Here is a 71,672-nt window from a genome sequence, read left to right as displayed (position 1 = left end):
TTCTCCCAGCGCGCTCTGCCCTGGTCCACCAAATCATGTGCATTGCCACCATTGCGCACCGAGTTATGTCCACGAGGCTGATTACGGCGCTGCTCAGTACTCGAGACTGCTGGCGAGTCAATGTGCCTACTGTAACTCCGGCTTGGACGAGGGGTCGATTGAATCCGGTCATGACTATAGGAATAAGCCTGCTGTTGTACCAAGGCTGTTTGAAGAAGTTCCTTGGCCCTTCGGGTTTCAACCGTCGTCGGAGTCTCGCCCTCAACTGGCAGAGCCGCCAATTGCGTAGCTGCAGCATCATGTTGTCTAGAGGGGTGGAGTAATGACCCGGCGGCGTCACTACGTGCTGAGGCGGGGTGTTATTCATATGCGGAGAACCTGCCACGCGCGGCTGACCCGACACTCCACCTCCTGGTGCCTCAACCGTCTGGTTTATCACCGACGGGTTACTAGCCCCCGCTCCGGGTGTGTTGAAGAGGTTCCTCGACTCATAAATCGAGGGCCGATGACTCTAGCGTTTTCTCCTCAAGACTTCGTTTGAAGCGTTCTGATCCACCATAAGCCGGTACGAATCTGCTTAAATCCGCTGTGCCTGGGCGTTTAAGACGGCCCGCTCTGCAGCCATCCTAGTATTTTCCGCTACTAATTCCGCCTTAGCTTGCGCTACCTCATCACGCAACTTAGCCACATCCACCTTATGCTATTCCTGGTTGTCCGGGGTTACCTCCACCCCCATCAGAGTCGCCATATCGTCCAACAGATCCGTCAAAACTTATTGAATTCATGCTCCAGCCAACTCATCCAAAAGTCTGAACTGATGGAGGGAGGCGGGCAATATACTTCAACACTCCCCCTCACGTCTAGGCTATTTTAGTCCTTAGACGTGGTGTCGGTGTCAAAACCGGTGGATCTCGGGTAGGGGGGTCCCGAACTGTGCGTCTAGGCGGATGGTAACAGGAGACAAGGGACATGATGTTTTTACCCAGGTTCGGGCCCTCTCGATGGAGGTAAAATCCTACTCTTGCTTGATTAATATTGATGATATGGGTAGTACAAGAGTAGGTCTACCACGAGATCGAGGAGGCTAAACCCTAGAAGCTAGCCTATGGTATGATTGTTGTTCGTCCTACAGACTAAAACCCTCCGGTTTATATAGACACCGGAGAGGGCTAGGGTTACACAGAGTCGGTTACAATGGTAGGAGATCTACATATCCGTATCGCGAAGCTTGCCTTCCACGCCAAGGAAAGTCCCTTCCGGACACGGGACGAAGTCTTCAATCTTGTATCTTCATAGTCCAGGAGTCCGGCCGAAGGTATAGTCCGGCTATCCGGACACCCCCTAATCCAGGACTCCCTCAGTAGCCCCTGAACCAGGCTTCAATGACGACGAGTCCGGTGCGCAGATTGTCTTCGGCATTGCAAGGCGGGTTCCTCCTCCAAGTACTTCATCGAAGATTTTGAACACAAGGATAGTGTCCGGCTCTACAAAATAAGTTCCACATATTGCCATAGAGAGAATAGTATTACACAAATCTAATCTACTGACGTATTCCGTAGCGTGACATCACACCACGACCAAGCCTTTATTCGAATCGTTTTACTGTCCCACCTCAGCGCGTTTAGCGAGGCGGTTTCCATGGCATGTCCTTTCGAAGCAGAGACCGTGTCCCCCTTTATTTACGGGATTCTCATCAATACAGACGTGGGTAACCCAATCGTGCCCGTTGGCATGTTTTCTCGATCAAAGGCGAGTCCCAAACGGTTACGAGGAGGGCCCTTGGTATTCAACCTCTTATAAAGAGACCAAGGCCTTACCCCTTTCTTTCAATCTCAAACGAGTTCGCCCCTTGCCTCGAGTTCCAACACCCAAGGCTCCAGATTTCAGGCGCTTTGGACCTTCGACAATGTACGGTTCCGACCTTCGAGGCCGATGGATGCCCGCCTCCGTCATGGGGGAGGACGTGCTAAAGTTGAGAGAGGCCAGGTTCTTGACCGGCGGAATCTCGCATAGGCTGCCTGCTCAAGGGCAGGTCATTCCCACTCCCAAGCCTAGTTAGAGCATGGTGTTCATGTCTCACTTCCTTCGGGGGCTAGGCTTTCCGATGGATCCCTTCGTGAGGGGGCTCATGTTTTATTATGGGCTGGAATTTCACGACTTAGCTCCGGAGTCCATCCTCCATATTTCTTCATTCATCGTCGTGTGTGAAGCCTTCCTCCGTATTACTCCTCACTTTGGACTATGGCTCAAGACCTTCAAAGTAGAGCCGAAGATGATCGAGGGACGGCACGCGGAGTGCGGAGGCGCTGTTCTAAGCAAGAATGCTGATGCTCCATGGCCCGAGGGCTCTTTTCAAGAGGAGTTTGGCTTATGGCAATGAGAGTGGTTCTAATATCACCGCTCCCAGGGGCACCAAGTGGGTGGCGCCACCTGCCTTTCGCTCGGGTCCCCCACCACGCAGACCTGATGCTCCATGATCCGAAGACCAATTTGTACATCTCCACTGTAAGTAGCCTTGTGCCCGGACTCGCTATCCGTATATTTATCATAAAATTGCCCCTAAAAGAGTTGTCCTTTAAATAGGAGTGGATAGCGAAAGCAAAGCTAATCAGGTGTCCGGCCCCCCTCCCCGAGATCACGCCAGATCCCGTGCTAGTCAGGATGTTGGAGGTTGTGCCTTCGGAGGAAAGCGAGGGAGGGGACAAGGAAGCTATGACCTCCTCGAAGGAGGCTGTTCGGAAGGGAGGAATCGAAAATTCCTCCCCTCAGGGGAAGAAGAGGACCGCCTCTGAAGACCCGGAGACCATGGCCTCAAAGCGGGGGAAGAAATCTTCATCAGAGGGTCCTGCGCCGGGGGATACTTCGGCCGAATTATGCCCTCAAGGGGATCAGCCCTCCACCGAGCCGTAAGTAGAGAGGGGTTTTCTTTTTAAGAGATGAGAGGAATCCTTGCTTTATATCTGAGAAGAGTAACCAAAAATTTACCTTGTAGCGCAGACCTCAGCCCTTCTCAGCAGAGCTCGTCTTCGGGGGATCTTCTTCCGGAGATGATGGAGAGCGGAACGCCTCCCCCTGTCGTACCACCTTGTGAGGCAGGCGACCCTGAGGTATCGTCGCGGAGGGTTTCTCCGAATCCGGCAGGGCCGGAAGGTAGTCATATGGCCCCCCAAAGCCCTCCGTGTCCAGCCTTCGAAAAAGGCCATAGGACGAGTCCGGCACCGTCCGGTGCACGGTCGGGGGAACTGAAGGATCTGCTAGGGCGAGCATCTATCTCAGAGGAGCACCGTGCATTGATGGGCACGGTGATTTAAAGGATTTCATCCGTGGAGAGCGGATTGCACGAGGCCGTCAGGAGTTTACTGACAGGTTTTGAGGTACGCGAAATAATGTACCCTTTTTGACAGTTGCGCATAGATAAGATGCGCCCTGTGTAGATAGTAGCCCCTGAGACTCTATGCATTGTCAAAAGTGACGGCGCGCAGAGGATCATAATCCCATGTCTAATATGCCGCCTTCATACGTAGGTGGCGAAGTGTCCGATGGCCAGCCGGACTGATGAATTTGCCGAGCTAAAGTGGCAACCTGACGTGGCAGATGCTGACATCGCGCTTGTCAACAAGCGGCTTGACGAGGCACAAGGTATGTATTTCCTCCGGCGGCACTTGTAAGAGGAGCTTTATGCCAGTATCTTACAATGTGTGTGTTTGATGCAGATGGTGCCGCTGCCATGGAGAATCTTCGGGAGGAACTTGCCCGAGCCAAGGAGCAAGCCAGGAAAAGTGATGCGGCTGCCGGAAAGGCAATTGAAGAGCTTAAGGCCGAACATGCTGCTCACGGCCGAAGCAAGAAGGAAATGGCCAAGATGGCCGTGAAGCTGAAGAGCGCTGCTGACCATTGCAAGCTTCTTGAAAAAGAAGACCGGGCGGAACAGACGGACCTGGAGAAGGCCGTTGCGGATGCCACGGATGCTCGCTCTGCGATGAGAGCTATGAAGGAGGAGCTGCGTCAGGCCGGAGATATCACGGCTGGAAAGTCCTTTATGCTGCAGAGGAAGTTCTATGATCCTAAACATGCTCCGTTAGACCGGATGTGGAGTACGGCGGACACCTATCTGGATTTGGCAGCGAGTGCCGCAGATGCGGCCGAACACCTCCGAGATCAAGAAGATCGCGAAGTGGAAAAGCTCTTCTGGTCGCAGTTCCATAATCCAGAGCGGCCGCTGTCATTAGCCGATCGTTTGGTCGAATGGGCCGAGCTGAATAGGTTGTACGGACTCGCCATGAAGTGTGTCATGAGTCATCTGTGGCCGGAGAGACTAGAGCCGAAAAGTTATTTCAACTTGGTGCAGCAGTTCCTTGGTGCGGTGCCGCGTATTGATGCGATGAAGAGGTCAGCGTGCATAGAGGGTGCGTGGATGGCTCTTGCCCGTGTCAAGACATACTGGGCAGAGATGGAGACCACCGTTGTTGCATCCTGAGATTCGGACGAAAGCCGAGTACCTGCCGAGCACTATTTTTAGGAAGTTCTGCAAGGCGCTCGTGTAATAGAGACGCAGTGCTCGAAGGATGCTATGTTCGAATAGCATATGTTATTGTAAAACAATGTTTTTGATAAATTGTAGAAGCTTTTTATACTTGTGCCTGCAAGTATTATAACACCTCCTGTGCGGCCATTTAATATATATATATATATATATATATATATATATGTGTGTGTGTGTGTGTGTGTGTGTGTGTGTGTGTGTGTGTGTGTGTGCGTGTGTAACCTGAAAGATGGCAGTCGTCGGCTTCAGCCCCCACGCAAATAATGTGGGGGTGTTCGGAGAAGGCGCATTCTCACACTTGATCCAACGTCTTGGTCCTACAAAGGAGGTGATAGCGCAGCGAACTAGGCAATCGGACTATAATGCTTTATCACTTTCACTTAGCCATAGGAGTTTGATAGTGAGGCTACTTATATAGCCCCTGGTGGCGCCTGCGCTCGCCCGAACTCGGGGCGCGTATGTGCCTGGCTGGGAAACGGCCCTTCGTTAATGCGGAGGAATCCTAAAGATTCCGGTAAGTCATCGAGTGGTTGACCAGTCTCACGCTATATCATGACAGTCAGTTTTCGGCTTACTCTACTAAGGTGCTCGCCTGGCCGAACCGGGGCACAATCGCAGTAGTTCTCCTGGTGCCGCCTTAGCCGATAGAACGGAACGTAAGGCAGCAAAACACAGGAGCCGGGCAAACCCAACATTTGACCAAAGACATGATTCGGAGCTGATGCATATAAGGCCAAACTCGCGACGCCGAACACTCCCTAAGGTATTCAGTCTTTATTAGGATGGGCAGGACAACGCCCTTAGTAATAAGCCCCTAGTGTCCAGGTACGCGCAAAATTCTGACGTGGGCACATGCCAAGACGCCAGCCTCCTCCTTGGTTATACCAAGAAACCAGGGGATGTGCATCAACAAGAGACAGTAAAAAAGGTTTACGCAGGGTCTTAATCTGAAAAGAATCCTTGGAACAGGTCCCTGTTGCACGTCTGCGCCTGTGTCTCCGTTGTGCCGTGGACGGGCACAACACGGTGTTCATCTGTAAAAGAGAGGAACTTAGTTGAAGAAAGTTCGTGTGAGAACGTATGTTAAAATAAACAAAGTATGATTCAAAAATCGGTGAAATTGAGTTTTATTATCTCTTATTTTGTATGCGCGGAGCCCCTAGTACAGGGGTATGCGGCTATTAAGCCTTTATCCATTGTATTTTTATGCCGGACTCGTCTACCCGTGTCCGTTGTCTTGACGACCTTTGGCTGGTGAAGCCGCTTTATTGTGGGGCTGTTAAGGCAGCCGCACAGTCTTCCGCGCGGGAGGAACACTCAATGTCTCCCTTTAATGAGATGATGCCTCGTGGACCAGGCATCTTAAGCGTAAGAGATGCATAATGCGGTATTGTGTTAAAGCGGGCGAAAGCTTCGCGTCCCAGCAGTGCTTGATAGCTACTTGAGAATGGGGCGATGTGGAAAGTTAGATTTTCGCGACGGAAGTTGTCGGGGGAGCCGAACATAACTTCTAGCCGGAGAGAACCCATGCAATGGGCATCCGGGCCTGGCGTTACCCCTCTAAAGGAGGTTTTGCTATGGAGAATTTTTGTTGGGTCTATCCCCATGTGGCGGATTGTGCACTGATATAACAGGTTTAAACCACTGCCACCGTCCATCAGGACATGTGTAAAGTGGAGTCCGTCGATTATTGGATCTAATACCAGGGCAGTCCAGCCTGCATTCCGGATACTTCTAGAGTAATCCTGATGGTCGAAGGTGATCGGTTTTAGCAACCATCGACGAGACCCCTTTGGGATAGGCCGTATGGCACGTATCTCTATGGGTGCCGCTCGTTTTGTCACGTGAAGTAAGTTTACTGTTTTGACTTCTTGTGGGAAATTTTTTTGTTTCCTGGTGCTCTGCTTGTGGGGTTCATCATCGTCCTCACTTGGTGTGTCGAGCCCCTTGTGTTCGGCGTTGAGTTTGCCGGATTGCTTGAAAACCCAACAATCTCGGTGGGTATGGTTCACAGGCTTCCCAGGAGTACTGTGTATTTGACATATCTTGTCCAAGATTTTGTTTAGGTTGGACAGCTCATCCCTATTATCATTGAGGGGCGGCTTTCTCTGATTCTGCCGCGAGATTTTGAATCTGACGTTGACTGTCGTGCTCTTTGGGTTGTTTCCCTTATTCCGGCACTGGTCCTTGTTGTGTCGGGGTTTTCCGTTTCCATCCCTAACTTCGGATGTACTTGGGTCGCTGGTGCTACATCTTGCCAACCAACTGTCCTCTCCTGCGCAAAAGCGGGTCATGAGGCTTGTTAATGTGGCCATTATTCTTGGCTTTTCTTGGCCGTGGTGTCTGGCGAGCCATTCATCTCGAACGTTATGCTTAAAAGCTGCTAGGGCTTCGGCGTCCGGATAGTCGACTATCTGATTCTTTTTAGTAAGAAATCTGTTCCAGAATTTCTGAGCTGACTCTCCGGGCTGTTGAGTTATGTGGCTGAGATCGTCTGCATCCGGAGGGCAGACATAGGTCCCTTGAAAATTTGCCTGGAAAGCATCCTCGAGCTCTTCCCAACTTCCAATGGTATTTTCGGGAAGGCTTTTAAGCCAATGCCGGGCTGGGCCTTTGAGCTTGAGGGGTAAGCATTTTATGGCGTGGAGGTCGTCTCCTCTGGCCATGTGTATGTGGAGGATATAATCCTCAATCTAGACTCCAGGGTCTGTTGTTCCGTCGTACGCCTCTATGTTTACGGGCTTGAATCCCGCTGGAAATTCATGGTCCAGAACCTCATCGGTGAAACATAGGGGTGTGCGCACCCCTGTATTTGGGTGTGCCGTGATGTTCGGATATTTGTTGTGTTGCATTGCTTACTAGAGCTTGCTTTCTTGGCCCATAGATCGATCTGGCTGGGCCATCTTTTTGGTGTGAATCCTTGAGTGGATCACGTGCCGGCTTGTGTGCGGCGCCGCTTGCCGCTCCATGCTGGCCGTGCGGTCGTCTATCCGACCGGGTGGCTTTCTTATTTTTTGACTGCAGGGGCTCTAAGGCCTCCTCGTCAAATTCAGGCAGTAGCTTTCGCTTCGGATAGCTTTTTGTGCGGCGACTGCCGCCATATTTGTCTGCGGTGTTGAGTACTTTGCTCCATCTAATTCTGAGTGCATCTTCCACAGTCTTGAGCTTCCGCTTCTGCTTTTTCAGGCTACGCGCAGTGGCGACGAGCCTTTTGTGGAGGTTCTTCTGCTCCGTGAGCTTATCCGACGTAAGGTCGTCCGAAATGTTGTTTTCGCCGGGGACGGGTTGTTCGGTTTGTTTATCCAAGTTGCCTTGTTCGAACGGTTTCTCGAAGGCATGATCGTCGTCCACCGGCTCGTCCTGCTCTATGGCTGGGTCTGTATGGCTGCTGTCTCTATCGAGGCGGGGCTTGGAGCGGCGCTTACGTCGCCGCTTTGATTGCTTTTCGAGTGAACGATTCCTCGTTGCATCCCTGTGTTCCTCGTCGTCGCTTCCTTTGGGTGTGTCCACCATGTATACATCGTGAGATGAGGTGGCAGTCCAGTGCCTTATAGGCGTAGGTTCATGTTCGTCTCCTACATCGTCGTCCATACCGTCGATGTCTTCGGAGTCGAAGTCGAGCACGTTGTTTAAATTATCGACAGTGGCTACGAAGTGGGTGGTGGGTGGGGATCGAATTTCTTCGTCGTCCACATCCCAATCCTGCCGATCATAGCCCGGCCAGGACTCTCCTGACAAAGAGAGAGACCTGAGTGAATTCAGAATGTCACCGAAGGGCGAGTGCTGAAAGATGTCTGCGGCGGTGAATTCCATGATCGGCGCCCGGTCGGATTCGATCGGTAGGGGCGCGAAGGGCTCGGAGTCCGGAGAGGAGTCCGGCACCTTGGAGTCATGGGCTTCGCAGAGGACAAGGCTGGTGTTCAGCTTGATCGCCGTAGAGATTGTAGCCCCCGAGGCGGTGTCTAATCACCCATCCTCGATTGGTGTGGTCGGCTCCGAGCTAAGGGTCAGAGCGGACACAGGTGCGGCCTCCAGGGCACTGTTCGACGGCAGAGCTAGATCATGCCCATCGTGATAGTGCGGCGCGCTCGGCTGTGGCTCAGATCCGTTGAAGATCAAGTCTCCGCGGTCGTCCGCTGTGTAGTTTAAACTTCCAAATTTGACCTGATGGCCAGGGGCGTAGCTTTCAATCTGCTCCAGATGACCAAGCGAATTGGCCCGCAGTGCAAAGCCGCCGAATACGAAGATCTGTCCTGGGTGAAAAATCTCACCCTGGACCGCGTCGTTGTTGATGATCGGAGAAGCCATCGGGCCTAAAAGTGACGACACAAAGGAACTCTCAATGAAAGCACCAATGTCGGTGTCAAAACCGGCGGATCTCGGGTAGGGGGTCCCAAACTGTGCGTCTAGATGGATGGTAACAGGAGATAAGGGACACGATGTTTTTACCCAGGTTCGGGCCCTCTCGATGGAGGTAAAACCCTACTCCTGCTTGATTAATATTGATGATATGGGTAGTACAAGAGTAGATCTACCACGAGATCGAGGAGGCTAAACCCTAGAAGCTAGCCTATGGTATGATTGTTGTTCGTCCTACGGACTAAAACCCTCCGATTTATATAGACACCGGAGAGGGCTAGGGTTACACAGAGTCGGTTACAATGGTAGGAGATCTACATATCCGTATCGCCAAGCTTGCCTTCCACGCCAAGGAAAGTCCCTTCTGGACACGGGACGAAGTCTTCAATCTTGTATCTTCATAGTCCAGAAGTCCGGCCGAAGGTATAGTCCGGCTATCCGGACACCCCCTAATCAGGACTCCCTCACGTGGGATCAATGTAGGCCGCATAATCATTTTATTTAATACTACGTTGGCAGGGTCTTGAACTCAAGACCTCTTGGCTCGAATACCATATTGAATTCATGCTCCAGCCAACTCATCCAAAAGTCCGAACTGATGGAGGGAAGCGGGCAATATACTTCAACAAAACTTGAGCCGGCGGGCGCGCTGAACCGCCAGCACCCGCTGCCGTCACCGCTGTTGTGCTGGAAGTCATGGCCACGGCGGCTGTCGAGCCGAGAACCGGCTGCGTGCCAGCCATGAAAAATCGCCACCCTGTTCGGCGGCTCATGGGGGTCCGAAATACTGTCGCCATCGGAACAGCCCCGGAGCCGTCCGTCTTGCAGTTGATACATTGAGTCGGTCTCGCCTGTGGACGACTCACCATCAGAGTAGATGGCCGTCTCACCGCCAGACATAGAGCCTTTAAACTCAGCTGCATCGATACATCCGACAAAGGCATGCTTCACGGCGGGTTTAACCCGGGCGGGTCGTGCACGCTAAGCCGTCTCGATGATGTCGGTGCAGATGTCCGGCTCAGGGCCCGGTTCGCCGATCTTGCCGATGAAGACGTGGATTCCGCCAAAGGGTACCCGGTACCCGTACTCAATTGAGCCGGCCTCGGGGCCCTAGTCTGCGTCGTCGATGTAGAGCTTGCCGCGACGACTCTTGGTCATCCGGCCCACAGCGTATCCCTTGATCCCTTCGAAGCTGCCCTTCAAGAACTCAAAACCACCATGTGCTGGCCCCACGGTGGGCGCCAACTGTCGTGGAAGTGTCACGGCAGATGTCCTCATGGAAGAACTTAGTTGTGGAACCATTGCGACGAGGTTAGCTTAAAGGGGTTAAACGGGACAAGGACACGAGGAGTTTATACTGGTTCGGCCCCTTGCAGTGAAGGTAAAGGCCTAGTCCAGTTTGAGGTGGTATTGCTAGGGTTTCGATTACCAGGGAGCAAATACACTTTTCGTGGCTCTCGATCTGTTGTTTCTTTCCCTAAGCCGCTGCCGGGTCGCCCCCTTATATACATGGGTTGACGCCTTGCGGCCTATAGAGTCCCGGCCGGCTGATACAAACGTGTCCGGCTCGGTGACTTATCTTACATGCCTTACAATACAAGTTTACATATACATGGCGGTTTACACTTACGGGCCTTAAGCCGCCTTCGGGTTTGGGCCCTTTTAACAAACCTGTCTATTGAACCGCCATCTCTAATATACTCTTGGGCTTCATTTAGATGAACCGCCATGTGGATGACCCGGCCCCTCCTGGGCGGGTCATATCTGATAATCATATCCCCAACACCTCCCCAATATATATAGGGGTGAGGGGGAGGGGGCTCCGGCCCTAGCCCCTCCTCCAAGGGAGGGGGCGGCGGCTAGGGTTCTCAAGCAGCAGTGCCCGCGGTGCTTCTCGGTGGGTGGCGGCGCGAGGGAAGGCGAGGAAGAAAGGAGATAGCACGGGCTGAGAAGGGGGGGAGAGTGGCGGCTAGGGTTCACCCAATCGGTCGTTCTCCTTGGCCTAACACGCAGCCCAGCCATCCACAGGATGATACACGAGGGAGAGCATATGAAATCTCGAAACTACCCTCATCGGCCCTCCAAAACTACATGCGGAGGCAGGATCTCTCTACTAATTAGAACCAGCACTAGTCACCCCCTCTCCCGCAGCCCCTGACAAAAGTGGCCCACCTCGCCTGGCCCCGTAGGTCATAGACACATAGGACTGTAAAACGAGTGAAAAACGACGGGCACTATTCATTGCTTGTCGCATCAGAGTTGATCCAACGGCCCAGATTGTTTTATCTGAAGATCTGACGTGCGGGATTCATTTGGACAGGCTATCCGACAGCCAGAAAACACATGCCCTGAGAAGCCTTCATTTCTTTCCACAGTCTAGATTGGAGATGCTCTAAAAGTATGACGGTCGAGGCGAGAGTGAGACGCAAATTACACACTGGAACGGTCAGATCCAAAAACGAACGGCCTGATGGCGTGAGCAGGAAAAGATTTCAGTTTTATTACTGTCCTTAATTTGCATGCAACTAATTAGAATAGAAAACCCTAAAAAAGGATATAGTAATAAAATAAAAAACAAAGGGGGGAAAAGAAAGAAAGAGGGGCCCAGCCCCCGTCGTGGCCGATACGCGAAGGAAAGAGGATGTCCCTCGAATCCCCTCATCTCATCTTCCAAAAACAAACCGAGTCTGCAGTTGCAATTCCTATACGACCTCGATCCCCCTCCTCCCCCAACAAGTCGAATCCGCCCGCGTTGAGGAAGGATGTGCTCCCAAGCCCCCAAATCCCTAGACCTAGACCTCGACCTCGACCCCTCCCCAGTCCCCAGATCCCTAGACCTCGACCCCGAATCCCAACCCTGCCCCGGCGTGACGACGACGGCCGAGCTCCCCGACGAAGCGGAGAACCCCTGCTTGTCGCGGTTTCGCCACCGGCGACTCCTCGCCTTCCTCTCGCGCCAGCGCTACGATGTCGCCTTCAACGGGTACGTCCCCTTCCTTCCCCTTCCCCAATTCAGCACAGGAACCAGCCCAGGGCTGTCTACTTGTTTGCGGAATTGATCTAGGTTTATTGCAGGCTGATGCTACAGGCGAGTGAGCCCTTCTGCTTGGAGCGTCTGCAGGGGCTCGTGAGGAAGGGCCTGTGGGAGGATGCCATCGACTACCTTGATGGCTTCCTGCCTGCCGGCCCCAGGAGCCTCCACGCCCACGCCTTCCGCAACTTCCTCTTGATGCACCACTACTTGGCCAGCATCGCCGCCGGGGATGAGTCCGCCATGGACAAGCTCCGGGCCCACCATTGGATGCAACACGTCGTTGATGCCTGGAAAACGAAAGCGAACCACACATTTCCTCGTGTCATGGCCCAAGCCCTGCTCTCGTCGGAGCAGCTCCGGTATCTCTCCCTACGGCCTCTAACTTGCACGCGTTGCTCATTCCGTTGAATTCATGGAGGGTTCATCGTATGAGTTTTCTTGTTTCAAGAATGTGAATCACCCTATATGCTGGTTAGGGCGTCCATGGACTGGGATGGAGTGAGGAGGGAGGCTGCGTACATCCTCTCCAGGTTAGCTTCGAGGACCCCAGAGCTCAACAGGCCGCTCACATTGCCGACTTGCTACACCAAGCCGCACCAAGTGCTTCCCATTGACGTTGCCTCTGGGTAATTCATCTGATCTCAAGCCTATGCTAGTTATTTGCTGCTCAATGTGCACACTATAATCTGTGATTTTTGCTAGATTGTGCAGGCGGCGGCGCGTGAAGGAACAGCGTCCCCATCTACAACCAGCTGCTGTTGCCAGGGCCATCCTTTTCAGGGGGAGGTAAAACAACATACACAATCTTATTTGCTGGGCTAATAGCATCTTCTCTGGTCCGCTCATCTCATTGATGTTTCTTGCTTCTTTGCAGTCAGCGTTACACAAGATCTCTAGCCAACTCAAGTTTCGGTATAACTAACGAATATCTCCTTTGCAGACTTGTGTACTCTGTACATACCTATCACTGAATAACCATGAATCTTTTTTCTTTCTTATTAATGCGTAGAATTCATTGAGAATGCAAAGGAATGGTTTGCGACTATCATGGGTTTGTTTCTACTCTGCTGCCCTGTTGTTTTAGAAAAGTAACCACCTTTTGGTATTTCATGTGTATGTCGTATGTGTGTGGCGACTGATGAACTTGTGTTATCTTCAGATGAAAGCTTACGAGCTGGTTCAGGTAAAGCGACTTCCCTGCTCCAACAAATTATGAAGGAAGGTAACCTCTCACTCTTGTTTTGCTCTCTACCTATGTCATTTGCCACCGTTTTGGTTTACTATCCGCTTATGTTTCTCTCTAGTTTTTACTGCTGTGGTTTTAATATTTGCCAAGTTTGTTTTGTTTCACTTGATTTATGCTTTAATCATTCCTGTGATGTGGTCTATGAATCAGTAAATACCTCGGCCATCCTACATTTTATTGGAAGTCTTCCGTTTCGGTCTTAAGGGCATTGTTTGCCCCTATTTGTAGAAGTTTTCTCTAAATAATGTAGGCAAACGTCCAAATGCGAGCACATCACAGCCTGTTGGCCTACAATACCTTGTGCCGCTACATTCTGTTCCACCCCTTAGCGTCTGGTTGTAGTGCACATTGTTTTCCCTTATTTATCTCTGAACATCTTCAATGGAAACATATTTCCCTTAATTTTTCAGTTCTTTCTTTCTTCTATTGGTTGCTTCACATTCTATGGCTATTTTATTTGCATGATATTTCATGGTTGCACTTCCCACGAGAAATGGTGCCTTCCTTTTGCTTAGTCTGTGTTTTGCTACTTGCTGCTATTCCAACTGTCTGCTGTGCTGCAGGTGCTCCTGTTGCTCCAGTTTCACTGATAAGTCCTGCTAAAAGTTCTGGTACCTCGTCATTGACAAATGCAGGTGAAATAAGTTGGACGACCTCAATTTCTTCTAAACTAGGGAAAATCTCCATCTACATAATTATCCTAATCTTTTTCATTGTTAGAGAATGGCAAATGCATGAGTGATTGGGCTAGATAAATCATTGACAATATTACTTGATGTAGTTAAAACATGGAGACTTTTACGATTTTAATGTGTCAGATGGCTCTTTTCCAAATTCGGTATCTATAGTTATTACTTGTTGTAATTCCTTGGCTCCTTGCTATGCTTCATTATATTGCAATCTTTATTGTTTGGTTTCTATGCATGTTATTTTCCATAGTTGTAGAATTTATCTTAGAATTATACAGTTGGAAACCTTTTTTTTTGCTTGTTGGCTTGTTATTTTGTTGTTTATTGTTGTTCTGTATCATTTTACCTCCAAATGTTTGTTTACCAGAGATAACCAAATTATGCATCAAGGGACTGTATGCACCATTGTTACTAATACTCGATGGCCTCGGTAGGCTTTGATGGTGCTCTTTGCACTCCATCAGTTACTGATACCTGTCACCATATCTAAATACCAGTCCTTGCAGGTGCTCCTGTTTCTTCAGTGTGCCAGACTCTGAACATGACAAGAGACGCTGAAAACTATGGTATCTCATCAGTGACAAGTCCAGGTAGATTAATTGAACCCCTCAAATCATTTTGATACCAAGAAGAAATTCTATCGGCTTGATCTGTCCCTATTATCTTAATTGGGAAAGAACACCAAATAGTATAGGTAAGTGGATATATATATGTATTACTGACAATGGTACGTGAGGTTTCAGTTTCATTAATCCAGTTCATGACTGGCCCCGCTTCTTTCTGATTTCTTTTTACCACGTCTCTCCTAACTTTCTACGTGAAAATACTTGTTAAAAATTAGAATTTGGACATTATTCTTGAGTCGGTGAATCGTCCATTTGTTACCTGTTTTTGTTCTTTATTTATTTTCTGTCTCATGGTACTTTTTGGGTTGCGTTTGCATTCAGGAGCTACCAAGCTTTGCATACTGCAAACATGAGATGCACCATATATAGGTTCTGCTGAAAAATCCTTGGCTTGAGAAGAAACTACTCCCTCCGTTCACTTTTATAAGTCGTTTCAGACAACTGAAAATGAGCTGTTTTACGAGCTGTCTGAAATGTTTAGAGCGCCTTATAAAAGTGAACAGAGGGAGTAGTTGAATTTAAGTTGGTGCAGCCTCTTTTTGAAATGTGCACAAGCCCCTGTGTGCACCTTTGGTCAATGTGATATTCACTGTTAGAGAACACTAGATATTATGCTTTGACTGTAGTCAACCCAATAATCCTCATGAGCACTGATTCTTGGACAGGCCCAGAAAAGAGTCAAGAAGGTGCCTGCGGTGGTTTCAATCCCAGAAAGAATCCACGGGCAGAATTGGCAACTATTGATGAATATTTGGATTCAAAAAGGCAACGTACTACTGGGACTTTTGGGGAAGCAAGTATGGTAAGATGCTGGTTTTTGTCCCTGCTTCTATTAGCAAATATTACAGTTAACAGCAGAATGTCACACTGCAAAAAAAATTCATTCTAAACTATAGCTGAATAATACAATATTGAAAGAACAAAGTATGCTGCTGTCAGTAGGACTTGGACTTACCAATATGTTTGTATATTTGCAAGTATAAATGTAATGTCGAATGTGATATTTTATTTTGTACCGATCTTGGTAGGGTGAGTAAGATTATTCCAAAGCTGCTCGAGGTGCCTCTCTTAGACAAAATTATTGACATTGCTAATTATAAATGGTTGCTTATGTCAATGTCGATAAATAACACATGGCTATTAATATGGTGGCAAAAATTAACTTCAACTCAGGATGTGGTACATGGGAGGTGGGACTTCTTTTTTTTAGTAGCAATAGAGTGTGGAAACTAGGCTTGCATATTTGCCAAACATTTTGCTGAACTGCACACCGATTCATTTGCATTTTTTGAATGATAAATTTTCGGTAGTGGCGGTTTGTTTTCATGTGGCATGAATTCACGCAATTCACACAAGTGGAATTGGTGTTGGACTGCAGGTGCCGGTGAATGAAGTTTGGGCTGAAGCTCACTAGCTGGCTGGTGAAGTCAACCACCTAGATTCATAACCGAGATATGGTGACAATGGTGGTGGTGGTGGTGTACCTGCTAACTCGCACTTCATTTATGCTTTGAACTTGGATGTTAATTATACAACTTTGTTTCCAAGTGCCTACTATGAGCTAGTACTTCATAAGTAATTCTGCTAGTGTTGGTTAATCAGGCTGCTTACTGCCAGCATTTTCTATCACTGAAATGAAAATTAATCAGATTATTGGATCATATCATTCAGTAACAGTATTGCCAAAAGATACACGTAAGTGTGACCTCAAGCATTGCTTTATGAAGTTGCTCAGAAAAATAGGTGCGACAACAACCCAATTATCTTTCAAAGAAGCCCATGAGAGTGGATAAAATATGCAACAACAACACTCTTTTCTCTTTACCATTCTTTTGTTTCGTCGCTGGTGGGCGGATGAAATATGCTAAGCATACATGCGCATTTGCACGGCTGTATATGTTATATGTCAGCATCTGCACGGAGTCTCTTTTCCTTTTGAGGATTGTATTTGGTATTCATCACAACACGCACAGATTGTGGACTAGTCTAACTCATCGCAAATTAAGATTGATTAAATCTTCTTTTTAAGAAATCAATATGAGATGAACCTACTGCAAGTACATTAATCAACTAAGTTATGTGCAGTCAAGGGGCAAATCGTAAGCTATTTGCCATGTCTTGATTAACAACTAGCACTGCAATATATAGTTCCACTTCCTATCTCACTTAGGCAGAGAAGGCTAGGCTAAGGTTCGGCGAAAAACCCTGCCAAAAAAAAGGTTCAGCGAAAAAACTGCTTTGATCTGTGTACTGTGAGCTGAGAACGCTGTAAGTTTTTGGTTGGAATTGCGTTTTTCTTTTTAGATAAAAGGCGTCCTTTGTGGATTCGAGAACCATACACGATGGCCAACATCAAGAGTCGTTGCCATCCTATAGCTAACCTATGAGCTTCGATATTCTTGGTATTACATGCACGTCGTTCATCGCTAAAATCACAAGCCATTTTTTAAAAATGTTCATCACTAAATCACAAGCCAATTCTTTTTAAAAAAAGACGCTTCTTAAGCCCTGTTTGTTTGGGCTTTTGTTTTTGTTTTTATAGCTTTTTCGCTTTGGCAAAAAAAGGCACAAAAGCTCATAAATAGGGTTTTTTGCTTCATCTTTTGACTTATGAATCAATATTGTTATATGATGGTATAAGTCAAAAGCCGAAGCAAAAGGCACCAATTTAGGAGTTCTTTTTTGGCTTTTTTGCCAAAGTAGAAAATCTGCAAAAGCAGAAGCAAAAGTCCAAACAAACAAGGCCTTGATCTCTCTCAGGATCATGCAATGACCACCTGAATTTGATGCCACCTCTAGCTCTCGGATGAGTGTGGAAGGAAGCGAGGATGGAGATTAGTAGCCTCGCTACACGCAAATGCTTCCAAGATTTCAGGGTCAGTGATCCCTTCAATAACAACTGCCGAGGCTCCTTCAAAAACACCATGATCATCACGACAAATCGCGCCAACAGCTCCTCTGGATATTGTAGGTGACACCGTTGCATCAGATTCATTTTATGGGTTCCATTCGGGGAGGGATCCAGTGTGGCCCTCCTTTGTACATTCTCCTGCAGCTCATCTTTTATCTCTTTCAAGTGGTAGTTTATAAATAGATGCGCCGACAAGGGGATTTGGAATTCGTTTTCGTGGATTGCTCAGCGCTCCTGCTGCTCATCTTTTATCTCTTTCAAGTGACGGTTTATAAATAGATGCGTCGACAGGGGGATTTGGAATTCGTTTTCGTGGATTGCTCAGCGCCTCGCATGCCAGATAGCACAGAGTGACGAGACCTCAATGACAAGGGTGTTGCATAAGGAGAATAACCAAAGCTTTGGGCTCAGCGTGTCATCAACATAAATTCGTAAAACTGCATCATCCTCACATAGTGACCAGACGCATTTCACCATGTTACAGTCAAGCAAAGAATGCCGTCATGAATCACGCCGCATTTCATATTGAACATACCAAAACGCTCTCTTCATCCCGTGCAAAATGCTCTTATATTGTGGGACAGTGGGAGTAGTTACTAGATGAGGCAACTGTTTTGTCCCCATTTCAGAAAAGAAAGATATACTTAAGAGTTAAACTATAGATTAATACGTCCAAACCTTCACAACGTCACAAAGGATGTTGCACGGAATAATGCAAATACCCGAAAATACCCGAACCTATATATTACAATATCCATCTATTATTAAGCAATACTATAACTGCAACAAATTACAACATCATTTCAATCCCAAATAACATAACCAGATAACATTCTTCAAAAGTTCAAATACAAGCACAAGAACCTTAAATCAAAGCCCCAGTCATAGCTCATAGCAATACACAAACCACTTCTTGCACAACCCGATATATAGCTCGACAGTCAGACACCCAGTCTTGCCATAACCAAACCTCTCCAGTAGCAGCGAACACGACTCCAGGCATATGTATTATCAAGTACGGGCTGCTCCGACGCTATCGGTGCTGAGACCAGACCATTTTTGCGCCATTAGCCACGAAGGCAAACCCATAGGCATACTCAGTTTCCGTCTCAGGACAGATGATTGCTTCTCCCATGGTACTCATGGCCTTTTACCCCCTTGTCTTGGCCCTCTTCATTCCAAGGCTGTTGTGGAAAGGGGATGCGGAACCAGATCTTTGCATCCCTTCCTCGCGGAGGGTGCCGTTGAGCATTGCAAGCTCCCGGAGCTGCTGCTTCTTGAAGAAGTCCTGAGACTCGTCCTGCTTGTAGATAATAGAATACAAGAACTTTGAGGCACTGATTCTGCAGAACCAGAAGACAAATGGAGGAGATATCAATATAAATACATACCATTGGCCTTAACAGATCCTCAAGGATCTCGCGGGCTTGCATCAGACGAGCATCAATAATTTCAACAGGCAGCTCTGCCTCAACCAATATATGTAGGGGTTCATTCAGATGTTCATATCCTGGCTTTCCACGCATCATTTCCTCCTACAAAGCATTACCACAAACTACAAGGTGAAGTCGACTGAAGTACAAAACAAACACAAGCATGCAGAAAGGGAGAAAAATAACACTTGAATGACATATGGTTACCACTGGAAACAGGCCGAAAACAAGTACAAGTTTTTTCCACCAGAACCAAGCAATTCTTTGGTGATAATTCACTCTTACAGAAATATTTAAGCTCAGAAATAACATAAAATACTCCCTCTGTCCCAAAATAAGTGACTCAACTTTATACTAACTTTGTACTAAAGTTAGTACAAAGTTGAGTCACTTATTTTGGGACGGAGGGAGTAAAAATTAACAATAAGAAACGCTGGGGAGAAAACTGAAAAACAGCCAGTATAGATAACAAGAGATAGGAGTGGGGTTGCCATAAAAACTAAAACCCAGGTTCCATTTATAGCATGGGGTAATAGGGAAGGTGAAAATGATATAGCTCTCCCTAAACATGCTTATAGTACAAATTTGCTTGAAACAATGCTCCAGATTTGCCAATATATCTAACTGGGGAGATTATGAAAGCATGGTATCAAGAGTTTTACCCGAGCTGGATCTTTAATGCTACCCCGGCCTCTTATAAGCACACGGCAGTCAGTAGTTGCCTCCACTCGCTTCAAGGAATTTCCTCTGGGACCAAGGATGCGACCAACGAAGTTGTACTAGAAAAATAAACAAAAAGCATCATGACACAACTCCCACAACAATTCAAAGTGTAATAACATAGTAATAGCACACTTACTGTTGGATATTTGTCTACTGGAATATCAACCCTCATTGTTTTCTTGACAATTAGTCCAGATGAGCTGCCTTGAGAACCTCCAAGCCAACTATAAGCTGATGAACTCTGCAATGGTTACAGCTCGATTATTTAGAACAATGGATATGGAGCGACAGGAGTAGCTTTTGCAGTAAGCACTTGAAAAGTTCCAAAATTCAAGCCAAATGTAAAGAACTAGTCAAACAAACATGACTTATGAGCAATCAGAAATAGTGACAGGATTATACTTCACAATTAACAGTTACCACAGTTCGTTTTGCCGATATCATAAAGATCTACAAAGTCAACACTATTTAACAGTTCAGATAGTCTCAAATATTGTGTGATAATCATCCCAACTCATCTTAAGGTAGCAAGGAAAATGTGTAGTAATAAGTAGCATCGTGACCAACTAGCAGACTGACGTTAGCATGTCAATTAAGTAGCATACTGGTTAGACTTCTGACATACGGTGCCGGATTAGTGAGTTAGAGTGTTAGCATGTTATCTGAAGTTCCAAAATCCAACAGTTGCGATACAGAGAGGAGTTTAATGGCATCTTTTGAACCCTCTGCCTGGAAGGGATAATAAAGTTAGCAAAGTTGGCATAAGGATCAAGCAGTATCAAGAGCATTATCTTTAGCAGTGCAAAAAGCAGCTTGAAAGATTAAGATTTCAGGAATAATAAATTAGCATAAGGACCAAGTGGTACCAAGAACGTAACCAGGTCTGCTAGTGTCAATGTCAGTTAGAAAAACCTGATCTAAGCTCTCAAAGATGGTAATTAGACATGTAAGAGTAAGTTATGTTAAATGGTCAGTATCCATACTTCTGATTGAAATGCTGATGTCCATCCATTCATATCAGTTGCTGCTCCATTTGAATATAATCCTCCCAATGTTAGTGGACTACCATGTTCAAAGCCACTTTGGTTTAAAAGGGAGGCGTTCTCCAATAGTGTGGAAACACGTAAAATTTCTGTTTCAAATTGCAATTTCAAGAACAAGATGTAGAAAGTCAGCAGTTAGAATTAGTGATTAGCAATATACATATATACCGGACGAGTTAGTGTAAATAACTAATCTACAGAACCTTTCATCCCTTAACAACGAAAAATTAACAAAGTCATAATAGTCTCAACTGCAAATCTGTATAGTTAGCTGTAAAGCACTATTACATTTATGCTGAGAAGATATGCAAATAAATTAATCAATACGCACTTGCAGAAAAAAATAGTAGCAGAACAAATATTTGTAGAACAAGCAGAATTCAACAGCATAAATAGAGCTACAACATTACAGCTAAACAGAGCAACACGAAAAAGGTATACATCAAATGCTTACAATTTTGCATCCCTTTTGTAAGATTATTAATTACAGCTATAAAAGATTAGCACACTGGTGTTTATCCAACTAAGTTGGAGCTTCCCTGTGATCCTGGTAATCTAAAATATCCTCCGCCACAAATAATCCCATCAAGGAAGGATGTATATTGCCCCATAGACATGCCGTCTAGTGTCATGGGCATCCGGGTCAAAGTTCAAGGGGGCATGACATGTCTCTTTATATCATGATTAGTTAAAATTACTTCTGTTAGGGATAAGACAAGATTAGACTACATTTATATTGGCTAATATATGATGATTAATCTATTAGAGATTAGTTAATTAGAGATTACACAAGGGACATGGTGCACCTATTGTCATTGAGCAATGAAGATATTGACTAATAACTCTCTAAACCATGCCAAGGATTTCATTCCTTAATGATAATGGGGTACATGTTGTCTCTTTTATAGGCATGACATGCTTAGGCCCTCAACCATACATCTCTAACAGATCTAATAATTATATCTTCACCAACCAGATACAATCTAATCCTATCTTATCTCTAGGAAAGTAATCCTAGCTAATCTTCATTTATAGAAATAGATGCTTCTATGCACCCTTCAACCTTGACCTAAAACCCACAACACCCAAAGTATCAGCACAATGGTTTTGTTATCCTCTTACCAGTCCAGAGGTTATTTAGAAGAGGAGGATTTATCACGAATCTTCATAATGTAGTTCGGCTTTGAACTAAATCCAAAGAATGATTAAAAATATCCCGCTTCTCAAGCAGGACATTAATGTGAATTTGAGACACCCTTATCAAAAGCATGGATCCATGGCAAACACTATGTTTGATTCTTACAATCCTCAATGCAGTCAAAATAGCGCAAATGTTCAACAATGAACCATAAATCACAAACTAAAATCCATTCCCATCATTGAACAATCCAGCAATGCTGTGTATTAACACAGCGACTAACAACATAAACTAAAAAAATTCACTTGTTCCTTCAACTGTGGAGCAGTTTTTGCTGCACATGTTACTGGAGAAATCAAATGTAATGGCCACCGACAGACTCAAGGTACTAGAAGTAACAAGTTAACAACTCAAATGTAATGGCACCACCATATGAATTTATTAATCATAGATATGCTGCCAACAACAGAAAACTGCACGGCTGCAAGCTCACTAAGGATCCTGACACATTGGGAATGAGGTACTATGCAACTTAGTATCAAAAGGCATGCCCCCATCAGCTTGCTGGATGAGACCAAATCAATGTAGTCCAGCAAGCCTCAGCCAAGTTAGTTAAGCAATTCATCTAGGACTAAGCTACAATGAGATAGTTGTGGGACAACATGCTCATAAAGAAGATTAGGCATGTAGAGCTGTACATGAGTCATGAGTGCATGAATTCGTGGATGTCAGGATTAAGAGTCTAAAACCAAAGCAGATGATGAGTGGCAAGGTGGGGTAGTGGTAGGTAGGGTGGTGAAGAAACAAAAGATATTAAGAGTTTTCATCATTTGCTAAGGCAATACTCCAGTTTGGTGGTTAAGCAAGCAGGGGGGAGCACCAGTGTAGTGGTTAGCTAAACAGCAATCATGAAAAAAGCAGCAGCAAGGTAAAATAAAAGCATATCCCCTTCGACAATAGCTACAAAGTAAATGCACACACCAAGAATGACCAAGTTTGTGGCAAATCTAGCTCAGCTGTAGGTGAAAACAGCTTCCTTTGTGTACGAAAGAGGGTAACCACCATAAGCAACGAATCAGAGGCACACAGGCAGGGAAAGTCAAATATCCACGCCATCACAACAGAATATTCCGAATCGTGTGGAAGAAGCACAACTTGGACCAGCGCGCAGATGTTATCATAACACAAATGGCATGATTAGATGAGAGCTCACCTTGATTCAGCAGCCGTATGCTATGAGGGAGCACCGGGACGAACGGGTTCAGCTTGTGGCGCTCCGCGAGCAGCTCCGCAAGGTACCTAGTAGAAAGACAAAGGACCATTATTACTCATCATCGTCTGTCACTCTTATCGTACAGCACAGCCAAGTCAGCTTTCTCCCCCTCACGAAATTCGGCAAATAACCAGCAAATCCCCGCTGGATCACGCGGTACAGAATCACAAGGCGATCAGCGAGCAAAGTGAACACCGGCCGAAGTGAGCGGCTGGCCCGCTTGATTCGGCGAAAATCCAGTGAAGACAGGACAAGACGCAATGGTTACCACAAAGGGGAGATCTCGCCGCGGGGAATCAGATCCGATCCCAAAAAGCCCTAAACCTCGCCGGGTTAAATCAGATTCAAGCCGCGGAACCTTGGCGACACCCGAAAACACACCGAATCGGCGCTGGCAAGGCCCGAATCTGGGCGATCGGAGCCGAACCTCGCCCAAAGTCAGCGACGGCGGCCGCTCCAATCCCCCGAACAACACGCAGCACGCGCCCTCTAGTATAGTCCAGCCTAGTCCACTCCACAAACGACAAGACGGGAAGCTGGGGGAGGAGGAAGAGGGAGCTGGGGTGCTTACTTCTCCTGGTCGGCGACGGCGGCGGAGGAGGCGCGGAGGCCGGAGATGCGCGGGGAGTGCGGCGTGGTGGACGGGGAGGGCGAGTAGGCCATGTACCGTCCGGACGACATCTCTCTCTCTCGAGCAGCAGCTAGTCCTCTCCAACCGGCGGTGTTTGTTAGGCTCGCTAGCTGGCTAGGGTTGCGGCGGTGGCCTGCTCGCCCGGCGCCTACACGCTGTCTCTACAAGGAAGGGACGGCGGCGGCGGCGGGGGGCGAGAGGGGGCAAGAGGGGGAGGGGGAGGAGGCCGGGCGGGCGGCTTATAAGGAAGGGAGGGAGGAAGGGGATGACGATGCGCCGCGCGACGCGGTAACTAGCGGAGTGTGTGAATGAACAGTTCTTCTCGCGGACGCGGGGGTGGGGAGGGGCCGCGGCGGCGTCCGGTCTCCTCTCCGGGTTCGGTTCGGCGGCCGGTAAAAAAATGCCGGGAAACTGGCGGGGCGTTGGGCAAACCCGGACGGGGCGGGGGGAGTCAAGATGCCGCAGTGGTAGGTGAGGTGGGCTTTTACTTGGCCGCCCTAAAAATAGCTGCCTGGTTTACCCGCGTCTGAAGATTTGCCGAGCTAATCTCAAAAGAAAAGAAAAACAAGATTGGGCGAGCTGAGCTGGCCCGTGGTTTACTCGAGCTAGTTAAAGTGTGTTCAAAAAAAAAAGAGCTAGGTAGAGTGTGAAGCCAAGGGACCTGTGTAACCACCTCTAAACAGTCGACCTCCATCATCACATGCGTCATAATTCAATATCTGTTGTGACGCCTATCTTCGAGGAAATCAGGGAGAGAGCTGCAAATTTTGCTTCTTTTTCGGTGCAACATGTTAGTAGGGATGCCAACGGCACGGCCGACCTTTGTGCCAAACATGCTACTTCCTTAGTGGTATCCGAGTGTTGGATGGATAACTGTCCATCCTTCATTATAAGCAGCCTTAGGGCTGAGTGTAACCGAATTTCTTTCATGCAATAAAACTCTCATATTTCATGTCAAAAAAAAGCCAAGGGACCTGTATGCGGTTCTTCGTCTTTTTCGAATGCGACCTGTCTGCGTTGCTGCCAACAACAATGCTGTTTTATATTACGGTTTCTGTGACGCGATCGGAAGGACACTGTTTTGGAAAATGTCGTTGCCATCACACATATATTTGTATGTTGTTCATTCATTGGGGGTCTATGGCTAGTGGAAATCGAACCGATCATTAGTTCAATAATGATTCGGTAGTACGTGGTTAAGAGCATCTCTAGCCGATCCGGTATATGCCCGTCCCGCAAAAATTCGTTGAAGGGCGTCGGCAAAAAAAATACATATGGTACCGTGAACCCTCCGACGGAACAGATCTCGTATACTCGTCTCGTGAATGTTTTGGATGCGTTCATGGGATCTGTTCCGCGCCAGAAGGCTCGCGGTACCACAATTTTTGCATAGCTTCGTGAATTGAAGATTTCAACAAAAAAATTGAATGAAAAATAAACGTACGGATATAAATGGTCCGAAAAGCAATTCACAATACAACAATTGTTTTCTTTGCAACAAATGTTCAAAGTTTGAATAATTATTGCAACACCAAATTGTTCGAATCACACACAAGTACATATGAATAAAATTGGGAATCTATCTCGCCCCATGGAGTTGTCAACGATGCTTAATAAGATCAAGCTTGAGTGCTTGTGTGAATCACGATTCTCAATCTTCCGGTAGGTCTCAAGAAATGCAGCGATCTCATTTGCGTCATGGCAAGCTTCATACCACTACCAACATTGTCATAATTGTATTCTAAGTCCAAATCTCTCTCATCCTCGATGATCATACCGTGTAAAATTACACAAGCAATCATGATGTTTTTGAGAGATTTTTTATCCCAACAGCGAACAGGACCTTGAACAATGGCAAACCGAGCTTGCAATACACCAAATGCCCTCTCAATGTCCTTTCCACAAGCCTCTTGTGCTTCGGCAAAGACTTTTTGTTTCTTGATTTTGTGGTCACTAATGGTTTTCGCAAATGTTGACCAGGAAGGATAAATACCATCGGCAAGATAGTACTCCATGGTATACTCATGGCCATTGGCGGTATAGTTGCAAACCAGAGCTTTGCCACTAGCTAGTTGAGCAAATACATGAGATCATTGGAGGACATTGGTATCATTTAGAGACCCCGGCAAACCAAAGAAACAATGCAAAATCCATAGACCATGTGAAGCCATGGCTTCAAGCACAATGGTGGATTTTTGTTTGTGGTCGGTGTATTGCCCTTCCCAAACCACCAGGCAGTTCTTCCACCTTCAACGCATGCAATCAATACTACCTTACCTAGCATGCACGGACATCCCCTTTCTTCGTTCATTTCCATGAGCTTCTTCATGTCTTCCTTGTTTGGAGCCCGAAGGTACCCGGGCCAAAAATTTGGATAGTTGTCTTTGCAAAGACACAGACGCATTTGATGATGGTATCTTCTCCGATGTGAAGATATTCATTTCTATGGCCCCTTCTCAAATTCATCCATGAGATGCAACAACACTAGGTTGTCGACATCATCGTCGAGGATCATCTCTTCTATGCCCGAATCATCAGACAAAGACGAGGAGGACGAACTCCAATCCATCTAAAAAATACACGCCCGTGAATTTCATTCGAACCTTACCTATCGAAATTGAATGACAATAATCGGGAAATGCATAGGTGGACGTTGAGCATACCTTCCCCGAAGCAAAGTCAGCCGCACCTTGCTTCTTCCCCGCCGGCCGAAGCAAATCTGGCCGAAATACCGCCCTCTGGCGCGTGTGAACGATCCCGACCGATCCGAGCCTCACAGGCGCTGGAAACCAACCGGATTCGCCGGCTACAAGGCCACGCGCCAAGCTACGGGGAGGCGCCGACAGCGTCGGCGAGCCCATGGACACAAATGGACACCCCCGCGCTCAAACTTGGTGGAATGTGTAAGTGCATCTAGTGCCATCCTTAGTTGGTTTTGAAGTATTGACGACAAACCTAGTTGAGGGACTAATGTGTTTGTGAGAATTGCAGGATAACACAGGTAGAAGTCCCTCGTTGATTCAGTTTCCCTGCCAGAGATGACCCCTAAAAATGTATGAAGACATTGAAGTCAGAGGTGGTATGTGAAGACATTCACATTGAAGACTATGATAAGAGAAGACATCGCGTGAAGACTATGGAGCGCGAAGACTTAGCAGTTTCGTCGTTCTGTGTTTTTCTTTGTTGAGTCATAGGAACCACCGTACTGTTAAGTGGGGTCCAAGAGAACCAGTCAGAATGACTGAAGGGATGCTTAACCAAAATCCTATGTCTTCGAGTGAAGACTATGAGAGCAAATCTTGTCCAGAGTTGGATAAGTCAGCTTTGCTTGTAGCCCAAGTAAAGTTGTCGTGTGTGTTTGAAATCTGACCGTTGGAACACGTGTCAGTTCCTTAGTGACCACAGGTCATTTCGGACAAATCAGGTCGGGCTGCCTAGTGGCTATAAATAGCCCACCCCCTACAACCATAAATGGTTGGCTGCTCAGAGTTAGAGTACGACTTTTGTCGTTTGAGAGCAACCCACCTCGAAGCCTTTGAGAGAGAATTCCTTGCGAGGATAAAGCCCTAAACACCCAGAGCCAAAGAGTGTTAGGCATCACTTAAGTTTTCCTGTCTGTGTGATTTGAAGATTTATTACACTTGAGGACTGTGAATCCTCTAGCCGGTTAGGCGTCGCTTCTGAGCATCCAAGAGTCATTGTGGATCGCCGGTGAACGAAGTCTGTGAAGGTTTGAAAGTCTACCTTGAAGACTTACCAGAGTGATTGGGCGAGGTCTGTGTGACCTTAGCTCAAGGGGAATACTGTGAGGACTGAGTGTCCTGAGCTGTGTGTTCAGGACTGGGTGTCCGGGACTGTGTGTCCTCAGGTTTAAATACCTATCCGCCCTAACCAGACGTACAACTGTCACCGCAGTTGGAACTGGTCTACCAAACATTTGTCTTCACCAAGCTCACTGGTTCTATCCTTCTCATCTCTTTATTTATAGTTGGTCCTTGTGAAGTCATTGCATATTTGCATTGTCCATTTGTCTTCACTGTGTGACTGTTTGTTCAGATTGGTTTCATATTATCTTTCATCCTGATCCGTGCTGCCTAGCTGCTGTTAGTCTTTGTGCTTTCACTTCACTGAATCAATAACTATGGATTGTCTAGGGTAGTCTACCTTCCGCTGCATGGTTATAGGTTCATTTCTATCTTTTGTCTTCAAAACTTCCATGTTTTGAAGACTTTCATAAAAGTCGCCTATTCATCCCCCCTCTAGTCGATATAACGCATTTTCAGAATGGGTGCGGCGCGGGGCGGCGGAGCTATCAGACGGTGTGGGCAGCAATAACCAACGGGTATGTGCGGTGGCGGCGGGGAGTGGAGGCGGGAACGGAAGTGAGTGAAAAGGAGTTCGCGCCGAGGAAAGGGGGGTCGACAAGAACATGCGCTTCTCCCGTAGATTTGGCGAAAATGGATTGCGGTATGAAGGATCCTCCAAAAACATTTCCAAGATGGGTGAATATGCAGGATATATTCGGGCCGGCAAAATGGCCTCCGTCCCACAAACCGGCGGGTTTTTTGCCGGATGACCCAGTTTGCGGGATCTACTAGAGATGCTCTAACTAGTTTTGAAGCTTTGATTACGCTCCTTTTCTTCTTCCATCTCACGGCGTTTTTTTTTGTGTGTGTGTGTGAATACTATTACGGCGTCTTTGACTCATATATGATTGATACGTATATTCATATGCATAATCATCATGTGTTTGATTCCACCGTAAGAGAAGCAAGTTTCTTGGTACTACGTTTCATCCCCGCTTGACCCCAATTTCCCATCAGACCCGAATTTCCTCGGCCCAAAATGAATCCCATCCCCGCCAGATAGTCAACACGCGCAATGGATAAGAACGGCGGCGATCGACGTCGCCGTAGCGTGGCCATGTCACCAGTTAATTTCCTTGCTTTTGTTTACGCGCCGCGGAAACGTGTAAACTCCATGTGTCGTCCATAGGCTCGGGACAAGCCAGCCGGTACACATGTGACCTGCGTCGCGGCGTGCACTGCACAGCATGATGAACGATGAAGCTTCTCCCCCATGCATCTGCAATTCCCGCAGTCATTTTTAAAAGAATGGAACGTGTATATCTTATGCAGCGCCGGGAACACATGGCTGGGCTCTCGTCAAACCATCAAATTGACAAACCACCCGACCCGTAAGCGACACCGGTTCATAGGCCGGTCCCCTAGAAGCCTAAGCGTACGTGTAGTTCAGCGGCAAGTACTTGGCGAAAACAAAAGCGTAGCGGAGCACCTTCGTGAAGGAATACAGCGACGACGTGCGACTTTCAGGCCCCGTTGATCCCTTCGCCGTCTGCGGCACGGGCGCATATTTTACTCCGTAATAATGTCGAAAGATAAAACTGCAGACGACAACCATCAGGAGGGCGGGGACGGGATCAAGTCGCTCCGAGTCCGAGAGCGATTACCGGGCGGGGCAGGATGAATGGCGACGGCCCGGCCGGGCGTCGCCGTCGGGCCAGGCTGTCCCCTCCGGAAAGGAAAAGGAGAGGCGGGGAAAAGGGAAAAGGTTTCGTGCGCTGCTGATGGGCGATGGCTGGCGCCGGGAGAAAAAGAGGAGGAATCCGCCCGTCTGCCCAACAACGTCTCGATTGATGAGGTGGCGAGGAAACAAAGGGAGCCGGGCCGGGCGAGCTGGTGTGCGTTTTGGTCCGTGTATCCAGGAGGATCTGAGACGGACCGGTAACCTCCACGTCGAGGCGGCTGAATATGCCACGGTGCAAGTATCAACACAGGGGATACCACTACCTTTTTTGACGAAAAAACTTTGAATTTATTTAATTTCAATCATGACAATACAACGAAAACTAAAAATAATAAAAATTACATTCAAATCCATAGACCACCTAGCGATGACTATAAACATTGAAGTGAGCCGAAGGCGCGTCACCGTCATCGTCCCTCTCTCGACGGAGGCGGCCAAACCTTATTATAGTAGATAGTCGGGAAGTCGTCGTGCTAGCGCCCCATGGGACCAGTGCACCAGACCAATAACCGCCGTCGATGAAGAGTAGCACAGATCGAAAGGATCAAACCTAAAGACACACGAACGTAAACGAACGACGACCAGATCTGAACAGATCCATCAAAGACTGATCCACTAAAGACATACCTCCACACGCCCACCGAAGATGTTAGACGCACCACCAGGATGGGGGTTAGACGGGGAGAACCTTACTCCATCTTCAGGGAGCCGCCGTCGTCTCACCGTTCTGAACAAGACACAAACCCCAACAAAACTCAAAGAAACGTCTGAAAACGAAGCCCCTCAAACGACAAAGGTCGGGATCCACCACGCCCCCCATGGCCCTAAGGCCACCGGAGACAAGGCGGACCGGCAACGGCTTCGACGGGAGACAAGGGAACCCTGACATTTTTGGGGCCCAGCGAATTGACAATTTGATTGTCGTCGTCATTAAGTTTGGTTACCATGTCGCTGGCCGCGTTATACCGCCTACTTACTTAGGCCTCCTTTGATTCACATGGTAGGAAAAACGTAGAAAAAGGAATTTCATATAAAATAAGAATCCTATAAATAGGAATGGGAAAGGAGTTGTCGTTTGGTATACATCATTTTATTGAGTCTAGTCTAATGTTTATTTTCCTATGAAAAATTTAGATCAATAGGGAGGAGCACTTATCGGCTCCCTTTTTATATTAAATAAAAGAAGTCACACAAGTACCATAAGGAACATTCAAAGTAGTGGGTTCAAAGGTTCTAGCCTATTACAGGACAACAACCTCGCTGAAAAAAAGAAAGAACAAATATAACTAAAAGAAACTAAAGTTTTCACCCTACATCACGGATACAGGGCAAACTGCGCTCAGCGTGCTTCCCCTTTTTTGTGTTTTGTCTCTCCATCCGAGAGATCAAACCACCCGGAGCATCGTCATTGTTTGCGACCAGCACGAGGCCTCCAACACCGAGATTGGGCTCACAGTAGCCACCAAAGCGAAGATTTTGCATCCTGCGGGCGAAGCAGGGGGATGTCTGAGTCTAGTCCACGCAGTGTAGTCTAGGCTAGCGGCTGGATGTCGATCTTGCGCTCCCAGATAGGCTGACAGTGTAGTGTAGCACCATTAATCAAATATAGGATTCCTATTTTGGCAACCCCAAAACTAGACAACTAGGGGGGTTGCCAAAATAGGAATCCTCCCAGAACCTGATTTGATGACCATCCCCACAACCCACCTGTAGCCAAATTTGACAGCTCTAGCAGCCCACATAACCCCTTTCCAGAAGACGGAAGAATTTACTGAGCTATTGCATAAGATATTGGGGGAGAGGTATGGTATTTGGCATCAACCACAGATCTCCATATTTTTCCTTCCCCAAAGGCATGTCTCTTAATCCAAGATCCTAGGATGCAAATATTGAGGTCTCTTAAGTTAGCGATCCCTAGCCCTCCAAAATCTTGGTTCATCCACACCAATTGCCAATTGGCCAAATGCAGTTTTCTATGGCCCTCAAAGTCATTCCAAAGACAATTTGTCATTCAAGAATTTATGAGGTTCAAAACCCACTTGGGAAATTTAAAAAAGTACATAAGATAGACGGGGATGCTAGCAAGGCAGGATTTAATTAAGATAATACTCCATTTGTAAGAAAGGAGATTACCCCTCCATCTTGCAATCCTTTTAAGGATTTTTTTTCAATTAAAGGTTGAAGGTCTTCCCTAGAGAGTTTATTAGAATGAAAGGGGATGCCTAAATACTTGATTGGGAAAACCTATAGGGCAACCAAATATGTCAGCAAAGCAAGAAACTTATCATCTAGGTTTAAAGAGATCCACTTTTGTCATAATTAATCACATTTTCAAAGCAAGTAAGGACCCATTTGAGGTTGGCAGCCAAACTGGAGTCACCATCAACAAACATGATTGTATCATCTGCATACCACAGACTGATAATTCCTTCAGGGCAAAAAGCATGTCCTAGGCCCTTAATAAGTTTTTCCTTAGAGGCTTTGTTCAACATTTTGGTTAAAACATCCACTACTAGATTCGAAAGCAGGGAGAAAGGAATCTAGGATAGGTCCTAGATTGCCTTGCGCCTTTGCATGACTCTTTTGCTAAAAAAACTCATGTTACATTGCCCTAAAGTTCCATTACTAAGTATGAAACCACATGTTTTACATCGACAACTACAACACCATTTTTTTGGGAACATTGCCAAACAAAGCCAAGCATAGAGTTGAAGGAAATATGCCCTAGAGGCAATAATAAAGTTATTATTTATTTCCTTATTTCATGATAAATGTTTGTTATTCATGCTAGAATTGTATTAACCGGAAACATAATACATGTGTGAATACATAGACAAACATAGTGTCATTAGTACGCCTCTACTTGACTAGCTCGTTAATCAAAGATGGTTAAGTTTCCTAACCATAAACATGAGTTGTCATTTGATTAACGGGATCACATCATTAGGAGAATGATATGATTGACTTGACCCATTCCATTAGCTTAGCATTTGATTGTTTAGTATGTTGCTATTGCTTTCTTCATGACTTATACATGTTCCTATGACTATGAGATTATGCAACTCCTATTTACCGGAGGAACATTTTGTGTGCTACCAAACGTCACAACATAACTGTGTGATTATAAAGGTCCTCTACAGGTGTCTCCAAAGGTACTTGTTGAGTTGGCGTATTTCGTGATTAGGATTTGTCACTCCGGTTATCGGAGAGGTATCTCTGGGCCCACTCGGTAATGCACGCCACTATAAGCCTTGCAAGCATTGTAAGTAATGAATTAGTTGCAGGATGATGTATTATGGAACGAGTAAAGAGACTTGCTGGTAACGAGATTGAACTAGGTATTGAGATACCGACGATCGAATCTCGGGCAAGTAACATACAAATGACAAAGGGAACAACGTATGTTGTTATGCGGTTCGACCGATAAAGATCTTCGTAGAATATGTAGGAGCCAATATGGGCATCTAGGTTCTGCTATTGGTTATTGACCAGAGAAATGTCTCGATCATGTCTACATAGTTCTCGAACCCGTAGGGTCCGCGCGCTTAACGTTTGTTGACGATATAGTATTTATGAGTTATGTATGTTGGTAACCGAATGTTGTTCGGAGTCCCGGATGAGATTATGGACATGACGAGGAGGTAAAGATTCATATATTGGATGATATGGTTAGGCTAAGGGGTCAGGCCCACGGGGCTATAAGTCGGTGCAAAAAGAGTTTTGCGGAGGCCAGGGGGGCAAACGCCGGAGACCCTGACGTCTGGGCCAGACGCCAAGGATTGTGGCGTTTAGTCCTGGAGTCCGAGCGGGACTCTTGCCTTTCGGGCAAAACTGATTTTGAGGAGGCTTTTGCTCCAAGTTTCGACCCCAGGGCTCAACATATAAATAGAGGGGCAGGGCTAGCACCAAAGACACATCAAGAAACACCAAGCCGTGTTCCGGCAACCCCGTCCCCTCTAGTTTATCCTCCGTCATAGTTTTCGTAGTGCTTAGGCGAAGCCCTGCGGAGATTGTTCTTCACCAACACCGTCACCACGCCGTCGTGCTGCCGGAACTCATCTACTACTTCGCCCCTCTTGCTGGATCAAGAAGGCGAGGACGTCATCGAGCTGCACGTGTGTTGAACGCGGAGGTGCCTTACGTTCGATACTTGATCGGGACGGATCGTGAAGGTGTACGACTACATCAACCGCGTTGATAAACGCTTCCACTTACGGTCTACGAGGGTACGTAGATTACACTCTCCCCTCTCGTTGCTATACATCACCATGATCCTGCGTGTGCGTAGGAAATTTTTGAAATTACTACGTTCCCCAACAAGAGTTGCATGTAACATTTATCGCATCTATGTTATTTACACACAATGTAGAATTGGATCAATTTAAAATATAACTTGAGTAAACATACCTCATTTCGTTGATAATTCCATAGCATAGATTTGTAAGACAACACATATTTGTTGGTCTTCAATTTAATTAGTGAAATACGTGTTATATGCCCACTAAAAGCATTATTGAATTTGTTGTTGAGTCAAGTTTTCAAACATGATTTTTGTTCACCATTGGGCATGTAAGGTAAGCAATAAAAAATACATATACTTTTGGTGGCATATCACACATACTCCCTCCAGGCGGGAACATCAATCTGACGCGGGTTTTTAGGTCTTTGATTTGATTAGCAAAAGATATGTTATTTGTCACAAAAATTATATTTTAGATTCGACATCGAATGCAGTTTCTAAACATGTGCTTTTTGTGGCATAGTATATATGTTTCGCTAGTTAAATTGACGACTTAGGATGTCGTGTCAGACTTGTATTCCCATTCAGAGGGAGTATTAAAGCAATTTGATTGTAATTCAACCAATAGTGGATTTGTTTCTATCTTCTAATGAATCTTTTTCGGCTAGAATTTACTTCCTACATACATACCTCCCTAGAAGCTTGGTCAACCAAAGACCTAAGAAAAGTATCCATCTTATAAATCTCGACGGAGGGAATAGTTATAGGGTTTATCAAACAATATTCTCACAATCTCTTCTCACATATTTATGTACAAGGTTTCATCTTGAAGAGTGGACCTACACTAGACCTATGCATGGGCAGCCCAGGACGGCCCGAGGCCAAGCCCGATTGCCCGGCATTTGGGTCGGGCTTGGGCTCCATTTTATCGCCCGAAGCTCGACCCAAAAGCCGAAAAGCCCGAAATGACAACAAATGTATATTTTACTCGAAATGTAGGTACTCCCTCCGTAAACTAATATAAGAGCGTTTAGATCACTACAGAGGGCGTATATTATATTATTTTAGTACCCTGAATATAAATATTTTAATTGAAAAATGTCACTATCATGTGTTTCAGGCCGAGCCGGGCTCGGTTTGTTTTTTTGCTTCAGGCTTTGCCCGGCCCGGGGTATGATCAGGTTTAACCTAGACCCATCTCATTTACTCACTCCGGTCTTTTTTACTCTACATATTAGATTTATGTCAAGTCAAACTTTGCAAAGTTTGACCAAATGTATGTTTAAAAATACTAACATCTACAATACCATATATATATATATATATATATATATATATATATATATATATATATATATATATATATATATATATATATATATATATATATATTATGAAACTACATTTCATAATGAATTTAACAATATTGATTTGGCATTGTGAATGTTGGTACATTTTCTTCCCATGACCGGAGGGAGTACTAGCAGTACATTACATACATGAGCTGGGTTTGAGAGCTCGAGGGTAGTTTCTGAGCACGGAACACACTCTCACCCACTGAATCACGCCTGAGCAGGGTACATTGATCACCGACACACACGTTGTCAGTCCGAGTGGCGAACAACCACTGCCAACGCCATGAAAACACGAGGTCCCGGTTCGATCGATCCCTTGGTCCAGACGGCCGCCGGAGGCAGTCCGGAGGACGGACATAATCATTCCCGTCCAGACGACACCACACACACAGCGGCGATCGTCCAGAGGGGCAGGCGCCGTTGGCCAACTCGAAACAAAAACGGTTGTTGCGGCAGCGCGATGGAGCGACGCGGGTATCCAATGCCGCTGCCGATTCTGGTTGGCAGTTATCATAGGTTTCGGACACGCTGTGGGCTGTCACTTTTGCCTACCTGTACCGATCGAGTTCGTCGATTTCCCTTTCTCTTTCTTATATAGAAATCCCGCACAGAGCTTTTTGATACGGAGCATATGCTGGAGGAATAAAATATGGGTAGGGTGGTGTCGAGTGAGGAGAAATGTGCCAACGGAGAGGTCAGATGATTGATGCGGCGTTGTGTGGTGTAAGTTTGGAGGACGATGTGACGCTGTAAATTAGTGTACTGTACAACCTGATTAGTGTTGCCTTTCAATAGTTTGATTAATTATCATATTTTTCATGAGAAGGACAGGGATCTATTATAAAGGTTCACTAAGTACAAATCACCCAGACATAAATAGAAAAATAGATTGAGACCTTGGATCATTGAACAACCACTATGGTCGTCAGAACTAGCTGTGACGCGCCGCTGTCGCAGCTTTCCTATCGGAGTCGGCCTGACCTTGTCGATTATAGCCGGGAATTTGTCGTGCACGTACATCTAGAGATAATTGTTTTACCATGCATTATTCCGAGAGGATTCTACCCCCCCCCCCCCCCCACACACACACACACACACCTCGAAATGTTTCCCGTGAGGGCTTGAACAAATATGATACAGTAGTAATTTCTTCGTGAACAGTTAGGATAACAAAAAGAAAATATAAATTGGTCAATGGAAGTCCATTTGTAAAGCTAAGAAGCTTGAAGCCATGGGCCAGACCAACCTCAATCTAAATAGAGTTTGGCAGATTAAAAACCCCTTCAAAATCAAAATTTTCTTATGGCAATCAAGTGATTATGGGTTGCTTATCTTCTACTGACCATACTATTAAGAGAGACATGGTAATGCTAACGTTCGTTGGTCTCTTTGTAAAGAGTCTGATAACATCAATCACATATTGTTTATGTGTGCCCTCACACAATTTTATGTGGAGTCGTGCCCTAGGAATGGTTGAATGTCCACTGGAATCCCCTTCATTTCTCAGCTTTTAGGATGCGTACTACGCTGCATATCAAATAATGACAAATCCTAAAGGACCAAAATAGATCGCATTAGCAACATACAAACCGTTTAAATTTTTTTAAGATGCATTACTTCCAAACCAACTGTCCAAATCAAAATTGTTTTTCATTGTTGTGTTCCTACATGATGAGATATTCCAAACTAAATACCACATGGGCATATTTAAATGGATAGTTCTGAAAAGAAACTTTGAGGCACGAAAAGCAAGTTTGAGGTATAAATATGCTTTTCTTGTCCGGGCTGACTTTCTACCACAATGATAAGTCAACATTTAGTATACATTATTTGACCGTGAAAAGCATGTTTATGAAAAGTAGGAGTTTGCATATAATTCAACAACCTTCTGTGTAGTTTCTATGGCATACACTAGCTTCTTCGAAATAACACAATATAGCTAAGTTACAAGTTGCTTTTTGTCAAGTTAATTTATGTTTTAAAAATACAGGGGAAAATTCTTAAAAAATTGTATAAAAACATTAAAAACATGGAACTTTCTCTTAGCGCATACAATTAATAAAAGACAGTCTACCCACCGTTTGTCAGAGAAAATAGGTTTATATTAAACATTTTCTTTTCATCATAGCAAGTTTCTTTTCAGATATATCCAACATAAGTTTTCCATGTGGATTAAAATTTGAAGTTCACATAACAAGGAACAATAAAAAAATTCAAGAAAGCGTATGGATATAGTTTTACTAAAGAAAATACTCCCTCTGTAAAGAAACATAAGAGCGTTTAGATCACCAGTTTAGTGATCTAAACACTCTTATATTTCGAGGCAGTACCATTTTTATTGGTATGTGCTAGAAAAGCAAGTACATACAAGGAACTTAATTTTGCTGGTAAAAAGTTGATTTTCAAAAACATTTGTTGGGATGTGCTCATGTAGGATTTAGTTTTGAAGATCTTGTCGTGAGAAACACGATGGGTGAAAGCAGATTTTGATTTGGCCACATGGTTTGAAGGTTACACATTTTTCAATTCTAAAATAAGTTCGAATGGGACTAACATTGTCTCATGTGGAATGTGCTAATTTTGTACTTCCTCCGCCCAAAGTATAGTGCGTATTAAAAGTTTTGTAAGTCAAATTTTGTATACTTGGATCAAGTTTAGAGAAAAACTATCAACATATAGCATATCAAATCAATACCATTAGATTCATCATGAAATATATTCCCGTGTGGTCTATATTACATATTGTAGACATAGATTTTTTAAAACTTGATCAAAGTTTATGAAGTTTGACTTTTGCAAAAAGCAATGCACACTATATCATGGGACATAGGGAGTTTTCATTGAGTGATGTGCATGCATTCCATGTCTTTTCTGCAAACGCCGGAAGAAAAGGTGCACATGCATTCTCTACCATTAGATAGAAACAAATGTATTATTGAGCATGTTTTTCCTAACTAACCACCTGATGGTTTGTCGAAACTGCTTGCTTTCTTACAACAATAGCAACCACTGTGTAGGGCTTTCGAACGGGATGCATATGCTTTACAAATGACTATAGGATCAAATGTATTGACCAGATCTTGGGGGTGAATGGAATATTTTAACAAATTCTCTGAAAACAATAATAAACATAACTACAACAGAACCATAATGAAGAAAAACTATAACTGGAGAGTAGCAAAGGGACATGCATGGAAAACGCAATAAGTAAAACAACATGAGCAAACTAGATCGATAGTCAACTTAACTAGTAAGCAAACATACTTTATAACAAAGTAAGCGAGTACAAATCTGAACATAAAGCTAAGAAACAAAATATAAAAGTATCCAGACAAGTCTTTACAAAAGGAGAGGGGGTAATTCCTCGTAAGACGCAAATTACAGAAAGTAAACACGCGAAAAATTGGAACTCGGATGCTCGGTGAAGACAAATTGATTTTTTATCCCGCTTACACTGTTGACACAATTCTATGTATGGGTTGGAGAGGTTCAACCATAGCTCCGAAGACACAAAAGGCTTCACCTTGTTATCCTTGAGCTAAGTTCCCCTAAATTCTTACAATTACTTGAGGTAGATCTTGTAGTGATCTTTAGACCTATATAAACTTATTTTTCGTCTATCCCACACACTGTGCTTTGAACGACTCCTAACCATCTGAAGTATGCACAATCCTCAACTGTAACAAGTCCAAGTTAGGCTCAAGCTCAATTGGATTCTTCGGTGACACTCAATCATTATGGTTTAGGTTTTGTGTGGTTTTTCTCATTTATAATTTCTCCCAAATCAGTGCCAGGAGGGGTGCTCACTACGCAACACTTCGCATAATTTCTCTCGAGCAGCGATGTCTACTATGCAACCTTCTTCATGAGGACTCATGTTGGGCCTCCAAGCACTGAATTTTGTAGGACAGTAGCAAATTTCCCTCAAGTGGACGACCTAAGGTTTATCAATCCGTGGAAAGCTTAGGATGAAGATGGTCTCTCTCAAACAACACTGCAACTAAATAACAAAGAATCTCTTGTGTCCCCAACACACCTGATACGTCTTCAATGTATCTATAATTTTTTATTGTTCCATGCCATTATATTATTTGTTTTGGATGTTTAATGGGTTTTAATATACCTTTTTATATTATTTTTGGAACTAACCTATTAACCGAAAACCCACTGCAAATTGTTGTTTTTTTGCCTATTTCAGTGTTTCGCAGAAAAGGAATATCAAACGGAATCCAAACGGAATGAACCCTTCGCGAGGATCATTTTTGGAACAAACGCAATCCAGTAGACTTGGAGTGGACGTCAAGGAAGCAACGAGGAAGCCACGAGGCAGGAGGGCGCGGCCCCACCCTCGTGGGCCCCTCATAACTCCACTGACCTACTTCTTTCGCCTATATATACTCTTATACCCTGAAACCTTCGGGGAGAGCGGCAAAACACCTTTTCCACCGCCGCAACCTTCATTACCCTTGAGATCCCATCTTGGGGCCTTTTCCCGCGACCTGCCGGAGGGGGATTCGATCACGGAGGGATTCTACATCAACACCATAGCCTCTCCGATGATGTGTGAGTAGTTTACCACAGACCTTCGGGTCCATAGTTATTAGCTAGATGGCTTCTTCTCTCTCTTTGGATCTCAATACAAAGTTCTCCTCGGTCTTCTTGAAGATCTATTCGATGTAACTCTTTTGCGGTGTGTTTGCTGAGATCCGATGAATTGTGGGTTTATGAACTTGATTATCTATGAATATTATTTGATTCTTCTCTGAATTCTTATATGCATGATTTGATATCTTTGCAAGTCTCTTCGAATTATCAGTTTAGTTTGGCCTACTAGATTGATCTTTCTTGCAAATAGGAGAAGTGCTTAGCTTTGGGTTCAATCTTGCGGTGCTCGATCCTAGTGACAGAAAGGGAAATGACACGTATTGTATTGTTGCCATCGAGGATAAAAAGATGGGGTTTATATCATATTGCTTGAGTTTATCCCTCTACATCATGTCATATTGCCTAATGCGTTACTCCATTCTTATGAACTTAATACTCTAGATGCATGCTGAATAGCGGTCGATGTGTGAAGTAATAGTAGTAGATGCAGAATCGTTTCGGTCTACTTGTCACGGACGTGATGCCTATATTCATGATCATTGCCTTAGATATCATCATAACTATGCGTTTTTCTATCAATTGCTCGGCAGTAATTTGTTCACCCACCATAATACATGCTATCTTGAAAGAAGCCACTAGTGAAACCTGTTGCCCCCGGGTCTACTTTACATCATATAAGTTTCGAATCTACAATTCTAGTTTACTATTTATTTTGCAATCTTTACCACAAAAATACCAAAAATATTTATCTTATTATATTTATCAGATCTCACTTTTCCAAGTGGCTGTGAAGGGATTGACAACCCCTTTATCGTGTTGGTTGCAAGGTTCTTATTTGTTGTGCAGGTACTAGTCGATTTGCGTGTAGTCTCCTACTGGATTGATACCTTGGTTATCAAAAACTGAGGGAAATACTTACGCTACTTTACTGCATCACCCTTTCCTCTTCAAGGGAAAACTAACGCATGCTCAAGAGGTAGCAAGAATGATTTCTGGCGCCGTTGCAGGGGAGATTTGCACCAAGTCAAGTCGAGATTTGATCTCCCGACAACTAGCCATTTCTGGCGCCGTTGCCGGGGAGATCTATGCACAAGTCAAGACATACCAAGTACCCATAAAAACTCGTATCCCTCGCATTACATTATTTTCCATTTGCCTCTCGTTTTCCTCTCCCCCACTTCACCTTTGCCGTTTTATTTGCCTTTTTTTCATTCGTTTCTTTTTGCTTGCTTCTTCTGTGCTTGCTTGTTGGATTGATTGATTGTCACGATGGCTCAAGATAATACTAAATTGTGTGACTTTTCCAAGACTAACAATAATGATTTTATTAGCACTCCGATTGCTCCTATTATCGATGCCGAATCTTGTGAAATTAATGCCGCTTTGTTGAATCTTGTCATGAAATATCAATTTTCTGGCCTTCCTAGTGAAGATGCCGCTACCCATCTAAACAACTTCGTTGATTTGTGTGATATGCAAAAGAAGGAAGATGTGGATAATGATATTGTTACATTGAAGCTATTTCCGTTTTCGCTTAGAGATCGTGCTAAAACTTGGTTCTCTTCTTTGCCTAAAAATAGTATTGATTCATGGAATAAGTGCAAAGATGCTTTTATCTCTAAGTATTTTCCTCCCGCTAAGATCATCTCTCTTAGAAACGATATTATGAATTTTAAGCAACTTGATCATGAGCATGTTGCACAAGCTTGGGAGAGGATGAAATTAATGATACGTAATTGCCCTACACATGGTTTGAATTTATGGATGATTATACAGAATTTTTATGCTGGATTGAATTTTGCTTCTAGAAATCTTTTATATTCGGCCGCGGGAGGCACTTTTATGGAAATCACTTTAGGAGAAGCTAATAAACTCCTATATAATATTATGGTTAATTATTCTCAATGGCACACCGAAAGATCTCCTAGTAAAAAGGTTCATGCGATAGAAGAGATTAATGTCTTGAGTGGAAAGATGGATGAACTTATGAAATTGTTTGCTAATAAGAGTGTTTCTTCTGATCCTAATGATATGCCTTTGTCTACTTTGATTGAGAATAATAATGAATCTATGGATGTGAATTTTGTTGGTTGGAACAATTTTGGTAACAACGCATATAGAGGAAACTTTAATTCTAGGCCGTTCCCTAGTAATTCCTCTAATAATTATGGTAATTCCTACAACAACTCTTATGGAAATTTTAATAAGATTCCCTCTGATTTTGAGACTAGTGTTAAAGAATTTATGAATTCGCAAAAGAATTTATTACCTCACAAAAGAATTTCAATGCTTTGATTGAAGAAAAATTGCTTAAGATTGATGAGTTGGCTAGGAACGTGGATAGAATTTCTCTTGATGTTGATTCTTTGAAACTTAGATCTATTCCACCTAAGCATGATACCAATGAGTCTCTCAAAGCCATGAGAATTTCCATTGATGAGTGCAAAGAAAGAACCGCTAGGATGCGTGCTAAAAAAGATTGCTTTGTGAAAGCGTGTTCTTCTAGTTTTCATGATAATAATGATGAAGATCTAAAAGTGATTGATGGTCTCCTATTAAATCTTTGTTTGCCAATATGAATCTTGATAAAAACGGGACTGGATATGAGTCAACTTTAGTTAGAAGGCGTCCCAATTATTCGGAGTTTTTAGATCTTGATGCAAAAATTAATAAAAGTGGGATTGAAGAGGTCAAAACTAGCAATGAACCCACTATTTTGGATTTCAAGGAATTTAATTATGATAATTGTTCTTTAATAGATTGTATTTCCTTGTTGCAATCCGTGTTAAATTCTCCTCATGCTTATAGTCAAAATAGTGCTTTTACCAAACCTATAGTTGATGCTTTAATGCAATCCTATGAAGAAAAGCTTGAATTGGAAGTTTCTATCCCTAGAAAACTTTATGATGAGTGGGAACCTACTATTAAAATTAAGATCAAAAATCATGAATGTTATGCTTTATGTGATTTGGGTGCTAGTGTTTCCACGATTCCCAAAACTTTGTGTGATGTGCTAGGTTTCCGTGAATTTGATGATTGTTCTTTAAATTTGCATCTTACGGACTCCACCGTTAAGAAACCTATGGGAAGGATTAATGATGTTCTTATTGTTGTAAATAGGAATTATGTGCCCGTAGATTTCATCGTTCTTGATATAGATTGCAATCCTACATGTCCTATTATTCTTGGTAGACCTTTCCTTAGAATGATTGGTGCAATTATTGACAAGAAAGAAGGAAATATTAGATTCCAATTTCCATTAAGGAAAGGCATGGAACACTTTCCTAGGAAGAAAATTAAATTACCTTATGAATCTATTATGAGAGCCACTTATGGATTGCATACCAAAGATGACAATACCTAGATCTATTCTTGTTTTTATGCCTAGCTAGGGGCGTTAAACGATAGGGCTTGTTGGGAGGCAACCCAATTTTATTTTTGTTCATTTCTTTTTGTTCCTGTTTAGTAATAAATAAATCATCTATCCTCTATTATGATTGTGTTTTTTATGTTTTAATTAGTGTTTGTGCCAAGTAAAGCCTTTAGGATCTTCTTGGGTGATTGTTATTTGATCTTGCTGGAAAAAACAGAAAGTATGCACTCACGAGAATAATTTCCATTTTTTTACCAGAGAGCGATAAAATACCAATTCTAACTGCAGTAGATAAATATATAAATTATTTAGGACTTCCTAACTTATCAGGGTTTTTGGAGTTACAGAAGTATACGAAACCTACAGATTGCTACAGACTGTTCTGTTTTTGACAGATTCTGTTTTTCGTGTGTTGTTTGCTTATTTTGATGAATCTATGGCTAGTATCAGGGGGCATGAACCATAGAGTAGTTGGACTACAGTAGGTTTAACACCAATATAAATAAAGAATGAGTTCATTACAGTACCTAAAGGTGGTGATTTGTTTTCTTATACTAACAGAGCTCATAAGATTTTCTGTTGAGTTTTGTGTTGTGAAGTTTTCAAGTTTTTGGGTAAAGATTTGATGGATTTTTGAACAAGGAGTGGCAACAGCCTAAGCTTGGGGATGCCCAAGGCACCCCAAGGTAAAATCCAAGGACAACCAAAAGCCTAAGCTTGGAGATGCCCCAGAAGGCATCCCCTCTTTCGTCTTTGTCTATCGGTAACTTTACTTAAGGCTATATTTTTATTCACCAGATGATATGTGTTTTGCTTGGAGCATCTTGTATGATTTGAGTCGTTGACTTTTAGTTTACCACAATCATCCTTGATGTATACACCTTTTGGGAGAGACACACATGAATCGGAATTTATTAGAATACTCCATGTGCTTCACTTATATCTTTTGAGCTAGATAATTTTGCTCTAGTGCTTCACTTATTTTTTTAGAGCACGGTGGTGGTTTTATTTTGTAGAAATTATTAATCTCTCATGATTCACTTATATTATTTTGAGAGTCTTTTAGAACAGCATGGTAATTTGCTTTGGCTATAAAATTAGTCCTGATATGATAGGCATTCAAGATGGGTGTGATAAAAACTTTCATATAGAGTGCATTGAATACTATGATACTTGATAGATGTTTTGAGATATAAAGGTGGTAATGTTAGAGTCATGCTAGTTGGGTAATTGCAAAATTGAGAAATACTTGTGTTAAAGTTGGCAAGTCCCATAGCATGCACGTATGGTAAACGTTGTGTGACAAGTTTGAAGCATGGGGTGTTCTTTGAGTGCTTTCCTTATGAGTGGCGGTCGGGGACGAGCGATGGTCTTTTCCTACCAATCTATCCCTCTAGGGGCATGCGTAGTAGTACTTTGCTTCGAGGGCTAATAAACTTTTGCAATAAGTATATGAGTTCTTTATGACTAATGTTAGTCCATGGATCATACACACTCTTACCTTTTCGCAATTTGCTAGCCTCTACGATACCGTGCATTGCCCTTTATCACCTTGAGAATTGGTGCAAATTTCGCTGGTGCATCTAGACCCCGTGATACGTGTCGGATGTGGGGTTCCAGCAAACCCTTAAGGTTCGAACACTGGGGTGCGCGCAAAGTCTTTCCCTCCTACCGATCTACGCTCTAGCTCGCTAAGTTCTTGCGAACAAACTCGACGAACTCACAACACAGAAAGACACGGGGTTTATACTAGTTCGGGCCACCGTTGTGGTGTAATACCCTACTCCAGTGTGGTGGTGGTGAATTGCTTCTTGGGTTGATGATGAACAGTATAAGGGAAGAACAACCTCCTGAGGTTGAGGTGTTCTTGTGCGTATGAACTTGTGGTGTGTAGATTCCCTCAAGCTAAGATGAGATGAGATGCGATCCGATCCCTACTATGGTGGTGGCTAGTCCTATTTATAGAGGCCCTGGTCCTCTTTCCCAAATATTGAGCGGGAAGGGAGCCAACAATGGCGGGCTAATTTAAAGGGGGGCAGCTAGTACAAGCTATCCTGACAAAAGGTAGTCTGCGCCTGTGAAAGGCTCTGGGGTGACGACGTCTTGGGCTCCACGATGACCTCCGTCTTGCCGTCCTTCTGGTCTTGGACTTGTTGCATCGAAATGGCAACCTTTGCCTGAGGCCTCGGTACTCCGCGGCTGCGCTTGCCTCCTTTGCACCAAAGGGGAAATAAGGACGCTGCGCGCGCTGGCGCCTGCCTGGTGTCGATCATCATGGCTCACGTCACGAGAGTCTCGTGAGGTTCGCCCCGCCTTGATATCTTTGCTCCTCGTGAGCCTGCCTAGATAGGCCACTCCAGAGGAGGTCTTGCGTCGTCCGCCTCGCGAGGGTCTTGGGTGCCTTGTTGGTGAAGATGGGTCGTACGGCCTGCTGCTTGGCCACGCCGTGGGCCGCAGGCAGGCAAGTCTGGGGACCCCCGTTCCCAGAACATCGACAGTAGCCCCCGGGCCCAAGGTGCGCTCGGGCTTGGCTTTGCGGCGAAGCCAAGGGTCAAGTTCGGAGCACCGCGGGCCCCAAAAGCCTGCGGCCTCGGTCGACGCATGGCGGTTGATTGGACGTGGGCATCTCTGCTTCCCCATGCTGCCCTTCAATCCGCCTGGCTATGCGGCCCCGCTTCTTGCACAGTTATTCTTCCATCGCCACGCCTGGTTCTGCCAATCTCCCTGCTTCCTCGACGCCCTTCTCCACCTTCCCAATCCGACCAGTGCTCCGCTTCACCGCCATGGCACCGAAACAAGCCGAAAAGGGGACGAACCCTCTGTCCTCGCCAAGTGCGCCTCCATCCTTCGAGCCGGCGCTCGGCCGGCCTCGGGTGCTCAACAACGAGGCCATGGGAAAGGTGTGCCCCATGCTCGCCTCCAGCTTCAACGAGTGAGGAGAGATGCTGGCCTGTCCTGCGTCTCGCTCCAGCATGGCTCGGGCAGTCATCGAGGTTCCGATCTTCATTGACGCCCTCTGGACTGGCCTGCTTCCTCCCTTCTCCGCCTTCTTTAACGCGGTGCTCGAGCACTATCAGATCCACATGCTCCATCTCGACCCTCAATCTGTGACCCTTCTTACCGTCTTTGCTTTCGTGTGTGAGGCCATGGTGGGCATCACCCCCTCCTTGGCAGTCCTCCACCACTTCTTCTCGCTGCATCTCATCGGTGCCCGGCAGAGCTCAGGGTGTGTGGGCTTCCAGGACGTGGCTACGACAGCAGGCATGGGGATCGACTTCGAGCTTCCTTCATCCGCGAGCGAGTTCCGCATGCGATGGGTGTTTGTTGATGCCGGCGTGATCAACCCTCTGCTCCAAGCTCCGGTGGGGCCTGCCATTCCAAATTTTGGCTGGGGCCATCAGAAGCTCACGAGCCCCTGCCTTGCCCCCGTCTGGGCTAGGCTGAGGTGGTTGAAGGACCTTGGCATGACTGCACCCATGGTGGTGAGGGAGTTCGTCAGGCGTTGAGTTGCTCCACTTCAGCGCCACTCTCACCCGATGTGGGCCTTGCTCAGCGGACAGGACAACATGAGGTTTCAGGAGGAGGGGCTTCCTCTTGCTGCACGCCAAACGGTGCTCATAGTCCTATCTGGTGTCCCTCTGTCGGACAAGATGCCCAGGAAGAGCTGCATGTTGTACCGCTGCGAGAACAAGGTCACCTTTGCCGTGAGCACGCCTTCCTTTGATGAGTGGGGGCTGCGCCCAATTGGCTTGGTGGGGCCCCGCGAGAATCCCATCATCGTGGTCCCATTCTTCGCCGCCGGTGCCGAGCTCGCCCCAGGTGACGGTGCGGGGGAGCGAGCTGTGACGGGGGCCGGCTGCTCAGGTGCTGAGGAGCACATGCCGAGCGGTGATCTGAGGGCGTCGTCCTCGAGAGCTTGTGACGCCCCTCCTGAGGCATCGGTCGCTGAGATGCGGCATGCGGCTCCCGAGGCCGAGGCTCCCGGAGCCTCGGGAGGTCACAGCGAGAAAGAGCCGGGTTGTTCGCTGCAGCCGGGCTCCCGTGAAGCCATCCCTCTTGGTTCTTCTTTGGCTCCGCCGCGCTCCGGCCATCACGTCCAGCCCTTCAGTCGCCTTTGTGTGGACTTCGAGGAGCTTCGCAAGAGGAAAGGACCCCCTAGCGGCGGCAGCATCTTCGGACCGTTGAAGCGTCGGAAGTACATCGCTATCGACGAGTAAGTACCTTATCTTGGTGATCATCTATGTGACGCCTTCCTTTCCTGACGATTGCCCCCTCAGGCCCCCTTCTGCTAAGGCCGCGAAATCTCCAGAGAAGCATCTCCCTCTCGTCCCATCGCACCCGCCAAGCTCCAGCGCTACAGGCTCGGACGCTATCCACGGCGTGGGGTCAGCCATGGGAGTTGGTTCTCTACCAAGGCGCCCCGAGCTTGCGCCTTTGCCGTCCTTTCTTCGCGGCCTTGCTCGGAGCGCAGCAGGCATGCTAATGGCTCCTCCCCTGGTCACGGCTGGTAGATGGCTAGTCTCGATCCTGGAGTCTTCTTCAAGTAGCGGGCCTTGTTTGGTTCGGGCCCCTCGCAAGGGTCAGCTGGCGCCTGGGGCCGTGCCAGCCCCCATCCCCCAACCGGGAGGTGGTGCGCCACTTGATGCTCCACCCGCAGCCCCCGAGGTGGGTCGAGCATTCGAGCTCGAGCGTGAGCACAACGTGGTCCGCCACGATCTCTTCCAGGAGGCGATGGGCGCAATGAACCGCCTTGGTGAAGAGCTTGCTAGTGTCGACTCGCGTATTGAGGCTGAAGGTCTTCGGTTGGTGGAGGAGCGACGTAAGTGTTAAGGCATATCTCTCTCGATGTAGTTTTGGTGACTGATGACAACATATTTGCGGACTAACCATGTGCTTTGAGCATTTTAGAGATTAATCCTTTGGCTCGAGATGATTTCTTTCCCCTCGGAGTGTTTTTCAAGATGGTGTAGCTCTTTCGTTTCTTGTTGGTGGACTAGTTTTGTAGGAGTCACTGTACTATCAAGAGGGGGTCTTCTTTGGTAAGGGTAGGGTGGAATCATCACGTACACTTCCGTTTCACACCCTCTAGGCCTTCCCGCGTCGTTGGAGGTTTGATTCTCTGATGTTTGGATTGTTACCCCCACTATAAAAGGGGGTCCCCTTCTTCTTCGTTGACCTACCTCTTCCCCCAAAAGCTCCATTATTGCTCCAAGCTCCATTTTCACCCGATCTCTCTCCCTAGCCAACCAAACTTGTTGATTTTCTCGGGAGTAGTTGAGAAGGCCCTGATCTACACTTCCACCAAGAGATATTTGATCCCCCCACTAATCCCTAGCAGATCTTGTTACTGTTGGGTGTTTGAGCACCCTAGATGGTTGAGGTCACCACGGAGCCATAGTCCATTGTGGTGAAGCTTCGTGGTGTTGTTGGGAGCCTCCGATTGAGTTGTGGAGTTTGCCCCAACCTTTTTTGTAAAGGTCCGTTCGCTGCCTCCAAGGGCACCAATAGTGGAATCACGGCATCTCGCATTGTGTGAGGGTGTGAGGAGAATACGGTGGCCCTAGTGGATTCTTGGGGAGCATTGTGCCTCCACACCGCTCTAACAGAGACGTACTTCCTCTCAAAAGGAAGGAACTTCGGTAACACATCCTCGTCTTCACCGGGTCCACTCTTGGTTACCTCTTACCTTTACTTGTGCAAGCTTATTAGTGTTACTTCTCTTGCTTGCTTGTATGTTCGTTGTTGTTGCATCATATAGGTTGCTCACCTAGTTGCACATCTAGACAACCTACTTTGATGTAAAGTTTTAATTTGGTAAAGAAAAGCTAAGAAAAAATTGTTAGTTGCCTATTCACCCCCCTCTAGTCAACCATATCGATCCTTTCAATTGGTATCAGAGCCTCGTCTCTTTTCTAAGGACTTTGTCGTCCGAAGAGTATGGTTGACACCATAGACGGTGTGGAGGAGCACTCCCGTGTGAATCCGATCTCGTCTACGGGTGATGGGGGAACCTCGGTCTCCCGTGAGGAATTCAATGTAGCCTTGGAGACATTGAAAACCTCAATGCCGACCGAGGTTGAAAGCATGTTTACTAAATTCATTGAAGGACTTAAACTATCTACTGCACCTTTGAAAGTGGGTGATCCCACGGACAAGGTGACGGATGCTAACTCCGACAAGGGGGAAGCTAGTAGTGAAAAGGCTCCTTCTTCTAGTGGTAAAAATGGCACCGGCATCTTTGCCCATGTGGAACCACCACTTGTTTATGGTGGACCGATTCCTTCCACTCACTTGAATCATGCCGGTCCTCCCCCTAACATTGTGAAAAATGAGGACTTCGATTCTTGGGTTTATCGCTTTAAGCGTCATTTAAATCATGTGAACACTAATCTTTGGAGAATCACTGAAGAAGGTTTTGAAGGAAATATGCCCTAGAGGCAATAATAAAGTTAATATTTATTTCCTTATATCATGATAAATGTTTATTATTCATGCTAGAATTGTATTAACCGGAAACATAATACATGTGTGAATACATAGACAAACAGAGTGTCACTAGTATGCCTCTACTTGACTAGCTCGTTAATTAAAGATGGTTATGTTTCCTAACCATGGACAAAGAGTTGTTATTTGATTAACAGGATCACATCATTAGGTGAATGATCTGATTGACATGACCCATTCCATTAGCTTAGCACCCGATCGTTTAGTATGTTGCTATTGCTTTCTTCATGACTTATACATGTTCCTATGACTATGAGATTATGCAACTCCCGTTTGCCGGAGGAACACTTTGTGTGCTACCAAACGTCACAACGTAACTGGGTGATTATAAAGGTGCTCTACATGTGTCTCCAAAGGTACATGTTGGGTTGGCGTATTTCGAGATTAGGATTTGTCACTCCGATTGTCGGAGAGGTATCTCTGGGCCCTCTCGGTAATGCACATCACATAAAGCCTTGCAAGCATTGCAACTAATGAGTTAGTTGTGAGATGATGTATTACAGAACGAGTAAAGAGACTTGCCGGTAACGAGATTGAACTAGGTATTGAGGTACCGACGATCGAATCTCGGGCAAGTAACATACCGATGACAAAGGGAACAACGTATGTTGTTATGCGGTCTGACCGATAAAGATCTTCGTAGAATATGTAGGAGCCAATATGAGCATCCAGGTTCTGCTATTGGTTATTGACCGGAGATGTGTCTCGGTCATGTCTACATTGTTCTCAAACCCGTAGGGTCCGCACGCTTAAGGTTTCGATGACAGTTATATTATGAGTTTATGAGTTTTGATGTACCGAAGTTAGTTCGGAGTCCCGGATGTGATCACGGACATGACGAGGAGTCTCGAAATGGTCGAGACATAAAGATTGATATATTGGATGGCTATATTCGGACACCGGAAGTGTTCCGGGTGATTTCGGAGAAAACCGGAGAGCCGGAGGGTTACCGGAACCCCCCTGGGAGAAGTAATGGGCCATATGGGCCTTAGTGGAGAGAGAGAGGGGCAGCCAAAGGTGGGTCGCGCGCCTCCTCCCCCCTGGTCCGAATTGGACTAGGAGAGGGGGGGGGGGCGCCCCCCTTTCCCTCTCCCTCCCCACTTCTTTCCCCCTCCTAGTAGGAGTCCTACTCCTACTAGGAGGAGGACTCCTCCTTGGCGCGCCATAGAAGGCTGGCCGGCCTCCTCCCCTTGATCCTTTATATACGGGGGCAGGGGGCACCCCTTGACACAAGTTGATCCACATGATCATATTCTTAGCCGTGTGCAGTGCCCCCTTCCACCATAGTCCTCGATAATATTGTAGCGGTGCTTAGGCGAAGCCCTGCGACGGTAGTACATCAAGATCGTCACCACGCCGTCATGCTGACGGAACTCTTCCCCGACACTTTGCTGGATCGGAGTCCGGGGATCGTCATCGAGCTGAACGTGTTCTAGAACTCGGAGGTGCCGTAGTTTCGGTGCTTGATCGGCCGGGCCATGAAGACGTACTACTACATCAACCAAGTTAACGCTTCCGTTGTCGATCTACAAGGGTACGTAGATCACACTCTCCCCTCTCGTTGCTATGCATCACCATGATCTTGCATGTGCGTAGGATTTTTTTTTGAAATTACTACATTCCCCAACAGGTTTCTATCCGCATGACTCAAGAAACTTCACTCCTCGAGAAGCCGCAGATAATCAATTCAATGAGAATGCTCTCTTCATCATCCAAGATGCAATCCCACCCGAAGATCTACCTCATCGTCGACCCTTCTCCTTAGCCAAAGATGCATGGCTTTGTGTGGTCTCTCTCTAGCGGGGAAGCGCAAGCATTCAACGTTCCAACTATGAAGTAGTGCAAGACGAAGCCGATGAGTTTGCAATGAAAGAAGATGAAGAACCTCGTGAGCTTTATCGAAGAGTAACTAAACTCGCAGTCTCACTCCGAGATCATGGGAGCAAGGACACGGACGACAATTGGATCAAGCGCAAATTCCTCAAGGCAATGATGCCATACCACAAGGCGATGTCCTCCATCATTCGTCAAAGGCTGGACTTCCACACATTGACCTCAAGTGAAGTGTTGGATGCTTTTGTGGCTATGAACATCTTGGACAAGACCGCCGACAATGCGGTGCTTCATTCTCAAAGAGCAAAGGAGCCCAACCTTGCATTGAAGGCCAAGGTTTGTGTTGAAGAAGAAGAAGAAGAGGAAGAAGATGGAAGCAACCCCGAAGATACAAAATATGCCTATCATGAACACATAGCACTTGCTTCAAGGCAATTTTGGAGCAAGAAAAGCTCAAGGCAAAACTTCAACAAGAACAACTCAAGTGGCACGAAAGGCAAGCAACGTGTGAGGACTTGCTACAATTGTGGCAATGTGAGCCATTTTGTTGTGGAGTGCCCGTATGAGAAGAGGGAAGACAATGGTGGCAAGCTCATTCGAAAGGACAAAGCCAAGTCTTTCCCCAACAAGAGCAACTTCACCAAGAAGACCCCTCACAAGACATTGGTGGTTCAAGAAGAGTACCATGATGATGATGAAGATGGTGAGTCGGTTGTCATGGCCTCCGTTGCCATTGCAAAAACTCCACGAGTGTCCCTCTTCGACTCACCGAATGAGAACATCACCGCCAAGTGCCTCATGGCCAAAGCCACCAACAAGGTAACCCCCAACATCAAAACTACCATCATTAATAATCCTTCCTTGACGGATTGAATTGATGAATGTGAGGGATCTAATGTGGAGGAAAATGAGTTTGAGTCCTTTATGGGTAAACTCAAGGGTAAATCCAAGAAGCATTTTGTTGCTCTCTTGGAACAACTTGGTGAAGCCAATGACATGATCGAGTCTCATGAAGATACTATCTCCAAGATGGAGGGGCATAGTCGTGACTATGCCGATGAGATTTCAGATCTTTCCAATGCTCTTGAGGAAGAGCGTAGTCTTCGTTTGGCTCTTGAGGAGTCACACAACGTTGATCATGCTAAGTTAAAGAAAGAGTTTGATCATGCTCTCGTTGTTTCTCGTGTGCTAAACTCCGAGAAGGCCAAACTTGGGGTTGATCTTGCTAGACTCAAAGAGGAGTTTGATCTACTTGACAAGGCTCACAAGGTCTTGAAGGGTGCTCGTGCTAGCCTCAAAGAGTCTCATGATCAACTTCAAGTAAAGCTAACCAAGGAGAAAGCTACTTTTCCTCGTATGATGTTAATTGATAATGCAAATGCTACTAACCCGTGTTGTGAGCATGTGCATCTTGTTGAGGAGAACGCTAAGCTAAAGGTGCAACTTGAGAAAGGTCTTGTGTCTTGCATACAAGGTGAGAAGAACCTCAATGATCTTTTGACCAACCAAAAGGGAGTTGTGGCAAGGAAGGGATTGGGTACGTGCCCAAGTCCAAGAACAAGAAGAAGAATGACAAGGCCAAACGACCTCCTCCTCTCAAGAAAACCTTTGTGAAGGAGGGTGAGGGTGCTACTAAGGATAAGGAGAAGAACTCCATGAGGGGTAGTGATGCCAAGAAGGGAAATGCTCCCCTTCCGAACAAAGTCGGCGACTTGAACCCTTCTTATGTGTTGTGCCGCGCTAGAGATGGGCATGTTTATGCCAAATTTGTTGGTTCTCCTTATGAGTACATTGAATGGTCTATATGGGTTCCTAAGACCCTTGTTACTAACATCAAAGGACCCATTACAAAATGGGTACCTAAAACAAAGCATTGATCTCTTGTAGGTGTTTGCTTCCGGCGGGGGATCATGGTTGCTCGATAGTGGAGCTACTAATCATATGACCGGAACCAAGGACTTGGTGGTGGACGTGCAAAAGATTCCATCCATGCCCACCAATGTCGAGTGGGGTGATGCCTCGTCTTCTAAGGTATTAGGACTTGGCAAACTTGTCATTTCTCATGATCTTACGATCGAGAAGGTCATGCTTGTTGAGTCCCTTGCATACAATTTACTTTCCGTTCATCAACTAGCACTCATGGGCTTTGCCACTTTCTTTGATATTGATTCCGTGGCCCTCTGGTGGAGCAAGACTCTTAAAGTAGCCTTTGTTGGGCATGTCGAGAATGGTCTCTATGTGATTAATGATACGTCTCCAACGTATCTATAATTTTTGATTGCTCCATGCTATATTATCTACTGTTTTGAATGTTTATGGGCTTTATTATGCACTTTTATATCATTTTTGGGACTAACCTATTAACCCAGAGCCCAGTGCTAGTTTCTGTTTTTTACCCTGTTTTATGGTTTCGAAGAAAAGGAAAACCAAACGGAGTCCAATTGACCTGAAACTTCACGGAACTCATTTTTGGAAGGAAAGAAGCCCAGAAGACTTGGAGTGCACGTTGGGGGATCCGCGAGGAGGTCACGAGGCAGGGGGGCGCGCCCACCCCCCTGGGCGTGCCCTCCACCCTCGTGAGCCCCTCGTGCCCCCCCTGACGTACTTCTTCCGCCTATATATCTCCATATACCCTAAAAACATCCGTGAGCACAATAGATCGAGGAGTTCCGCCGCCAGAAGCCTCCATAGCCACCGAAAACCAATCTAGACCTGTTCCGGCACCCTGCCGGAGGGGGTAATCTCTCTCCGGTGGCCATCTTCATCATCCCGGTGCTCTCCATGACGAGGAGGGAGTAGTTCTCCCTCGGGGCTGAGGGTATGTACTAGTAGCTATGTGTTTGATCTCTCTCTCTCTCTCGTGTTCTTGAGGTGATACGATCTTGATGTATCGTGAGCTTTGCTATTATATTTGGATCCTATGATGTTTCTTCCCCCCTCTACTCTCTTGTAATGAATTGAGTTTCCCCTTTGAAGTAATCTTATCGGATTGAGTCTTTAAAGATTTGAGAACACTTGATGTATGTCTTGCTGTGGATATCTGTGGTGACAATGGATATCACGTGATTCACTTGATGTATGTTTTGGTGACCAACTTGCGGGTTCCGCCCATGAACCTATGCATAGGGGTTGGCACACGTTTTCGTCATGATTCTCTGGTAGAAACTTTGGGGCACTCTTTGAGGTTCTATGTGTTGGTTGAATAGATGAATCTGAGATTGTGTGATGCATATCGTATAATCATACCCACAGATACTTGAGGTGACATTGGAGTATCTAGGTGACATTAGGGTTTTGGTTGATTTGTGTCTTAAGGTGTTATTCTAGTACGAACTCTAGGGCTGTTAGTGACACTTATAGGAATAGCCCAACGGATTGATTGGAAAGAATAACTTTGAGGTGGTTTCGTACCCTACCATAATCTCTTCGTTCGTTCTCTGCTATTAGTGACTTTGGAGTGACTCTTTGTTGCATGTTGAGGGATATTTATGTGATCCAATTATGTTATCATTGTTGAGGGAACTTACACGAGCGAAAGTATGAACCCTAGGCCTTGTTTCAACACATTGCAATGCCATTTACGCTCACTTTTATCATTAGTTACCTTGCTGTTTTTATATTTTCAGATTACAAATACCTTTATCTACCATCCATATACCACTTGTTTCACCATCTCTTTGCCGAACTAGTGCACCTATACAATTTACCATTGTATTGGTTGTGTTGGGGACACAAGAGACTCTTTGTTATTTGTTTGCAGGGTTGCTTGAGAGAGACCATCTTCATCCTACGCCTCCCACAGATTGATAAACCTTAGGTCATCCACTTGAGGGAAATTTGCTACTGTCCTACAAACCTATGCACTTGAAGGCCCAACAACATCTACAAGAAGAAGGTTGTGTAGTAGACATCAAGCTCTTTTCCGACGCCGTTGCTAGGGAGGTTAGCGCTTGAAGGTATATCTTTAGATCTTGCAATCGAGTCTTTTAGTTTCTTGTTTTATCACTAGTTTAGTTTATAAAAGAAAATTACAAAAAATGGAATTGAGTTTGTCTCATATGCTTCATCTTTTTAATATCTTTCGTGAGTATGATGGAAAGAAAAATTGTGCCAAAGTGTCAGAAGAAGAATGCATTAAAAAATTTGGCACTAAATATTTGAATGATGAGCATGATTGCAATGTTGTTAGTATGAATTCCTTGAATATCCATGATGCTAATGATATGCAAAGCCACAAGTTTGGGGAAGCTATGTTTGATGAAGATGATATTTTTTGTCCCCCAAGTTTTGATGAGCAAATTTATTATGATGAAAGCATGCCTCTTATTTATGATGATTATATTGATGAAAGTGGAATTTGAGAGGTCATGACTTTATTTAGTAATGAATCCACTATTACGGAAGAGGTTCCAATTGATTATGAGAACAAAGTTGCTATCTATGATGATTATTGTGATGAATTGTATGCTATAAAGAATCATGATATCCATGAAACTTTTCATCGTGATTTTAGTTTTCAATTGTATTATGCCTCACATGATAATTATTTTGTTGAGTTTGCTCCCACTATTATTCATGAGAAGAATTTTGCTTATGTGGAGAGTAATAGAATTTCTATGCTTGTAGATCATGAAAAGAATGCTTTAGGTGATGGTTATATTGTTGAATTCATTCATGATGCTACTGAAAATTATTATGAGGGAGGAATATATGATTGTAGGAATTGCAATAATACCAAGTTTCCTCTCTATGTGCTTAAAGTTTTGAAGTTATGCTTGTTTTGCCTTCCTATGCTAGTTGATTATTGTTCCCATAAGTTGTTTGCTCACAAAATACCTATGCATAGGAAGTATGTTAGACTTAAATGTGCTAGTCATATTCTTCACAATGCTCTTTTTATGTTACAATTCTTATCCTTTATGTGAGCATCATTGAAATCATCATGCCTAGCTAGGGGCATTAAACGATAGTGCTTGTTGGGAGGCAACCCAATTTTATTTTTATTCCTTGCTTTTTGCTCCTGTTTAGTAATAAATAATTCATATATCCTCTGTTTAGATGTGGTTTTATTGTTTTAGTTAGTGTTTGTGCCAAGTAGAACCTTTGGGAAGACTCGGGGAAAGTCTTGTTGATCATGCTGTAGAAAACAGAAACTTTAGCGCTCACGAGAATTGCTGCCATTTTTTATTGGAGAGTGATATTTAGTTAATTCTTTTTGCAGATGATTAATATATAAATTCCTCAGGTGCAGCAATTTATTTGAGAATTTTATGAGTTCCATAAGTATACGTTTGATTCAGATTACTGCAGACTGTTCTGTTTTTGACAGATTCTGTTTTTCATGTGTTGTTTACTTATTTTGATGAATCTATGGCTAGTAAAATAGTTTATAAACCATAGAGAAGTTGGAATACAGTAGGTTTAACACCAATATAAATAAATAATGAGTTCATTACAGTACCATGAAGTGGTGTTTTATTTTCTTTCGCTAACGGAGCTTACGAGTTTTCTGTTAAGTTTTGTGTTGTGAAGTTTTCAAGTTTTGGGTAAAGATTTGATGTACTATGGAATAAGGATTGGAAAGAGCCTAAGCTTGGGGATTCCCAAGGCACCCAAGTTAATATTCAAGGACAACCAAGAGCCTAAGCTTGGGGATTCCCCGGAAGGCATCCCCTCTTTCGTCTTCGTTCATCGGTAACTTTACTTGGAGCTATATTTTTATTCACCACATGATATGTGTTTTGCTTGGAGCGTCAATTTATTTTGTTTGGATTTGCTTGCTGTTATTTAGAACAATGTTTTGCATCTTTTATTTCAATAAAAGTGGTATTGATATCCTTTACTATCCCTATTTTAGAAGTCCACATGTTGCTGTTTGAAAACAGAAAGTTTACCGCTGTTGCAATAATTCCCTAGAAAAGTCAGAATGTGATAAAATGTTGAAACCTTTTTGCATATTAAGCTATGATAAATTTAATACAGCGGGAATTTTTTTCATAATTTTTGGAGCTAGGGAAGTATGGATGTTGCTGCATTCTTTACAGACTGTCCTATTTAGGCAGATTGCTGTTATGTTTGCATTGTTTGCATATGTCTGCTTCTTTAATGATTCTATTTGAGGATAGGACTATTAAATATGCAGATGCATTTAGTATGCAATTTTGAATAATAATTTTATTGATTTTCTACAGTAGAGTATGATAAGGTTTTTGCAATGTTTTATACTAACTTATTTCACGAGTCCTTGTTGAGTTTTGTGTGGATGAAGCTTTTGAGATTTAGGGAGACCATGATATGAGAGGAATTAAGGAGACACAAAAGCTCAAGCTTGGGGATGCCCAAGGCACCCCAAGATAATATTTCAAGAAGTCTCAAGCATCTAAGCTTGGGGATGCCCCGGTTGGCATCCCACCTTTCTTCTTCAACAACTATCGGTTAGTATCGGTTGATCCTAAGTTTTTGCTTCTTCACATGATGTTTGCTATTCTTAGATGTCATTTTATTTTGTTTTGCTTGCTGTTTGAATAAAATACCAAGATATGAAATTATTAAATGTTAGAGAGTCTTCACATAGTTGCATAATTATTCAACTACTCATTGATATTCACTTATATCTTTCGGAGTAGTTTGTCATTTGCTCTAGTGCTTCACTTATATCTTTTAGAGCATGGTGGTAGTTTTATTTTGAAGAAATAGATTAACTCTCACGCTTCACTTATATTATTTTGAGAGTATTAATAGCATGGTAATTTGCTTAAAATCCTAATATGCTAGGTATTCAAGAATAATAAAATTCTCTTATGAGTGTGTTGAATACTATGAGAAGTTTGATACTTGATAATTGTTTTGAGATATGGAGATGGTGATATTAGTGTCATGCTAGTGAGTAGTTGTGAATTTGAGAAATACTTGTGTTGAAGTTTGTGATTCCCGTAGCATGCACGTATGGTGAACCGTTATGTGATGAAGTCAGAGCATGATGTATTTATTGATTGTCTTCCTTATGAGTGGCGGTCGGGGACGAGCGATAGTCTTTTCCTACCAATCTATCCCCTAGGAGCATGCGCGTAGTACTTTGTTTCGATAACTAATAGATTTTTGCAATAAGTATGTGAGTTCTTTATGACTAATGTTGAGTCCATGGATTATACGCACTCTCACCCTTCCACCATTGCTAGCCTCTCTAATACCGCGCACCTTTCGCCCGTATCATACACCCACCATATACCTTCCTCAAAACAGCCACCATACCTACCTATTATGGCATTTCCATATCCATTCCGAGATATATTGCCATGCAACTTTCCACCGTTCCATTATTATGACACTCTTCATCATTGTCATATTGCTTTGCATGATCATGTAGTTGACATCGTATGTGTGGCAAAGCCACCGTTCATAATTCTTTCATACATGTCACTCATGCATCATCGCACATCCCGGTACACCGCCGGAGGCATTCATATAGAGTCATATCTTGTTCTAAGTATTGAGTTGTAATTCTTGAGCTGTAAGAAAAATAAAAGTGTGATGATCTTCATTATTAGAGCATTGTCCCAGTGAGGAAAGGACGATGGAGACTATGATTCCCCCATAAGTCGGGATGAGACTCCGGACGAAAAAGAGAGGCCAAAGAAGCCCAAATAAAAAAAGAGGCCATAAAAAAAGAGAAGGCCCAAATAAAAAAATAAAAAAATAAAAAAAATGAGAGAAAAAGAGAGAAGGGGCAATGCTACTATCCTTTTACCACACTTGTGCTTCAAAGTAGCATCATGATCTTCATGATAGAGAGTCTCCTATGTTGTCACTTTCATATACTAGTGGGAATTTTACATTATAGAACTTGGCTTGTATATCCCAATGATGGGCTTCCTCAAAATTGCCCTAGGTCTTCGTGAGCAAGCAAGTTGGATGCACACCCACTTAGTTCTTTTGTTGAGCTTTCATACACTTATAGCTCTAGTGCATCGGTTGCATGGCAATCCCTACTCACTCACATTGATATCTATTGATGGGCATCTCCACAGCCCGTTGATACGCCTAGTTGATGTGAGACTATCTTCTCTCTTTTTGTCTTCTCCACAACCACCATTCTATTCCACCTATAGTGCTATGTCCATGGCTCACGCTCATGTATTGCGTGAAGATTGAAAAAGTTTGAGAACATCAAAAGTATGAAACAATTGCTTGGCTTGTCATCGGGGTTGTGCATGATTTAAATATTTTGTGTGGTGAAGATGGAGCATAGCCAGACTATATGATTTTGTAGGGATAACTTTCTGTGGCCATGTTATTTTGAGAAGACATAATTGCTTAGTTAGTATGCTTGAAGTATTATTATTTTTATGTCAATATTAAAATTTTGTCTTGAATCTTATGGATCTGAATATTCATACCATAGTTAAGAATAATTACATTAAAATTATGCCCAGTAGCACTCCGCATCAAAAATTCTGTTTTTATCATTTACCTACTCGAGGACGAGCAAGAATTAAGCTTGGGGATGCTGATACGTCTCCAAAGTATCTATAATTTTTGATTGCTCCATGCTATATTATCTACTGTTTTGAATGTTTATGGGCTTTATTATACACTTTTATATCATTTTTAGGACTAACCTATTAACTCAGAGCCCAGTGCCAGTTTCTATTTTTACCCTGTTTTAGAGTTTCGAAGAAAAGGAAAACCAAATGGAGTCCAATTGACCTGAAACTTCACGAAACTCATTTTTGGAAGGGAAGAAACCGAGAAGACTTGGAGTGCATGTTGGGGGATTTGCGAGGAGGTCACGAGGCAGGGGGGCTCCCACCCCCTGGGCACGCCCTCCACCCTCGTGAGCCCCTCGTGGCCCCCCTGACGTACTTCTTCCGCCTATATATCTCCATATACCCTAAAAACATCCGTGAGCACAATAGATCGGGAGTTCCGCCGCCAGAAGCCTCCGTAGCCACCGAAAACCAATCTAGACCTGTTCTGGCACCCTGCTGGAGGGGGCAATCTCTCTCCGGTGGCCATCTTCATCATCCCGGTGCTCTCCATGATGATGAGGGAGTAGTTCTCCCTCGGGGCTGAGGGTATGTACTAGTAGCTATGTGTTTGATCTCTCTCTCTCTCGTGTTCTTGAGGTGATACGATCTTGATGTACCGCGAGCTTTGCTATTACATTTGGATCCTATGATGTTTCTTCCCCCCTCTACTCTCTTGTAATGAATTGAGTTTCCCCTTTGAAGTAATCTTATCGGATTGAGTCTTTAAAGATTTGAGAACACTTGATGTATGTCTTGCCGTGGATATCTGTGGTGACAATGGGATATCACGTGATTCACTTGATGTATGTTTTGGTGACCAACTTGCGGGTTCCGCCCATGAACCTATGCATAGGGGTTGGCACACGTTTTCGTTGTGATTCTCTGGCAGAAACTTTGGGGCACTCTTTGAGGTTCTATGTGTTGGTTGAATAGATGAATCTGAGATTGTGTGATGCATATCATATAATCATACCCACGAATAGTTGAGGTGACATTGGAGTATCTAGGTGACATTAGGGTTTTGGTTGATTTGTGTCTTAAGGTGTTATTCTAGTATGAACTCTAGGGCTGTTGGTGACACTTATAGGAATAGCCCAACAGACTGATTGGAAAGAATAACTTTGAGGTGGTTTCGTACCCTACCATAATCTCTTCGTTCGTTCTCCGCTATTAGTGACTTTGGAGTGACTCTTTGTTGCATGTTGAGGGATAGTTATGTGATCCAATTATGTTATCATTGTTGAGGGAACTTACACTAGCGAAAGTATGAACCCTAGGCCTTGTTTCAACACATTGCAATACCGTTTATGCTCACTTTTATCATTAGTTACCTTGCTGTTTTTATATTTTCAGATTACAAATACCTTTATCTACCATCCATATACCACTTGTTTCACCATCTCTTCACCGAACTAGTGCACCTATAGAATTTACCATTGTATTGGGTGTGTTGGGGACACAAGAGACTCTTTGTTATTTGGTTGCAGGGTTGCTTGAGAGATACCATCTTCATCCTACGCCTCCTACGGATTGATAAACCTTAGGTCATCCACTTGAGGGAAATTTGCTACTGTCCTACAAACCTCTGCACTTGGAGGCCCAACAACGTCTACAAGAAGAAGGTTGTGTAGTAGACATCAATTAACTTTTTGGAGCGACCCACTAAGACCGCGACATGCCTAATGGCTAAAGTTGACGTGGGATGGCTTTGGCATCGCCGTCTTGCCCACGTCAATATGAGATCTTTGCAAAGTCTTCTCAAGGGGGACCATGTCCGTGGACTAACAAATGTTAGTTTTGCCAAAGATCGTGCTTGCAGTGCTTGCATCGAAGGAAAGCTACATGAGAAGGCTCACCCTCCCACGACTATCATCTACTCGAAGAGGCCTTTGGAGCTCCTTCATTTGGATCTCTTTGGACCTCCATCCTTTGATAGTCTTGGGGGTAGAAAGTATTGCTTGGTGATCGTAGATGACTATTCAAGATACACTTGGGTATATTTTTTCAAGAGGAAGAGCGAGACCCAACAAACCGCCATCGACTTTGCAAATGAAGCTCAATGACAACACAATGCAAAGATCTTGACAATAAGAAGTGACGCCGGCTCCGAGTTCAAGAACTACACCTTGGACGAGTTTTTGAGTGATGAGGGAATCAAGCATCAATATTCCACACCTTACACCCCTCAAAAAAATGGTGTAGCGGAGAGGAAGAACTGGACGTTGATGGATGCAACAAGGACCATGATGGCGGAGTTCAAGTCTCCCTACAACTTTTGGGCCAAAGCCATCAACACCGCGTGCCATGCATCTAATCGGCTCTACCTCCGCAAAGGCTTGAACAAGACTCCATATGAGATACTCACCGGTAACAAGCCCAACCTCAAGTACTTCCGGGTGTTCGGGTGTAAGTGTTTCATTCTCAAGAAAGGTGTCTGTTTGTCTAAATTTGAGGCTAGAGCTTATGAGGGCATATTTGTTGGTTATGCTACAAACTCCCATGCTTACCGTGTTCTCAATAAGTCCACGGGACTTATTGAGGAAACATGTAACGTGGAGTTTGATGAGAATAACGGCTCCCAAGTGGAGCAAAGTGGTACTTGTGATGTAGGTGATGAAATTCCTCCCCAAGCCATAAGAAGAATGGGTGTTGGTCTTATCCTACCCATTGAGGAACCCCTTATGGCCGAAGAAGAAGGACAATGTTCTACTCAAGTGGAACCTTCACCAACCCAAGACCCACATGCTTCCGAAGAACAAAGTGAGGGCCCTCAACCTCAAGAAAAAGACCAAGGGCAAGATCAATCTCAAGATGGTGTTGTAACATCAAGTGATGCCCAAGGTCAAGCTCCCTCCTTCGAGCAAGTTCAAGATCAAGAGCTTCCACGAGATCAAGAACAAGCTCAAGACGACGCTCAAGATGATCAAGTGACCACTCCTCGTCTTACCCCCGAGGAGGAATTGGAGCGTCGTGCCGCCAAGGTTGCTTCCAAGCTCTCCACCAAGGATCATCTCAGGACAAATGTGCCTGGAAGCTTAAGAAAGGGGGTAAGAACTCATAGACAATTAGCAAACTATTGTGAACATCACGCGTTTGTCTCTTGTGTTGAACCCCAAAAGGTCTATGAGGCGCTCGAAGATCCGTATTGGCTCAATGCCATGCATGAAGAACTCAACAACTTCGAGTGCAACGAAGTGTGGAGATTGGTGCTAAGGCCAACGGGGAACCACAATGTCATTGGAACCAAGTGGATATTCAAGAACAAGCAAGATGCTCATGGGATTATCATTCGCAACAAGGCTCGTTTGGTGGCACAAGGCTACTCCCAAGTCGAGGGTATCGACTACGGTGAAACCTTTCCTCCCGTTGCTCGTCTTGAATCCATTCGCATGTTGATTGCATATGCTTCTCATCATAACTTTAAGTTACAACAAATGGATGTGAAGAGTGCGTTTCTTAATGGTCCTATTAATGATTTGGTTTATGTCAAGCAACCCCCCAGGTTCGAGGATCCCTACTTTCCCGATCACGTGTATCAACTCGATAAGGCACTCTATGGCCTTAAACAAGCCCCACGTGCGTGGTATTACCACCTTACCGAGTTGTTACAAGATCGTGGTTTTGAAGTTGGGTTAATCGACCCCATTCTTTTTACCAAGAAGGTCAAAGGGGAGTTGTTTGTGTGCCAATTATATGTTGATGGTATTATCTTTGGTTCCCCTAACAAAGCTTTCAATGAGGAATTTGCCGCTCTCATGACCTCAAAGTTCGAGATGTCTTCCATGGGAGAGTTGAAGTTCTTTCTCGGGTTCGAAGTGAAGCAAAGGAGAGAAGGAACCTTCATCAACCAAGCCAAATACACTCAAGACATGCTCAAGAGATTCAAGCTAAGTGATGTCAAGCCGACTTCCACTCCCATGCCCACCAAGTGCCAACTTGACATTGATCCCAATGGTAAAGCGGTGGATCAAAAGGTATATCGTTCCATGATTGGCTCCTTGCTTTACCTTTGTGCATCTAGACCGGATATCATGTTGAGTGTGGGAATTTGTGCACGGTTTCAAGCCGCACCTAAGGAAAGTCACTTTGTGGCGGTCAAGCGAATCTTTTGATATTTGTCTCATACCCCAAACTTTGGCCTTTGGTACCCAACAGGAGCAAACTTTAAGCTTGTAGGTTATTCGGACTCGGATTGGGCGGGAGACAAAGTGGATAGGAAGTCCACTTCCGGAGGGTGCCAATTTCTTGGTTGCTCTTTGGTGAGTTGGTCTTCCAAGAAGCAAAGTTGTGTGTCTCTCTCGTCCACGGAAGCGGAATATGTGGCCGCCGGTAGTTGTTGTGCACAACTTTTATGGATGAGGCAAACTTTAAAGGATTACGGTGTCACCTGTGACAAAGTGCCTCTTTGGTGTGACAATGAAAGTGCCATCAAGATTTCTCTCAACCCAGTGCAACACTTCAAGACAAAATATATTGAGATTAGGTATCACTTCATCCGGGATCACATTAGGCGAGGGGAGATCGAGCTTAGCTATGTCAACACTCATGAGAACCTTGCATATATTTTCACGAAGCCTTTGGATGAAGCAAGATTTCGCGAGTTAAGGCATGAGCTAAATATCATTGATTCGAGCAATGTGACTTGAACCCTTACACACCCCACCTCAGTCAACTTGTTGTCTAGTTTAGGTGTAGGCATGGTCATAGGGGGAGTGTTGTTCTCTCAATGAACTTTCCCTCCCCCCATAATGCATAAACTAACCAAACTCTTTCACATTAGCCATTTTTTATGGTACTTGTGCTTCAAAGATGAGTGTTGGTCATGGGCCCAAGGTTAAAATCTTCGCGGTGCCATACCTCTGAACTCAAACATAGGTGGCCTCGGCCACCGCCCTCTCTTGGAGAGGTGTGTGTCTTCTTTCTTTTTGTCGGTTTTGTGTGTGTGTGTTCTCGTTTTGTCTCGGTATCTTCTCTTGTGTTCAGCCCAGTTTGGTCGGCCCTTTTTTGCGGCAGAGCGGTACTACTGCTGCGTGAGCGGTACTACCGCTGACAAGCGTCAAGCGGTACTACCGCCCACCCCAGTGATAATACCGCTGCGGGGCGGCGATGGGGGTTATGTCGGGGCAGGGGGAGTTGTTTCTCCCCCATACCCATTCGCCCCCACTCGTCTTCCTCGTTGCTCCAGCAACCTTTCGCCGCAGGAGGGGCCCGACCGGCCGCCGTTTTTGTGCCGTCCCTCTCCATTTCCTCTGGTGGAGTCGATCCTCACCACGTCCTCTAGCCATGGATGCCGGTATTGCCCCCGTTCCCGTTCTCTCTTTGCCTAGATCTTGCATCTAGTTTTTAGGGGCAATAGGCATTGTTCTTCTCGTCTTTTGGCTAAGGCGAGGCTTGAGTAGGATGGAGATGGCTTCTAGGCCCTGTGGATTGAAGTTTGGTAGGTTTATTTTTGAATTTGGCATCTCCGGTAGTGCCGGATCCGTCCACGGCAGTAGGGAACCGCCGTTCCCCATCTGGCACGGTACTACCGGCCTCCTCGAGCGGTACTACCGCAAGCGGTACTGCCGCTTATGGGTCGCGGTACTACCGTTCCCCATCTGGCGCGGTACTACCGCCCTCTTCGAGCAGTACTACCGCGCAAGCTAGATGCCTGATTCCATCTTTTCTTACCAAGCTTTGATCCGTGTTGTGTTCTTTGGTGGCTTATGCTCTTTTCTTTCGTGTGTTTCTTCTGCTCGTGTGTTTGGTTCTAGGTGGTGATCATCCTGAGCAGCAGGCCCGCTGTGTCAACCCCGGTCGTGCCATGTCAAAGCACTACCGCACTTCTGAGTCAGCTAGTGGTTCATCTAGTGCTCAACCGCCGCCAGCAGGCGCAACCTCAAGTGCTCCACCGCCACCTCAGCACTCGAAGAGATCTGCAAACAAACCAAAGGGAAAGACTGTGACTGAGATGACTGCCAAGGAATTTTGGGCAAAGCGTCGCCGCAACTCCTATGAGGAAGACCAAGATCCCACTTTGGTTAACCGCCTGTTCTGGAACCGCTTTCAATTCTCCATCTTCTTTGATGTGATCAAGGCGAAGAAGAATCACTTTGTTGATGTCCGTTCCATCAACACTGATCCAATGGAGAAGGACCATGAGTACTTTGGCGAAGCCCTTCAGATGTGCACTCAGTTGAACATTCTCATAATCATGCAGTTCAACAAGGACTTTGATGCCAACACCATATGCCAATTCTATGCCACTGTCCATCTTGGAACTGATGTAGAAAGGACCTTGACTTGGATGACGAAAGGCAAGTTGCTCACTGTCATGTGGAAGGCCTTCATGGAGTTACTTGGGGTGGAAGATCACGGGCTTGAGCATCCAGTCGGCTTCCGTCCTCACCGCAATGTCACCTCCACTCACAAGCAAGCTCTCTGGCCCTTCTACTCTCAGAAGGTTAACCCCAAGACAAAGAAGGTAACCTATGAGCTGTCTACCTATGTGGACATCCTTTACCATGTCTTCCGCGAGACTCTTTTCCCGCGCATTGGGAATCTGAATATGGTCCACTCCTATCTTGTGGACATGCTTCTCTTCTGCCAGCATGAGAAGGAAGAAACCACTGGAGAGACCCTAGACATTTCTCATGTTATGTGGTCTGAGCTTCTGTCTGCCATTTCTGAGCGCAAGTGCCCGATCTATGGTCCTTTCATCATGCTGCTCATTGAGAAGGCCTGGGCACATCACTATCCCAGGGCTGTGCTGGAAACTGGAGAGTTGATTTCTCATGATATCAAACGTCTGCGGAAAAAGGACAACTGGGGCACCCAGGCCCCTCGTTCTGATGCTCCACCTTCTGAGGCTGACATGGAGTCCGAGGACGATGCTGAGGCCGACAAGGATGAGGACTATGAGCCCTCTGGTGTGGAGCCCTCATGGGCTAAGATGATTAAGCACACGATGAAGAAGCTCTTCTGCATGGAGTCTCATGGCCAGTACATGTCTCATGTCTCTCGAAGAAGGCCCGCAGATGTCACAAGGAGCTCATGCGCCAGTTGGGTGCCACTATTAATAGCGGATCTGAGGAGAGGATCACTAACGAGGAGGAGTGGGTTCAACAGCACTGCCCATGGACCGATTCAGACGCCGAGCAGTTTCCGACCGACGACGGAGGTGCAAACGATCACGCTGAGATGTGATGTTAGGGATCCTCAGCTTGTTATTACCTGGAGCCGTAGCAACGCTCTTTGCCCTTTTGGTGTCTCACTGCCAAAGGGGGAGAGAGTTTAGGGATTTGTGTTGTTGCTGTGTTGCAAGTGTGTCTTGTGTTTTCTCGTCGTTTTGCTTGGTTCGGTTTGGTGCCAGTGGGACCTAAGTTCTAGACATATGGTGTGAGACATATGCTACCTTATCTTTACCTTAATTATCTATGTCTATTCAGTACTGTAGTATCTTATGAGTTGCATGCTTACCCTGTTTTATACCCTGCTATCATGTATCTTGTGCTTAGAATTTTTGGACTATAAAATATAGGGGGAGTGTTGATCCTAATGTGTGTGTCTTGCATTCCAAAGGCACTTCTAACTAGGTGCACACATTCAGGGGGAGCCCGTCTATATTTTGTAGTTCTAAGTATCCTTACTTTTATGTCTTTTCCCTGTGCAAATCCATGGTTGTCATTAATCCACCAAAAGGGGGAGATTGTTAAGGCATATCTCTCTCGATGTAGTTTTGGTGATTGATGACAACATATTTGTAGACTAACCATGTGCTTTGAGCATTTCAGAGATCAATCCTTTGGCTCGAGACGATTTCTTTCCCCTCGGGGTGTTTTTCAAGATGGTGTAGCTCTTTCATTTCCTGTTGGTGGACTAGTTTCGTAGGAGTCACCGTACTATCAAGAGGGTGTCCGCTTTGGTAAGGGTAGGGTGGAATCATCACGTACACTTTCATTTACACCCTCTAGGCCTTCCCGCGTCGTTGGAGGTTTGATTCTCTGCTGTTTGGGCAGTCTTTGGCCCCAGCGGTAGTACCGCGGTGCCCAGCGGCAGTACCGCTTGAGGGTCCTCAGCGGCAGTACCGCTGCAGTACCAGGCCACTACCGCCTCGACTCAAGGGGGGCACTTCTTGTGTCGGGTTGAGCTGCACTTGCAGTGGTAGTAGGTGCGGTAGTACCGCTCGAGAGCGGTAGTACCACCCTGCCACCGAAGCAGTACCGCGCCGGGCCTGTCCGGCAGTACCATGCTGGGCCAGTCCCTCCTCTATCTTCAAGCCCTATCTGGCTGGGCGGTAGTACCGTAAGGGGGAGCGGTAGTACCGTTGGGTCCAGCGGTAGTACCGCTGCCCCCTGCGGTAGTACCGCCCTCTGCGGGGCTGTTTAGTGGGGTAACGGTTGGATTGTTACCCCCATTATAAAAGGGGGTCCCCTTCTTCTTCGTTGAACTACCTCTCCCCCCAAGAGCTCCATTATTGCTCCAAGCTCCATTTTCGCCCGATCTCTCTCCCTAGCCAACCAAACTTGTTGATTTGCTCGGGAGTAGTTGAGAAGGCCCCGATCTACACTTCCACCAAGAGATATTTGATTCCCCGACTAATCCCTAGCGGATCTTGTTACTCTTGGGTGTTTGAGCACCCTAGACGGTTGAGGTCACCACGGAGCCATAGTCCATTTTGGTGAAGCTTCATGGTGTTGTTGGGAGCCTCCGATTGAGTTGTGGAGTTTGCCCCAACCTTGTTTGTAAAGGTCCGGTCGCCGCCTCCAAGGGCACCAATAGTGGAATCACGGCATCTCGCATTGTGTGAGGGCGTGAGGAGAATACGATGGCCCTAGTGGCTTCTTGGGGAGCATTGTGCCTCCACACCGCTCTAACAGAGACGTACTTCCCCTCAAAAGGAAGGAACTTCGGTAACACATCCTCGTCTTCACCGGGTCTACTGTTGGTTACCTCTTACCTTTACTTGTGCAAGCTTATTAGTGTTACTTCTCTTGCTTGCTTGTATGTTTGTTGTTGTTGCATCATATAGGTTGCTCACCTAGTTGCACATCTAGACAACCTACTTTGATGCAAAGTTTTAATTTGGTAAAGAAAAGACAAGAAAAAAATTGTTAGTTGCCTATTCACCCCCCTCTAGTCAACCATATCGATCCTTTCAGCAAGCTATGAGTGGCCATCAACCTTGGTCGTTATCATCGCTACCTCAAGAAAACGAAGACCGAGGCGTCCCTCAAGATTGCCAATGAGGCCCGCTCGCGAGCTTTGGAGGAAGCTCACGAGGCCGATCGCCGCCGTGAGGCTGTGGAGGAGTGCGCGTGGGAGCTCCAGGCCTGGAGCGCGTCCCTTGAGAAGCAGGTCGAGGCGCGCGGGGCCGCCCTTGCGTCGATGAGGGGGACACCTGCGGAGGAAGAGGAGGTCCGGCGACGCGAGGAGACGCTGGCCCTGGAAGCCGTGGAGCGCAGCCTCGAGCTCGAGCGACTAGAGACGAGGGAGCGTCAAGTCGCTCAAGCTAAAGATGTCGTCGGGGCCTGTGAGGCCAGAGTCAAGGAGGAGATCAATCGTCGGGTCGCCGAGGTTTGCGCAGATCTAGAGGGCAGGTACGACTTGAAGCTGAAGCTCGCCGGTCAAGAGGGTGCGGGCAGGGCCGTCGCCCTCAGGCCCAGGTTGGACGAGGCTGATAGGCGTGCGGAGGCCACAACTACCGCCCTGGTTACGGCGTAGGCGGACTTGGCCTCCACCCGCGCCGACCTGTCTTTCCTTCAGAGACGAGTTGATGATGCCGAGGCCGTTGCACGACAAAACAGGGAGGAAGTGCTTCAATGCCGGACGCTGGAGCACGAGCACGCTCCTATGCTTCAAGACCTTCGGAACAGGGCCAACACTGCCCTGGGTTACATCTGTAACGAGAACGCCCCGACCCCTCACTCAAGTGACTACGGCAGCCACCTGACCTTCTTCATCGAGGTGGTGACGCGCCTGGAGGCTCAATCTGCCAGAGCTCGGCAGCTTGTGGAGGAGAGGGGTCGTGGCCTACTTCAGCGTGCCTTCTCCCGCCATTGCCCCTGTACCCATGGCTGTCCGGGGTGACCTGGCGCGTTGGGTAGAGGACCATGTCGATGCGTTGGTCAGGGCCTTCACCTCGAAGAACGATAGGGTGGTGGTCATCACAGACGAAGGTGACGTGGTCGACGACGGCGATGGGGGCGTCGCCGACGGCGGCGACGATTCCGACGAAGATGATGACGATGTGAGTGACGCGTCCATGGACGATGCAGCAAGCGATATCTCTGGCTGATCCCATATTCTCCTGTCATTTTATTCTGCACGCAAAACTCGGGCGTGGCCCTTGGAAAACTTGTAAGAGCATTTTGAGAGGGGGAGCCCCTCGTGTAAGCAAATCACAGTTTTTACTTTCCTATGCGATGTGGGTATGTGTCCTCGTGAGCTCATGAAGCTGGGGGTGAGTTTCCCGACGTGGTTTACCTTAGTCAGTGCCAACTTAGGGCTGGGTTGTGAGGCGACGAGTTCTTAAGAATCCTGCGGAGCTTATCGCCCCGTTTGAGGGGGCCCCGCAAGGGGTGAGCACCAGGCGTAGTGCTAGCGCGTGCTTTGCACGGTCCGGCTCGCGAGGAGCTTTGCGAGGGAAAGGCGATGGACGTGAGTCCCAAACCAAACAAGATACAGAAGGCGAGAAACGACTTGAACAAGAAAAGGCACCCCCCGCGCGCATCGATAAAAATTCAGCTTCAACTTAAGTCCAGAATCAGAAAGCAAAGCCATAGAAAGAGAGATCCAAAGCAGAAGGCCGCGTCCGGCACCTAGTCTAGTCTTCGGGTCTTCAAGTCTTCTCACCAGCGCGGAGCTAAGTGCTGTCCACTAGGCATGGGAGGGAGCCCCAGGGGCTGAGGCCGATGCTCCTGAGACTCCGGGGCGTGTATAGCCCCAACTCATTATTACGTGAGATTGTCACGGCGGCGAGCTTCACAGGCACCGGGCCTTCTTCACAGGTACCGGCCTTGCTTCATATCGCTAGACGAGGGCCCCGCCTTGTGCCACCCTTGACCTCCTTTGAGCCGAACGGAGACCAGGACGACACAAAGGAGGGAAAGAGGACGCCAGTGGTTCCCTCGGCGACCACGGGTCTTCTGCCGAGGGAAGGGTTGTTGAAGCCACCCCGGCAGAGGGCCTACCTCCGGGTGTCCCCTTGTTTCGCGTGCCTTGGGGAGGGGCCTTGCTCCTGGCTCCCTCCCGGCGCCCCCCAGCGTGTCTCCCTTATTGAAACGGGTGCCGCCATGCCAGGGTCACCGATCGATGCTGCAACCTGATTCATCTGCAGCCCATGGTTAGCATAAGCCTATTCCTGAGAGGTTAGCAGTACCCTGTAGTTGTCGTTGCTGATGCGATCGCTGTGGTTCTCCACTGGCTCTTGGAAGGCTTCGACTCCTAGCGCCCCTTCTCCCCAATCTTCTCCAATGAATGAGCCGATGTTGTCCTCTGGTGCGTACCCTTGGTCCATCATGCGGGGCACGTAGGCTTCCGAGGCCATCACCCCGAACACCTCGCCGGGGTGCCCCATGCTTCATGTTGCTCCGCCCATGATGGCGTCCTAGGGATGATAATATGGCATCCGGCCGGGACCATGGGGGGTGGCGCTTGCGCTTGTGTTTGTTGAGGGCGGCATGGGGGGGGGGGGGGTTGGAGCCCCCTACACTGTCGGTCGTGCTAATGTTGACGAAGCCCCCGGGCGTAGTCGATGGCGCGCAGATGTGGTGAGGATCGCCGCGCGACCTTGCAGTGGCCTGGGGGGAGTCGATAGCAGAAGGGTGGCGCTCCCGACGCCGCTGCATCCAGCAGCTCAGCAACATGCTCAAGCAGCGTGTCCCGACCGCTCTCCATCAGCCTGCATCGCAGCAGCTCCCTTGCCACTGTGAGTGCCGCCTGCATGTTCGCCTGCTCTCGCCGTGAGTGCGGCGCTGTTGCTGCGGCATGACTTGCTGCTCTCGCCGTGGGTCGTACTTGCCGTGGGGTGAGGGTGGATGATGCCTGGCCGCGCTGTC

The 71,672-nt window shown here is 45.9% G+C and overlaps 2 protein-coding genes across 9 annotated transcripts; one reads left to right on the top strand and one right to left on the bottom strand.

Annotated features, from left to right (window-relative positions):
- Positions 1–11,548: 11,548 nt before the first annotated feature.
- On the top strand, positions 11,549–16,167 carry LOC123128238 (uncharacterized). 7 transcript variants are annotated; one of them, XM_044548190.1, is made up of 12 exons: positions 11,549–11,885; positions 11,978–12,295; positions 12,413–12,562; positions 12,648–12,722; positions 12,811–12,848; positions 12,946–12,987; positions 13,096–13,158; positions 13,746–13,817; positions 14,239–14,301; positions 14,378–14,461; positions 15,163–15,299; positions 15,876–16,167. In XM_044548190.1, the coding sequence occupies exons 1-12, from the start codon at positions 11,665–11,667 to the stop codon at positions 15,909–15,911; spliced, it is 1,299 nt and encodes a 432-aa protein (XP_044404125.1). In that variant the 5' UTR covers positions 11,549–11,664; the 3' UTR covers positions 15,912–16,167. The 7 variants fall into 7 exon arrangements, with proteins under 7 accessions (XP_044404125.1, XP_044404126.1, XP_044404129.1 ...); XM_044548191.1 differs by having other exon boundaries at positions 11,550–11,885; positions 12,639–12,722; positions 13,096–13,119; XM_044548189.1 differs by having other exon boundaries at positions 11,552–11,885; positions 12,639–12,722.
- A 1,984-nt stretch (positions 16,168–18,151) lies between these two features.
- LOC123128237 (KH domain-containing protein At5g56140) lies at positions 18,152–23,886 on the bottom strand. Of its 2 annotated transcripts, none has more exons than XM_044548186.1 (7): positions 23,590–23,886; positions 22,959–23,044; positions 20,548–20,696; positions 19,701–19,805; positions 19,504–19,620; positions 18,800–18,943; positions 18,152–18,711 (listed from the first exon to the last, which is right to left on the bottom strand). In XM_044548186.1, exons 1-7 carry the CDS (start codon positions 23,697–23,699, stop codon positions 18,559–18,561), a joined length of 864 nt encoding a protein of 287 aa, XP_044404121.1. In that variant the 5' UTR covers positions 23,700–23,886; the 3' UTR covers positions 18,152–18,558. The 2 variants fall into 2 exon arrangements, with proteins under 2 accessions (XP_044404121.1, XP_044404122.1); XM_044548187.1 differs by having other exon boundaries at positions 18,152–18,708; positions 23,590–23,885.
- Positions 23,887–71,672: the final 47,786 nt, after the last annotated feature.

The sequence above is a fragment of the Triticum aestivum genome, chromosome 6A (genome assembly GCF_018294505.1).
Source record: "Triticum aestivum cultivar Chinese Spring chromosome 6A, IWGSC CS RefSeq v2.1, whole genome shotgun sequence".
Lineage (NCBI taxonomy): Eukaryota > Viridiplantae > Streptophyta > Magnoliopsida > Poales > Poaceae > Triticum > Triticum aestivum.
This window is presented reverse-complemented; position numbering and strand designations above follow the sequence as displayed.

Bases quoted from the DNA above. Each gene is read 5' to 3' on its own strand.
- LOC123128237 (XM_044548186.1), bottom strand. From the start codon at position 23,699: ATGTCGTCCGGACGGTACATGGCCTACTCGCCCTCCCCGTCCACCACG. The intron at 23,045-23,589 runs GTAAGCACCCCA...TCTTTCTACTAG, and splicing joins GCCGTCGCCGACCAGGAGAA to GTACCTTGCGGAGCTGCTCG. The intron at 19,806-20,547 runs GTATGGATACTG...TAACCATTGCAG, and splicing joins CATCAGCATTTCAATCAGAA to AGTTCATCAGCTTATAGTTG.
- LOC123128238 (XM_044548189.1), top strand. From the start codon at position 11,665: ATGTGCTCCCAAGCCCCCAAATCCCTAGACCTAGACCTCGACCTCGAC. The intron at 11,886-11,977 runs GTACGTCCCCTT...GGTTTATTGCAG, and splicing joins TACGATGTCGCCTTCAACGG to GCTGATGCTACAGGCGAGTG. The intron at 15,300-15,875 runs GTAAGATGCTGG...GTTGGACTGCAG, and splicing joins CTTTTGGGGAAGCAAGTATG to GTGCCGGTGAATGAAGTTTG.